Source organism: Lissotriton vulgaris, chromosome 12 (assembly GCF_964263255.1).
Source record: "Lissotriton vulgaris chromosome 12, aLisVul1.2, whole genome shotgun sequence".
NCBI lineage: Eukaryota > Metazoa > Chordata > Amphibia > Caudata > Salamandridae > Lissotriton > Lissotriton vulgaris.
In genome coordinates this window covers 120035145-120107233 of record NC_141700.1, presented here as the reverse complement: position 1 = coordinate 120107233, position 72089 = coordinate 120035145, and the positions used below count along the sequence as shown (strand labels likewise).

The 72089-nt window shown below is 45.2% G+C and overlaps 1 protein-coding gene across 3 annotated transcripts; it reads left to right on the top strand.

Annotated features, from left to right (window-relative positions):
* Positions 1 to 40338: 40338 nt before the first annotated feature.
* Positions 40339 to 54721, top strand: LOC147673589 (ubiquitin-ribosomal protein eL40 fusion protein). 3 transcript variants are annotated; one of them, XM_086947473.1, is made up of 5 exons: positions 40339 to 40468; positions 41470 to 41591; positions 42588 to 42674; positions 48617 to 48719; positions 54559 to 54721. In XM_086947473.1, exons 2-5 carry the CDS (start codon positions 41489 to 41491, stop codon positions 54650 to 54652), a joined length of 387 nt encoding a protein of 128 aa, XP_086803599.1. In that variant the 5' UTR covers positions 40339 to 40468; positions 41470 to 41488; the 3' UTR covers positions 54653 to 54721. The 3 variants fall into 3 exon arrangements, with proteins under 3 accessions (XP_086803599.1, XP_086803598.1, XP_086803600.1); XM_086947472.1 differs by having other exon boundaries at positions 40431 to 40487; XM_086947474.1 differs by lacking the exon at positions 40339 to 40468 and adding an exon at positions 40495 to 40742.
* Positions 54722 to 72089: the final 17368 nt, after the last annotated feature.

Sequence of the window (72089 nt, the reverse complement as noted above, 5' to 3'; positions counted from 1 at the left end):
CTTACGTGATTTTAAGGGACATTATGTGTTGAAAGATTTTGACGACAGACTCCAGAATGTACCACAGCACCTATGGGCACAAGGTCCGACTGACGTAGGTTACATGAACATTACACCATACCGTGTCACTCTCAAAGCAGGAGTAGTGCTACCACGAATCAGACAATACAAGTTACCACCTGAGGCCGAAGTAGCCTTATTGAAAATTATTGAGGAACTCATTGCACATGGGGTGGTAGTGGAGACTGACTCGAATGTATGTAACTCACCTGTCATTCCTATCCTTAAACGATCAGACCCTAATGTACCACCAGTTTACAGACTAGTTGTTGACCTTCGAGAATTGAACAAATGTATAGTCCCACAGTATCCAGTGGTCCCAGACATTTCTTCATTGCTGACTGCTATTGATTCTGAGGCAATGTTCTTTACAGTAATTGACCTGAAAAATGCCTTTTTCAGTGTTCCAATTCATCCAGACAGCCAGTATCTCTTCGGATTCAATTTAAGTGGACGCAGCTTTAAATTTACGAGAGCTCCCCAAGGTTTTACAGAGAGTCCTAGCATTTACAGTCAAGCATTAAAAAGACAACTGGACAGTATTAATATGCCTTCCAACACTGCACTGCTCCAGTACGTAGACGACATCTTGATTACAGCTCGATCAGAACCAGACTGCGAACATGCATCACTGACAGTTTTACACTTTCTGGCACACAAGGGGCACAAAGTGTCCCCTTCAAAGTTGCAATTCTGTGCACAGCAAGTGGTGTACCTTGGACACTTGCTGTCCAAGAGGGGTAGACAGCTGACACAAGAACGTATTCAGTTAATTGCTAACCTTTCACAGCCTAAGACACAAAAGGAAGTACGGGCCTTCATTGGCCTCACTTCATACTGTAGGCAGTGGATTCCCCAGTATGCCTATCTAGCCAAACCACTCATACAGTTGACAACACAGGAGGCAGCGTCTTCGACTGTCCTCCCTTGGACACAAGAACACACCTTGGCATTTGAAGAATTAAAAAGAGCCTTGTGTGAAGCGCCAGTTTTAGCGACTCCTTGTTACAGCAAACTCTTTACGCTTTTTGTAACTGAAAAAGATGGAACAGCATTATCTGTCCTCACACAAGATCAAGCAGGAAAACACAAGCCTTGTGCTTATTTTTCTAGTCGGAGGCACACTTTGTATATTGTTTTAATACAGCCTCGAGTAAAACTACCCGGCTGTAAGACAGAACCCCGCCCACGGAAAACAAGACCTATCCTTTTGGGTAAGAACGAATAATAAATTTTTAGACATAGGAGGTTTGATCCGGTTAAAAACATATATTTGATTTTACAATATATAAAAAATATATGTTTTGCAGTACTAAACGTTCTCAAACGGAGGGGAACCGCCAAGTCAAATACGCTGGTTGGCACAGATAAAAAGAGGTAAATCCATATCTCGTTTCGAATACACAGGAGCCTTTTCATGTAACTGACCCCTAACGTAATAATGTGAGTAGGGACAACACAATAATCTTCTCTCTGCAATTTATGCAGGTTTGTGCCGTTTATGTCCCGGAATTACCTCCCGAACAGAGAAGTTGCTAATTAAAAAGCATCTGAAAATAAATTTAAGGTAACATAAATAACAAGAGAATTTGCACCAAGTAACTAATTTAATTCCATCGACATTTGGGCATGCCTCACGAAATGTTATATTCCTCTTAATTCTAGATCGGAATGTAAAATGTTTGATGACTACACAAGCTATAAGGAACTACACCGTGGGTAGCCTTCTACGAGCAATAGAACCACTCTGGTCAGTGCTCAACACAAAAACTTTTTTTGGTATGAATGATACTTGTGTGTGGTTATGTATGGGACAAAACCTAGTGGACAACACAACCAGAAGGTTACATTTTGAATATTGTTGCAATAGTAAAGTAATATATAGGGCCATGTAGACATTTTTAAGGTGTTGTAACGATAAAAAAGTGTATTGTTAGTTTTTATATATATAGAAAATAGAGAGAAACAAATGTACAGAACAAGGTTGGGCCAGTATTTATGGGTCTATTAAAAACCGTTTCGTCAAAACCCAAGGGTAGAGTTTGAACAAATCTTTTGGACTTTGAAAGAAAATGGGAAATAAAAAATGTAATCCATGATACACCACATGTTAGTATAACAGCTGTATTGTATTGTATATTTTTGTGCATTAGGAGTAACTCGTTCACGTTGTGGAGAATAAAAGTATAAATTGGTCCTGAGGAAGGAAGCCGTTATCAAGTTGAAGCTTCCGAAACGCGTCGACGCTATAACTTAAATTCATATTCGGCGTTGCCAACAACAATTCTGGTTTAAAGGAAAAACATTCCTTCCATTGTTGACAAACTCGATGTCTGAAATGAAATGAATAAGACAGATAGTAGTGTCTTTCCAAAATCTCTCCACGTCCACGTTAGGTGGCTTTGATTGTATTATTACTAACTGTATAGCTTTGAGGTATTTTTGTCTTTTATATGTTTTTAATTGATAAATTTTGTCGATAAATTTTGTAACCAATATCTTTTTAATAAATTGCAACTTTTTTATAATTTTGTTTGTATATGTTCCTTCTTGGTAAGTGTTTTTTCCACAAAATGAATGTTGTGATTTATGGTTGTGAGTTTGAATCCTGATCTAGTAACAGGTTATAATACTTCCCAGTGGGAAAACCCCTTGTTTTACTTAACAGTATATTGGCGCTCCATTTCCCTCTGGGTAACTAAGAGCCCCTCTCTTCTTGTTTACACCGTTTCGGTACAGCCTAGTGCTGGAGAGATATTCTTGATCGCTTTTTAGCGACTAAACCTACATTTACCTTGTAAAAGCTGAGGATGGATCCATTTAAAACCTTTGCATTTACAGAAGACCAATTTTCCAAAATAGTTGGGTCTTCAACTAACAACACTAATAAAATCGTAGTTGTTACGGGCAATAATGATAAATGGGGTAATATATTAAACCTCAAGAAAAAGGCAATACGAACTGAACTCCATGCTGAGTTTCTAATACAATATGCCAGAACAGGAGTAATACCTATGGGACTGCAAGTACGCAATGAACCAGGTCTCTTTACTGACAACATCAAGTTTTTGGAGACCTGGACCCACATTGCGAACAGATGCAGTAGAGACTGGATCCTTTTAATTATTGAGACCGCGCAAGATAGGGTAATACTGGAACGTAAGGAGATAGAAAAACTAGAACAGGCTCTGCAAGAAATGTCGGCAGTAGATGATGCAAAAAAGAGGTTAGAGGAAATAAATTTAGAGATGGATGGATACAAAGATTATTTATTAAACAAAAAAAACATCAAGCTTAAGAAAGACGTTAATAAATACAGTATAGAATTGGTATACCCATACATCAATAAAGATTACTTCCAACAACCTAGAGAGGAAAGAAATGTCGATAATCGACCAATATACAACAGAGGAGTTAAAAAAGGAGTCACATTCTCTGAAACCTCTGGCTCAGGCAGCGAAGATGAGGGATCAATGCAGGAAACTGGAGGCTATAACAATGAACAAAATGGAGGCAACCGTTTTTTAGAGAACCGCCAGAGGAGAGGAGGGGGGAAAACATACTCATACAGGGGCCAATTTCAAAGGAAACCGTACCAAACCACGAGAGGTGGCTACAGGACGAACTATCAGCACAACCAGGCCCCTCAGGAATATCCCAACACAAGAAGTCAACGATACCGCCAATAGGAATAAATAACTCCAACAAATTTCCAATAATTAACCTTTCAGACTACCCCCTTAATAAAGTTGAGATAGAAGTTTTAGAAAAGGGTTTTACCTTTGCACCCACGGCGAATGTAAACAAATTCAACTTAGAGAAAGATCTTAGAGCATTTTTCCGTAAAATTTGCATCATATAGGAACTATAAATAAGAATAATAAGAAGACTTCACATTCAAGTGTGACCGAAATATAGTAAGCAAAGACCTCGTGGTAAAATAATATATATACACACAATTAATAAAGTTTTGTAACTACAAACAAAAATGAAGTTTTTTTTAAAAAACTGAGCAATTGGCGCTTTAGGTATAAAGCCCTCACGAGTCACAAGGGGCATTGTCTTAACCATATGACCCGATGACGCAAATAACGCCAGCCCCATCGGTGCAGCAACAGAATAAGAGCTAGGCTGCTTAAAGTTTTGTTAATTCCGAAAAAAACTTAGGAATTGGCGCTTTCCACACATAGCTCTCACGAGTCACATGGGGCTGTATCTCCATCACGTGACCTGATGATGCATTTTAAAAGCGACCATCAAACAGAGAGCTGTCGATACTCTCAAAAGACAAGCGGTGATCTATTAGACGCCCTCGAAGAGCAGGTCCGGGGAAACTCGACGTGTGCGTTCAACAGGTAAGAAAGGAACCCTGAGCCGTATAGTGATAGTAACAGTTTAGACTGTTCGTTAAACTCGCTCCCCCGGCATTAGGATAAAAAACAGTAAACTAATGCTAGTATGCACTTCTTGTATTTGTTTGCAGCCACGTGCTAAAATACCCGACTGCCAAACAGATTCCCCCGTTACAGAGACGAAAACGGTTTGTTAGGTAAGGAATCTATGTATTTAAAAGTGTGTGCGTTTTAAATTAGCGTTTATGGCACACTCGATGAAGCCAGAAAATCAAGGATCGTCAAAAAGCACCATACCTAATCAGAGGCACACTTTGTATATTGTTTTAATACAGCCTCGAGTAAAACTACCCGGCTGTAAGACAGAACCCCGCCCACGGAAACAAGACCTATCCTTTTGGGTAAGAACGAATAATAAATTTTTAGACATAGGAGGTTTGATCCGGTTAAAAACATATATTTGATTTTACAATATATAAAAAATATATGTTTTGCAGTACTAAACGTTCTCAAACGGAGGGGAACCGCCAAGTCAAATACGCTGGTTGGCACAGATAAAAAGAGGTAAATCCATATCTCGTTTCGAATACACAGGAGCCTTTTCATGTAACTGACCCCTAACGTAATAATGTGAGTAGGGACAACACAATAATCTTCTCTCTGCAATTTATGCAGGTTTGTGCCGTTTATGTCCCGGAATTACCTCCCGAACAGAGAAGTTGCTAATTAAAAAGCATCTGAAAATAAATTTAAGGTAACATAAATAACAAGAGAATTTGCACCAAGTAACTAATTTAATTCCATCGACATTTGGGCATGCCTCACGAAATGTTATATTCCTCTTAATTCTAGATCGGAATGTAAAATGTTTGATGACTACACAAGCTATAAGGAATTACACCGTGGGTAGCCTTCTACGAGCAATAGAACCACTCTGGTCAGTGCTCAACACAAAAACTTTTTTGGGTATGAATGATACTTGTGTGTGGTTATGTATGGGACAAAACCTAGTGGACAACACAACCAGAAGGTTACATTTTGAATATTGTTGCAATAGTAAAGTAATATATAGGGCCATGTAGACATTTTTAAGGTGTTGTAACGATAAAAAAGTGTATTGTTAGTTTTTATATATATAGAAAATAGAGAGAAACAAATGTACAGAACAAGGTTGGGCCAGTATTTATGGGTCTATTAAAAACCGTTTCGTCAAAACCCAAGGGTAGAGTTTGAACAAATCTTTTGGACTTTGAAAGAAAATGGGAAATAAAAAATGTAATCCATGATACACCACATGTTAGTATAACAGCTGTATTGTATTGTATATTTTTGTGCATTAGGAGTAACTCGTTCACGTTGTGGAGAATAAAAGTATAAATTGGTCCTGAGGAAGGAAGCCGTTATCAAGTTGAAGCTTCCGAAACGCGTCGACGCTATAACTTAAATTCATATTCGGCGTTGCCAACAACAATTCTGGTTTAAAGGAAAAACATTCCTTCCATTGTTGACAAACTAGATGTCTGAAATGAAATGAATAAGACAGATAGTAGTGTCTTTCCAAAATCTCTCCACGTCCACGTTAGGTGGCTTTGATTGTATTATTACTAACTGTATAGCTTTGAGGTATTTTTGTCTTTTATATGTTTTTAATTGATAAATTTTGTCGATAAATTTTGTAACCAATATCTTTTTAATAAATTGCAACTTTTTTATAATTTTGTTTGTATATGTTCCTTCTTGGTAAGTGTTTTTCCACAAAATGAATGTTGTGATTTATGGTTGTGAGTTTGAATCCTGATCTAGTAACAGGTTATAATACTTCCCAGTGGGAAAACCCCTTGTTTTACTTAACAGCTTATTTTTCTAGTACACTGGATCCAGTGGCACAGGCTCTGCCTGCGTGCCTGAAATCAGTTGCAGCAACAGCCCTAGCTATAAGACAAAGTGACTCCATAATGTTGGGACACCCCCTGACAGTCCAGGTACCGCATGCAGTGGAAGTTCTCTTGAACAGGACACAGACACAACACTTGACTGTAGAGAGACTGACAGGATATGAACTGACGTTATTTCAGCCACACATAGAGATCAGACGATGCAATATTCTGAACCCTGCTACACTTTTGCCCTCAAATACAGTAGACACCGCACCACATGACTGTGTAGAAATAATGAATACAGTGACGAAACCAAGACAAGACCTGACAGATATTGCACTGCCAGACCCTGACCTGACACTTTATGTAGATGGTTCATGCATGAGAACGAGCACAGGAGAGTTAGTGGCAGCATATGCCGTGGCCACTGCTACTGAAGTCATAGAGACACAAAGAATAGACACACTGTCAGCACAAGCAGCCGAGCTCATCACTCTGACACAACCCTGCATAAGAGCTAAGCACTTGAAAGTGAACATTTATACAGATTCACAGTATGCTTTTGGCGTTGTTCATGACTTCGGAGTATTATGAAGGGAAAGAGGTTTCTTGACCTCTCATGGTGCCAAAATTCAGCACGGCCCGCTTATTCAGGCCCTGTTAGAAGCAATACATTTACCGACAGCCATAGCTATCCTGAAATGCAAAGCACACACCAAAGTTACAGACACCATTTCCCAGGGTAATGACCTGGCAGACCGAACTGCTAAACTTACAGCCCAGACACCAACAGACACGACAAAGACAAAGGTACCATTACTGACAAAAAGCATGACAGTCAGGGATCCTTCTCAAGATGTACTCAACATACAGACACATGCCACTCCAGATGAAATAAAGAAATGGACTGAACAAGGAGGGGTCCAGACTGACCAAGGTTGGATGACAAAAGGCAAAGCTACATGGTTTCTCCCAGACTCCATGGTACAAGTGATCATAAACACAGCACATAGTCCAGCACACTTGGGAGAGAAGGCAATGCTAGACAGTTTACAGAATATCTGGTTTAACAAGCACCTGCGTGCAGCAGCGAAGCAGAAAGTACGTACATGTATGATCTGTTGCCAGTTCAATCCAGGTAAAGGCATCCCGGTGGAACAAGGCGGATTTCATCCTCCTGACCACCCTTTTGAAGTTCTCCAGATGGATTATATCCAAATGGACAGACGTAGAGGTTACAAGTATGTCTTGGTAGTTGTGTGTGCACTATCTAGATGGACAGAAGCGTACCCAGTCCCAGATTACACTGCTGTGACAACCGCCAGGCAATTGGTGCGTGAATTCTTCCCCAGATACGGATTACCCCGTGTCGTGTACTCAGATAATGGTCAGCCTTTTTCTTCTGAATTAATGAAACAAGTGTACCTTCTGTTAGGATACCAATGGAAGTTTCATTGTGTACGACACCCTGAGGCAGCAGGACTGGTAGAAAGACATAACCAGACAATTAAGACGAAAATAGCAAAGGTCTGTGCAGAAAAAGGCGTGGATTGGATGGTAGCCTTGCCGGTTGCCCTCTTTTACATGCGTATGGTAGCCCATTCCAGAACAGGCCTATCTCCTTATGAAGTGGTTTTCGGTAGACCGCCGAATATGTGGGGTACGCCTATGCCTAAGAAAATAACTGATGTTGACAGTAACATGCTGACAGATTACCTGGCTTCCTTGATGTCTGCACTACTCTCTTGTCGTTCACAGGTTGCCGTCGCCTTCCCGGAAAACACCCAGGTCAAGGAGCACGCCATCGTCCCTGGCGACTTTGTTTTTATTCGGAATTTTGATCGATCAAGCCCCCTTGAGCCGCGCTGGAAGACACCGAAATTAGTCTTGCTCACCACGAGGACAGCCATCAAGGTCGAAGGAAGAAAAGGATGGCTTCACGCCCACCATTGTAAAAAATACTTTGGAGACTCTGGAACTTTGATAAAGACAAAAGACATTACAGACTTTGAGCCCCCTTTGCTAGAAAAGACTCCGTAGCAAGAGTATAGGTCCAAGTTACGATCTAGTAAGTCAGACAGCGTTTAATTGTTTAAGTCCACTAGGTGGTGAATCGGTTAGACAGGTTTTCTGACATGTATAGGATCGCGGACCAGAATAGTAAGAAGAGAGAAATGAAAGAGAAATACTGCAAGATATTACGCAGTAGATGTATAGTAACTCTGGTTTTTATGTCTCTTCTGTGCATCACTATAATATGTATCAGCTTGACACTACATGTTTTCTCTCCTCCTATTGCTTCACATATACATTCTTTCATTGATGACACCGCAGAGCATACATTTAGCGATCTGCCACCCCATGAACTGTCATATCGACTAGCCCTGCGCAACAATACTTTTATTCGAATGTTGCACCGTTCTCACCAGACCAGCAATGCGACAGATTGCTGGGTATGTGGCCAACTTCCACCTTTTCAAAAGACGAAGGGAGTACTGCCCTTCTTCCCTTTTCCGTTCTCCCACAATGGTTCGTGCGGAGCATGGTTTGCCTTAATGACATCACTAGACAGAAAGTCCACAGTTTCCCAGGGTGATTGGATATGGGGAGATTTGAATAAAGTAATGAATGAGGCATGTTATCCAGACGAAGACGGACTCCCCCAAAGGAAGGGAACAGATCTAGAAAATGAAGAGTACGAGCAAGGAAATGCTTCCGTTAGCTTCATGATTCTGAATGTTCAGCCCAAGAAAAATGCAGGTCCACCGTTTATTACAGTCCTACCAGTAAAAGGTGATTTGTACGTTAGAAAGAAAGGATCAGTACATATGGGACACAGTGAATGTAATACTGTAGTCGAGTTTGATGATAAAGGAAAGTCTTCTTTCAAAACATCTCGCCATACCTATTTCATTTGTGGTCAGACAGCCTATGCACATCTGCCCTTAGACTGGGGTGGAACATTTTATATATCGTTCCTGCTGCCCCCGTCTTTCTAGCCCCATCCCATTATCATCGAGATTCACGACTGGAGCCTGTTAGACACAGGAGAGAGACCGATTCCTCCGTGATTGATCAGACTGAGACAGCTTGGGCGCAATATACCGATTTCAATAGAGGATTCTTTTTCTTTATAGGTCCCGTCCAAAACAGTAAACTCATACGCAGGTTAACAAGAACTCTAGAAGCAGTTGTGAATGAGACTGCATCTGCCCTGGCAAACTTGACCCAGGAGCAGTCCGCCATGCGACTTGTTGTTCTTCAGAACCGTCTTGTCCTTGACGTCATCCTGGCGGATAGGGGCGGGGATTGTAGAGTGATCGGCTCCAGTTGTTGCGTGTTTATTCCAAATAACGCGCCATCTGTGTACGCAGCAATAACAAGGCTCCACAAGATTGCTCACGATATACATCAAGACCCAGGCACATGGACTTGGTCCGGTTGGCTCTGGAGTGTAATATCGGCTTGGGGATGGAAAGTGTTGTCGTTCCTAGGAATGATACTGCTTATGATATTCAGCTGCTGTCTCTGTCTGCAGTGTGGCCCGGCGATTTGCGGCCTGTGTGCCACTGCCTGTGTTCGCCATCCACGTATACAAAAGAGAAAAGATGAACAAATGATGCTGTATGATCAAATATACGGCCTCATGAATATAAATGTGTCCTGAAGGGTACAGTAGGGGACAAGGAGGGAATGAGGAAAATGAAATTTTACATGGCCAATGTGTCCCCTGTATGTACCCCACGTTTAGTGTATGTGCATGTCTCCCATGCATTTTCACTCTATGGCCTGCAATAATAATGCCTCTGCATTTCCGTCCCACTTTAGAATGTCAGTTGCCAAGTCTTCCATGAAAGAAACGTTAATTCTGCACCGAGGCCTATGTTGCCCATGTGTTTGCATTGTACACTTTTAATATCGAGATGAACCCGTTTTGTGGCGCAGCCTGAGCCAGTCTCTGAATTAGGGTTTTCATGCCTCCAGACACTCTGAAAGCTGCAGCTACGTATACCTGACCTCTCACATACTTCTGGCTAAGCCGAGAGGGGCCCAGCCCGGGGTGCCAAGACAGTATTTTGCACACAGTTATCTGCTTGCTCTACAGAATCACATTCCTGCCTAGTGAAGAAGGTAAACAGAACCCGTCTGCAGAGATAGGGCCTAGCCTTTCTGCCTCCGTTTAAGTGATTTGCATAGCTCGCATCCATAGAAAGCCCAAAGCCCCCACGCAATGCACGAAGAAATATATGCCCACACTGGCTCTTAGTGATGAGCGACCTTTACTTCAGATAATACATCCCCGGAATAAGATATCAGATAATACCAGACGTGCAAGTCGTCCTGACACTGAAGGCCTCCCTACTAGACCGAAAGTCAGCTCCCCCCAGCTTCCCCCAGTTACACGTCAATTGCACGTCATGACCAAGTTGCGCACACAAGTAGGGCAAAGGTTCCAGCTGGCCATGCAACCCCCCTTCAGGTATCCACCCACCTATGACTCACCTATGACTCCTCAAGTGAACGCCTACATGTACGCCCTCTTGCACGCCCACATGCTCTTATCTCTCTCTTTCTCTTGCTCTGCCTGGAGCGCTCCTCCTTCTCTATGCAATGTAATGTATAAATATTGTACTCTGTGAATAAAGTTTAGAAGACCCTTCCTGAACCTTAGTGGCGATGGAACCCGATTCTCCCTTAACTCGAGTTACTGAAATAAAGCCCTTTTGAATCGGACACCACGGACTCTGCCTCTCATTATATGCATGATCCTTTGTTTAACTATAGAAATTATGACAGGGTAATATATTATTTACCACACACACATGCTTCATATTTTTAATAAAAACTCATAATTAAATATCAACCCCTCAAGCTGTGCTAGAATTCGGAATCACTTCCTCGGAAACCTGCGGAACACGTTTTCCGAGCACAACAGGCAGCGTGTGTATCCAAGAGAGGCAGGGCTGCCAACATGTGAGCAAATTAAACGGTAATAAAGATATACTTGGGAGAGTCTTATTAAAGCATAGGAAATGTTGATTGCCAAATGCGGGTAGGTTAACTTGCACAGGAAGAGCACGTGAAGTAAAAGTGTGTATGTGCTTGCTGATTTTATATTTCGAAGGCACAGAGATCTGCCACCGACACTCAGTTGAGTTTGTGCCTCGAGGTGAACAAAGCTGTGTAGCCGCTGCACACGCACCTCTGTTGCATGTGCACGCACACTTCCATTGCTTGTTTACGTTTACTGTGGAAGGTCTCTGACCTCACAATCCGTGCAATGGAGCGCTATACAGAGACGTTCCACAGTAAAATGCAGCTATATGCGTAGTAAATAAAATTAGAATAAAACAGTGCTGAAGCTCCCCCTTTGTGTAAAGAAGTACTCCCACTCTATCCCCTGAAGAGTGCGCTCATCATCATGAGAAAAACAGGTACTGGTACTCCTAAAAACATAAGTGTCCGGCCCAGTTACCCTTTAGAAGTGCTGGCCTGGGAGTAATGAGACGAGGGGAAAATTTATGTAAACAGTGGTAAACACCACGAGCGATCCCCGTCAGAGTCACTAGAGGTATGCATTAGGTGGTATGGGTGCAACGCGAGGCAGTGGATCGGGGTACTCCCCACCCTCTACCACCTGTCCACTCCCTGTTATACCGGCCCCCACTCGCCTCACAAACATACAGACTGACACAGAAACCTACTCACCCACAGCAAAGTAGAAGAGCAGGAAGAAAAGCACCGGGCGGGTAGCCCACAGCTTCCCCCCGAAACCATCAGCGTGCTTCTATTTAAACAAGAGATCGAGATTGTCCCAACAGTGAAAGTGCGCTGAAAGCAAGCAAAACAAGTCGGCCTTGAGCGCGCCTTGGAAGAGACACGGGCGGGAAGGAGCGTGACGCCGTAAGCGTGCACGCTGGCGTTCCCTGCAGCTCGCGCGTTCACAGACCGGTGTCTGCTTGTGCACCGGTCGCGCTTCGCGCTGCAACGCAGGCGAGGCCTAATAATTATCACAGCATGCCGAGAGGCGCCCCACGCTGCTGGAGCATTCAACTGTGCATTAATTATAGTTGAGTGCTCCAGCAGCCTGGGGCGCCTGTTGACATGCTGTGATAAGAGGGGTCTCATGCTGTGATAAGTGGGGTCTCATGCTGTGATAAGTGGGGTCTCATGCTGTGATAATTGTTACTTGCGGCGCCTGACGTGCTGCGCATTAATTAACGCGCACAAGCTGTTCCACTGTGAAGCGCGTTCACAGACCTGAATCGACTCGTGCCCAAACCTGAATCGGCTCGTGCCCTGGTCTGAATCGGCTCGTGCCCAGGACTGTCTCCCTTGGGAGGAAACACGGCGACTATAAGTCTCGTTGGCGGCAGCGCTTTGCGCTGCAACACCAGCGAGACCTAAAAAAGGATTTACCCATGCTATATTAAAACACCAGTTTTTCAAAAAACAAAGGAATGTATGCTCATACCCAACTTCAACCTCACTTCCTTTGTCACTAACACGTAAAAAAAGACCCAAAGGCGCCAACTCCTACAGGATTGTGGACTCTGCTATCGAGGAGAGAGTTGTAGAGTCACCCTCTTCATCCCCGAAGTCCCAATGAGATGTTATCAGTTGGAAAGGGGAAACAGCGTTTACAACGCTGCTGTTACCACGCAGGTAGGGAACAACGCAGTTGTTACAACGACCGTGTGGCTTTACCTCGCAAGTCATTTCTACGACTTGCGCTAGATGGCATGCAACACCAGGGAATGTGTAGGAATTTAAGTCCAACACATGCCCTGCCGTTGCGCTAACTGAAGTAGGAATAGTAATTTATACTATTCCTAAGTCCAGAGTGCCATCTAGCGCAAGTAGTAGAAACGGCTTGCGATGTAAAGCCACGCGTGGTAACAACGCGGTCGTGGTAACAACCGCATTGTAACCTACCACATGGTATTTGCTCACGTAGTAATGTCATACATTTGTGGGAAAGGGACAACAGTGAATGGGTCAATTTTATCAACCTTTTATATTTTTTCAGGCAGGGAACTTCACTGGCTTCCGATACAGGGAACTTCACTGGCTTCCGATACGTAGCCGTATAAAATTTAAATCATTGTGTATTCTTTACAAGGCACTCAATAACCAAGGCCCCTACTTCCTCAAACATAATCTTCATCACTATACCCCAACCCGTTCCCTTCGCTCCTCTCACCACAATCACCTAGTAGTGCCTCGTACCAGAACAGTCACTTGGGGTGACAGGCGCTTTCTGGTTGCCGCCCCCAAACTCTGGAACACCCTTCCTCTACACATTAGGACCAGCCCTTCCCTGTTCATATTTCGCAAACAACTCAAGACTTGGTTATTTGACCAATAGCTCCACTTTTTGTTAGGTCTTCTAAAATACTGATCCATCCCTTACGCCAGCGCCGAGACGCCTACGGGTATTCGCCGCGCTTAATAAATGTTAAAATAATAATAATAATAATAATGCTAGTGAGAAGCAGATATGTTGTTTAGTGGCTGCATTTCAGAAAAGAAAGATTATATTTTAATTCTAACTCTCCTGTATGGCTGCATTGGGTGATACCTGAGACTCTGATCCTACTAAGAGCGCATAAAAGTAGCTGTGTTTCTTGAGTGTATTATACAAGAATATTATTTAGGAATGAATAATCTGTACCGCTCAACAGACATGAAGAGAAAAATTGCATATGCATGAAGAAATACATTCAGGACACATTAGTGACTGGCTTACCATTTCTTTTTGAATATTGTATAATAAGAAATACACATTATGTGTAGATGGTGATCCCTAATATTTCATATTCAAGCTCTATTTAGGGCAACAGGAACCCATCCGGGGATTGCCACGGGAGGCATGACAGACCCAGGAGAGGAAAAACACAATGATCCCCAAACAGAAGGATATAAAACCTTTGCTTCAGCATCAATGAGCTTTTCTTTTTCAGAAACAATTTTCTGCTCCACTGCTAGTTTATGGCCTCTGTCCTGCTTGCTCTGGGTGGTTTCACTACAGGCTTGTAAATAAGCACCGGTTTCTCATGCACATCAGCCCTAATTAAAAGCCTAGCCCTGCATTATTTTGAGTAGGAGGGGTGTGAGTGTCAGAAGAGGGAGACAGGGACAAAGACGTGCAACGGTGCGGGCCACGGGAGGTATAGTGGAGCCATGAGGGTAACAGGCAGAAGAAGAGGATGAACGCCTCAGCGAACTAGACCATTGGAGGATGAGAGCTGCCATGGGGAGAAGGAAGAGGTTCACAAGCATCAAGAGGAGGTGGATGAGGACAAACACAAGGATGAAGAGATGGACAGAGAGGGAGAGGAGGAGGAACAGGAAGTCCAGGAGGGCTAGGAACATCAGGGCCAGGATAAGTACTTCTAGGTGGATCAGGACGCACCAGGACCTCCAAGAGGAAGAGGGATATGACCACCAGTAGGCCCACTACCATCATAATGATCATCAACTGGACAACCAGAACAAGGGGAAGAACATCACTGTAGAACCAGGAGAATGGAGATGACCGGGAGGTGAAAACTCAGAAGAAGATCCAGAACCTTGAAAACCAAGACCAGGATAATGTAGAGAAGGTCTTGAAGGAGGAGAAGGATGACTCAGAAGACAATGAGAAGGTAGGCTGCAAGGAGCATGAGGAAAAATATGACCATGAGGACTCGTAAACTAGAACCAGGAACACCAGCAATGCAAATACAACCAGAATAACAAAGACAGGGGACCAGGACCAAAGAAGACTGGGGAGAACCTGGAGAATCATTATCACAACCACCAGAAGGAACATGGCATGTAGGGAAGGCCATGATGAACATGAGACTGGAGAGCAGGTCACCCATAAATAAAAGAAGGAGGAGGCAGAGGATTAGGACGGGGAGAAAGAGGGCCACCATGGGAACCATGGCCATGACTATCAGAAGGAAGAAGGATCACCAGGCAACTCAAGATCATGACCAAGAGGAGGATGAGGGCTAAAAGCACAAGGACTAGCAAGACCAGAAGTGGTTCTAGACCACGCGTATTAAGATATGCATTTGGTTACTAGCGTAATTCCACTTTAGCAAGTTTCTCAGTTATGTTTTTGATGCCATGTCACATTCTTTCAGCCTAGTTAAAGGACTGGACATTTCACCATTAGATGGAAGGGGCATTGTAAGAACAACTGCCGTGTTGAGAAAATACTCATCAGTCCTTTGCCACCCTCTTGCTAACTTGCAAACTATTCTACGAGTGCATCCCCAGTTAGCTCTGCATCACGGTGTACTGCCCCAGACCTGTCCTCCCAGTACATCTGCAGCTGTTTGACCTCATGGGGCAGTCCTTTGATCTTCTTCGTCACCGCCCATTAGTAGAAGTACTTTTAGGTCTTGTCCATGAGGATCATCAAACGTAGCGACTGGAGCCTGGATCATGTTGGGTAGAACATAGTATTTTTCTGCCATAACGGCAGAGTCTATCCTCAACTTCCACTGCTCTTACCAGGCTTGTTGCAGCCATACGGAAGATGCTTTCACAGCAGTGGCCTCAACTTGAGTCTCCCACACACAGTGCAGGGAAGCAGAGAACATGTGAAGCCTATGCAGGTGTCTTTTTACTATATTGCCATGCTAGAATGTGAGTTCTGCCCAATCTGCCTGAGCCAGACAGCCGTTCTGTTTTGTCTTTCCCATAAATCAACCAGCAAATGTGGCGTGAGTTTCAGTGGGGCCGCTGCCATGCTATTAACCTTTCACGAGAACCTAACTTCTCCACACCAGAGGCAAAGTTGGCGGGATCTGAGGAGCACGATGTGCCTGTACTTTTTTTAATTTAAGGAAAACAATTCCCCAACTTTTCATGAAATGACAACCATCACAGGATGGTTAATTCCGGCAGCTAAAATGCTTCAGCCGAAGTGTAAGGCAGAAAGTCTCCTGTGCTGTGAAACCCAAGGAGGAGCGGACAGCTAATCAAAAAATAAGCCTTCTTGCCAGGATGTCTGCTTACCTGAAAGAAATGTAAATGTGCCAACTGGTTAATCTGCAATGTAAAGGCAACTTGGAAGCTAGTACTGGCTTTAATTGATGGAATCTCTTGAAGCGTTCTGATGGCACAGATTTAATCTTTTAGAGTGGTATTGCGAATGAGTTACCAGCTGAGCTTTGATGTGTGTGCTTTTCAAGGACAATTATAAAAACATTTGCACTACGTACAGTTTGGGTATTACTCAAATCTGGATTTTAGAAGCACTTTTTTATCTGAAACCTTTTAGCTCATTTTGTAGCAGCCTATCTTATACTGTCTGTAATGCAAGTTTAAAATAATGATTTACATATTCAGTGCTTTCAGTCACAGAATGAGACCTCGTAGCACTAAATATATACAAGTCTCTATTCTCCACTGCACCAGGAAGGATTCAATGCTGTGGCTCTCTGGATACACACAAAGATCTTGGCAGTGTAACTAATAGAGGTTTCATAATGTATGATAGTGCATTTCCCACTGATTAACATGTTTTATATTTATTTTTCATTTAAGCTGTGCATTATTTTATACGTAGTTACCTGAAGATAAAAGTTACAGTATATTTTGGTATTAGCCATGCCTTTTACCCCTCCCCCACGCTCACTCACCCTGCCCCCACTGCTTGCAAGATCACAGTTCCAATACATTGCCAGCATGAAGCACAGTGTTTGTGCAGGTGGAAGACTAAATTTGTTACTGGGCATAAATGTAGGCGACCTGATGGGAACAGCCTGAAACTGGGGCAGGAGAGAGAGAGAGAGCGAGAGAGAGAGCAAGAGAGAGAGAGAGAGAGAGAGAGAGAGAGAGAGAGAGAGCGAGAGAGAGAGAGAGAGAGAGAGAGAGAGAGAGAGAGAGAGAGAGTGTGTGTGTAAATATCGTTTACAACGCGGTATTTACACCACACTACCTTTACCACGCTGCCATTACAACGACTTGCATTGGATGGCGCTGTTCGTTGAGGAATATTGTAATTTTATATTCCAACACCTTCCCTACTGTTACGTGGGCTGCTGTTGGAATAGAAAATTATAATACTCCTCAATCCGCGCCCTCCAACGCAAGTCGTTGTAACGACTTGCGTTGTAATAACCGCGTTGTAAAGTACCGCGATCTAAAAGATCGCGTTGTACTCACATACATCCGTGTGTGTGTGTGTGTGTGACGATCTTATCAGAGGTATATAGAGAGCATACATTACACTATTTGGGCTCCTTGGAGGCAGATTTAGGAAACACTGTCCCGTGGATTGTATTACGGAATGACCTTGCATTGCAGTGGAACAAGCTGCGAGAGAGGTAAAATTAGATGATGTTTCCTCAGAAAATCAGGTGTTGGCATACATGCAAAACTCAATTCATCTCCATGGAAACATCTCAAACTCAGTCATTGCTAGTAAGACACACACACTGGAGGTCAGGTTGAGTCCTCACTCACAAGCTTAATGTCACACCTGGTGGAACAGGGTAGTATTGAACTGTAAATTTGATTTTCGCTGTTTGCAGGGCAGCTTCTGGGAGATGCAACCGTTTTTGGAAGCCGCACCAGGGCAAGCGGAGATGTCAGGTTTCCAATGTTCATGGTGAGATGCACTTCCAGATTTATAGACCATCATAAAATTAACACTACAAGACCTTTAATGCAAAACACCTGGACTGGATGTGTGGTTCTGAAATTCTGGACCCTGCTATAATATGGTACCGAGGCCCAACACTCGTATCGCAAAACATCATCGTACCATGACGAATTTGGTATCGGCAGACCGGTAATGATTAGGACATTATCCCCATGCATTTGCGTCGTGATAGAGTGATGCCATCACCCTTAAATCGTGGTTTCCATCCTGAACCCTCGGACTCCATTTTGTGAACGGCATCCATCTTATGGCTTGCCCTCATATAGTCAATTGATTAAGGCCGAGCTTGATCTGGAAGGACACGTCCACCTTAGCTGACTTCCCCATGACCTGGCCGAGCTGACTCCACTGCCTCCAGCTAAACCTGTTCGGACAGTCCCTCGCCCAGTGGCCGAGTAAGATAGCATCAAAGCACAACATGCCATAAACCCTTCACTACATACAAACCCTGTTATCCACACACATACACCTGTCCATGTCTCTTGTTTATGGCCAGTTTTACGATGAGGAGGTGCCCGAGTTTATTGGGGTTTCATCGATATCTGATGGTATTTCTGGGCTGAGCTGGGTAATCTATCGCTAACTGTACACACAAAATTATAGGCTGGCCGTCATGACTCTGCTTTTTCTTTTGTTGAACAAATATGTATATGGTTGCATCATAAAACAAAGAATTCTTGCCTGAAGTGTAATATTTTATATAAAAGGAGAAGGCTAGTTCTGTAAAAACGAACAGTCTCCTGGGAACTTACATCCCATGCTGTTGTACTTCTAGGACACTTGTTACTTGGTTGCAGCCAATAAAACTTGATCTCTGACTTCACCTAGAAGACTCTGTGTTTCTGTGGTCCGGAACAGGGAGAACTCAGAGGTCTTCGGGTGTTATCCCCTGGCACCACCGGGTTCCTAAAAACCAGGCACCTCAGTTGGCGCCCAACTCGGGGCGGTATCAAGCGGTATCGGTCCAAGCCAGATGTTCGTGAGGAGCTTCGTGTGAAAATTCCAGAGGACGGCCAGCCACTTCAGCGACCCCTGTATGTCGACGTGGTTCTGAAGGTCTTTGCTGCGAGGTTCCCCGCGTACCGACGGCTATGAAGGACTGCTGCCCTGACTATCGCCCTGTTTTGGACCCAGTGATCCTTGGTAGAGCAAAACGATAGACGAGTCTTCTAGTGACGTCATCGATCTTCAATACTTCAGTTAAGTATAAGTGGAGCGTCTCCCAGTTCTTAGTTTGATTCTTAGTTTTGGTATCCTCGAGAAACACCTTGTTTGGAACTTGCAAGCGCCAAAACCAAGGGATTCGTGTATTCACGAAAATATCGTATTCGATAATCCTTTGAAGTTTGAAGCTAGACTAGTGAGCGAAGATGCCTGGTCTTAGCAGACTTGGAAACTTGTTTTGTCTTGGTTGTAGTAGGGACTCCCGATTAGAGGACTCGTGTCCAGTTCCTCCGATCGGAACTCCAACATATGAACTATATGTGAAGCACGGAGTAGGCCCTATCACATACAATGAAGTGTGGATAAAGTACACCAGAAAGGATGGTGTTTTAAAATGGCCCCAATATGGTAGCTTTGACACGGAAATCTTAGATAATCTCGAGGTCAAATTGTTCAAGAACAAAGCCCGGCCGGCGATGTTTGACTCTTTTCGCCTATGGCACAAAGAAGCCAAACAGAAGGAAATGAAACTAGCAAAGAAAAATAAAAGAGGTATGTCAATGGTACAAGCTGCCATTGCATACAGGGATAATGAGGAAGAGCAAGAGAGTGAACTTATGCTCAGAAGCAAGAAGTTAGCAGTAGATAAATGCTACCCAATGTTACCACGTGAAAGACAAGGATCAAAAGGGACATCAGAGAAGGATCCATTAATGTCCCATTTACTGAGTTCACCACCCCCATATGCGCTAGATGCTACTGCACCCCCGAAGCGCTTTGTTATACCGCGCCCCGGCGCATGAAATGCAGCTCTTGCACAAACACCAGCTCCTCTTCAGCTGGTTCCTACTTCTCCGGCGCAGCCCTGTCAAGGGCCGCCGCCTTTGCTACATACTCCATCTACTTTTCCTACGACTTTGCCTACTGCTCCAACTATTCATCATGATACTACTTCTGCTACTGCCTCGACTTCCTCTGCCATTGCCTCGACTTCCTCTTTACATCAGCCTGTCTTTTCTGGCACGTCTGCCTCTCCGCAAGCTTCTCCTTCTGTTCGACAGAGAGCGGCAAGTACTGTCACTGGTCTGTTCTCACCTTTCTTTGGGTCTCCTAAGACGACCCCTAAAACAGGACGTAGACAGTTGCGTAGTCAACTGCCTGATTATCAGGAAAGAGAAGTGCTGAATGAGTTAGCACGTAAATGGGTAACTGATACTGTAAAGTATGATGTTCAGTCTGTTATGGAAGTTTTCCGTCAATGGGACGCACCCACTCAGAGATACGTATTCGAAGAGATGTGTGTATATCTTTGCGAAGATTTGGAGACAAATGATCCAAAGCGCAAAATGAAGGAATTATTCCGTATGCGTTTCAAGTTTTACGAAGGCATGATTGTGGGTGCCGATGTTGAACGAGCAATAGATTTGTTGTTATCTTATAGGAGTAAGGGAAACGTCTCTAGATCACTTTATAAGGATGACATGTCAGATAGGAAAAAGGCGCGACAGTACCCCATGAGAGAAGTTCCTCCAGTTTGGAGGGTAGGCGATGCGAATGCGAATCCAGCAATTCTGCCACATTTCCAGCGTGTATGGGTACATGTCCCCTGGAAAAGATCCGAAGTTTTAGCACTCAAGCAGACATTGCCTGATCCTCGTAAAAATCCCGCAGGGTATTATAAGGAGTTATCACAGACTGCCAGCTCATGTATAATGAATTTAGCAGATGTAGACATGTTGTTTGGGAATGTTGTTCCACAGCCCTTATGGAGTAAGATTCGTCATACAGACCATGATCAAGAATTAGGTGACACATGGGCTAATATCACTGCTGCTGATGCTAGACAAGTTGGTGGCACTAAGCCTGAGCCTCTAGTAGCTGAACTTCCTGGTAGAATTATTACCTATATGAAGACTTTAATGCCTGAATTACGTGTGAATTGGGACAAGTTGTCCGCATGCAAGCAGAAGAAAGATGAGAATGTGTCAGACTTTTTCACGAGATTTGAAGAGACTTTCATCGACCATAGTGGTCAGGATATGGCTACCGAGGGTGGCCAAAGATTGTTTTTTAGACAAATTCCTGCATAATCTACTTCCTGAACTGTGTAATAAATTGAAAGATTCAGAGAGTGCTTGGGCTGTTTCCACGTCAGCGCAGATTTTGGCCACAGCCCAGTACTACGAAAATAGGCGCAAAGACGAGCTAGATAAGGCAGACAGAAAGTCTAAAGATTTGAAAACTAAAGTTCTTCTCCAGCAAGCCTATCCGCCTCGCACTACTAGTCATCCTGATTATCAGCAACCTCGGCAATATTCGAGAAACTCACAAAGAAATGAGTCTTCTCAACAGCGTTTACGGTATGGTCCGAATCAGTGCGCGTATTGCAAGGGAGCGGGTCATTTCAAGAATAATTGTCCAGCTTTACTGCGACGTTTAAATGGTGTTTCTGGTGCAAGAGGTAGAGGTGTTCAACAGGCTCCTAGGGGTAGGGGCCATGGAAATTTCCCCCAGAATACTACTTCTTTTCCGCCTCAAAATTCCATGAACAGCTTTGACCAACAAAATAATGCGTCTTCTAGGACAGCTCTGTACTATGCCGATGATTACTATGCAGAAAACGAGAATGAGGGTAATAATTGTTAGGACAGCCATGGACAAAGAGAGGGAGTTGTTTCAGTTCCATTAGATCAGAATGGACCTTATGTTGAGGTGATTACATCAGGAGTGTCAGAACCTTTTCTGCTGGATACTGGTGCTACAAAAAGTTCTATTATGCACTCAAAACTTCCTGGCGCACCTTTGTCTGGCGAAATGAACGTCTCAGTAGGTTTTTCTGGCGCCCCGGTTAGAAACCCGATTTCTAGTCCTATGCCCCTTTCTGTTGGCCCATATGAATTAGAAGCACCCCTCATTCTTACAACAGGTTGTGGCGAAAATTTGTTAGGTTTGGATTTGTTAAAGAGATTATATGCAACTTTGTACTGTTCTCCTTCGGGAGTACAACTTACCCTAGGTAAGAAAGTGATTTCTCCAATGTATTTGGCAAAGGAGAATATTCCAACTGAATTGTCATCTCTTCCAGATATGCTTTGGGCTACTGGTTCTAACGATCTAGGTCTTTTGGAGATAGCGCCATACGTGATAACGTTGAGAGCTAATGTTAGGTTGCCACGTATTCCCCAATACAAGATCTCTAGCGAATGTGAAAAGGCGTGGTTAGCGATCATTTATGATCTGATTGAGAAAGATGTCATTGAAGAGACAACAGGCAACATTTGTAACAGTCCTATTCTGCCAGTTTTAAAACGTACTGATCCGTCACAGCCACCTGACAACAAGCAACATTTGTAACAGTCCTATTCTGCCAGTTTTAAAACGTACTGATCCGTCACAGCCACCTGCACAGATTTGTGATCGATCTCAGAGAAGTGAACAAGATTGCTGTGCCACAGTTTCCAGTTGCTCCCGACATTACTGCCCTATTGACTATGGTTCCAGCTTCAGCCGCTTGGTTTTCGGTGATTGATTTGAAGAACGCTTTCTTCAGCATCCCGATTGCTGAGGAGAGCAGAGATATTTTTGGCTTCAATTTAGGAGGACGAAGCTTCCGCTTCAAACGCGCTCCTCAGGGCTACTGTGAAAGTCCATCTATATTCAGTCAAGCTCTGAAATCACAACTTGGCACGATTGTTCTACCTGGTGGTGCGACTCTCATTCAGTACGTAGACGATCTGCTGATCTCTGCAGATACTGAAGAGATTTGCAAGGAAGCCACATTGTCGTTGTTGCGTCATTTATGTGACATGAAGCACAAAGTCTCTCTTTCAAAATTGCAGTTTTGTCGACAAGAAGTGACCTACTTAGGTCACATCTTATCGAAGGAGGGAAGGAGACTGACCCCAGAGAGAATACAGGCAATTGCAAGATTGAGTGTCCCAAGGACACAGAGAGAAGTGCGTGCCTTCTTGGGCATTACATCGCATTGCAGACAATGGATACCGAATTTCTCATTGTTGGCGAAACCTTTGCTGGCATTAATCTGTAAAGATACACCCAATCCCATGCCTTGGTCTGAAGATTGTCAGAAGAGTTTTCACGAGTTGCGTGATGCAGTGTGTTCGGCTCCTGTGTTGGGCAACCCCGACTTCAGTAAGCCTTTCACATTATACATCCATGAGAAGGAAGGTTGCGCATTATCCGTCCTGACAAAATCCTTTGGGGACAAACAGCGTCCATGCTCGTACTTTTCCGCGACTCTAGATCCTGTAGCTAAGGCATTACCAAGTTGCTTGAGGGCGACTGCTGCAGCAGCTCTCTGTATTCGACAGTCTGCTGGGTTAGTAATGAATAACACTCTGATCGTTATGGTCCCACATGCAGTAGACATTTTGCTAAATAGAACGAAGACACAGCACTTAACTAGTGCTCGACTGTCAAGTTATGAACTGACACTATTAGCGAGTCACATTCACATAAAGAGGTGCGATACACTCAACCTAGCCACGTTATTGCCCATTCCAGCAGAGACAGATGAGGTCGAAAAACATGATTGCTGTTTTAGGACAGAAGAAGAGACAAAAGGGAGAGTAGACTTATTGGACACTCCCCTTCCTGAATGTAATGATGATTTATGGGTTGATGGTTCTTGCTTCAAGTTGCCGAATGGTAATACGACTGCAGCATATGCGGTGACAACATTGTACACGATTGTAGAGACTGCGCGTATCCCCCATAATTCTGCGCAGACAGCCGAGTTAATTGCACTTACCAGAGCATGTGTATTGGCAAAAGGAAAGCGAGTGAATGTGTATACTGATAGCCAATTCGTCTTTGGCGTGGCTCATAGTTTCGGACGATTGTGGCGTGAACGTCGGTTCCTGACGTCGCATGGTGCAAAGATACAGCATGGTCAGCTAGTTAGCGAGCTTCTCGAGTCACTGACCTTGCCACTACAAGTTGCGATTGTGAAATGCAGTGCACATAGAAAGATTCAAGATGATGTTGGTCGTGGGAATGCATTTGCGGATGAAGTTGCAAAAGAAACTGCAAGGAACACAATGAGTCGAATGTACGTTGTGGGTCCTGTGAGATGGATTGCTGATGTAGGTATGTGTGAGGATACTATCGAAAGTGTGAAGTCCATACAGTCCGAGGCGACTGAGAAAGAGGTGAATGAATGGAGAGAAAGCAAGGGTAGATTGGATGCGAATGGTTGTTGGGTCGAATTGTCAAAGCATCAAAGATGGCTGTTACCCGACGCATATGTACTTGCAGTGGTGACAATGGCTCATGGGATGGCTCACATCAGTGTGAAAGGAATCTGTAAGTTGTTGGCCCCAGTATGGCAGAATAGTGGTATCCCAAAATGTGCAGAGAACTTGGTCAAGAACTGTATGGTGTGTTTGAAGTACAATCCTGGTAGGGGAACTCCAACTCCAGCTGGTCACTTTGCGCCTCCAACGCATCCGTTCGAGGTTTTGCAGCTCGATTTCATCCACATGGAGAGGTGCAACAATCTGAAATATGTGCTTGTTGTTGTTTGCGCCTTCTCCAGGTGGGTGGAAGCGTATCCCCTTAAGGACAACACTGCCTTGTCAACTGCCAAAGCCCTGGTCAAAGAATTCTTCCCTAGGTATGGTATGCCTAGAATGGTCTGGAGTGAAAATGGAAGTGAATTCGTGGGACGAGTGATGAAGAGAATGTATGAGAGTCTAGGCATACACCAGAAGTTCCAGGCCGCAAATCACCCCCAATCAGCCGGATTAGTAGAGTGCTACAATGGCACGTTGAAACTAAAATTGGCCAAGATCCAAGCCAGCACATGTCTTAAATGGCCTGACGCCCTGCTTTTAGCACTCCTGTCTACCCGAATGACTGTCCATTCTAGGTTAGGACTTAGCCCTCACGAGATTGTATTTGGCTGCCCAGCCAACGTCTGGGGCGTGCCAAGGCTCAAGAAAGATAGAGAACCCTGTACTGCTTGACTATTTGCACGAATTGACAACTAAATTGCGTGTTTTACACCAACAGGTCCACAGCTCCTCTCCGCCAGCGTCTGATGATCCAGGCCACGCCCTTCAACCTGGTTCCTGGGTCCTAGTGCGGAACTTCAGGCGAACCAAGAACGAGGAGCCTCGTTGGACCGGACCCTTTCAAGTCCTACTAACTACCCGCTCTGCAGTACGTGTCCACGGAAAAAACATTGGGTGCACGGCGCCCACTGCAAACGGGTCCCGCTGCCCCTTCCCTATGACCGGTGGGTCCAGGACGGCGTCGCCGACTCGGAGACCGAGTCTGTGCCACGTTTCGTGCCCTTCAGTGATGCACGTTTAAAAGGAACTGGTACAGAAAAGGAGAGCAACCGAGTTCTGCAAGGATTTGTGCCACCGTCAATGCAGTTGGACACTACAGAACCTGAAACTTTGTTTGAAGACAACACCGTACCTGGGAAACAACGGTATAATCTGAGGCCAAGAAAAACGGACTAATAAAAGTAAACTAATAAGATTTCTCTCCCCCCCCCCCCCCAGAACTATTTTTGGTTTTGCAGCTCTCTCGCCCAGGGAACTTGCTCATTTTTGATTTTCGAACCGCCATCCGGTTCTGCTGCTAGGGTCGCGGTTGACAGTCTGGGGAGTGCAGCTGGAGACGTTTAGGTCAACGGTTCTGGTTGGTCTAAGGGAATTACCCTGGGCTGAACAGAAAGCACTCCTTAGCAGAATCAATCTCCCACCGTGGGCAGCAACTAGAGGATGGAGTTTCCAAGGGTAGAGAGACGTGTTAGATCTACGAACTTTGAAAAGAGAATTTGCGCTGTGATGGCAAGAAAACGATTTTTAGTAATATGCATTTTAATGTTGTGTAGCATAATAATCTTTTTAGTTGGCTATGCTCTGTTCATCTTTCAAGTTACCTTTGTACACAACACTCAGCCCACACCTCCTCCTACTGTCTCCCCACATTCTTTCCACCCTCTGCCTGAACACGAGTCTGCCAGAAGATTAGAATTTGCAAATAATTCATTCGTCCAGCTCCTACACCAGCACCAATCTGTATTGAACACCACAAACTGTTGGGTATGTGGACTTATGCCACACACGACAGATAGGGGTATCCCGTATTTTGTCCTGCCATTTGGTTACCATGGTTCTCTGTGGGCATTTAGAGCAATGTTCCTGTTCGCCCTCGAACCACATGTTCCAGGGAAAAACTCAAGCAACAAGGCGCTAGTGGCAGGAATTAGGAATATGAGTAGGGATGTCGACACATACAAAATGATCCCCAGAGATTAATTGATGCCTTACAGCAGATGGAATATAACGCAATATGGAATCTCCTTGGCTGAGAGTCTGAAAGCAAAGAAATCCTCCCCAGTCTGGATAGTACCCCACCAAGGTCACCTATGTCTGCAGGGAAATGGCAAAAACCCTAGAGCTCAGTTGGGAAAGAGTGTCTGCACTGAGACTTACGTTTTCTCGTCTCAGACCTCCCCTTCATTGCTAGCAGCTAAGGGTACTTACTTCGTCTGCCACGATAGAGCGTATGCATGGTTGCCCCCTGACTTCTCGGGCACATGTTTTATCTCGTTTCTGCTGCCACCCACCTACACGGCCGAGGCGGATTACCATCGGACAAGGACAGTTAGGGGTGTCGTGAGTAAAGACGACACTGCGGGTCAAGAGTTTGGGGACTTCGCAAAGGGTTTTCTGCCGTTTTGGGGGCCTATGGTGAGCAGCAGGAACATTCGCCAGTTGACGAGGGTAATTGAATCCGCCGTGACCGAAACGGCCGGTGCCCTTAGTAACTTGACCGCTGAGCTCCAGTCGGACCGGCTTATGACTCTTCAGAACAGGGTTGCCCTAGATGTCATACTTGCAGACCGTGGTGGTGTATGTAGAGTGATCCAATCCAGTTGTTGCATTTTCATCCCTGATAATGCTCTGACAGTGTACCAGGCCATCTCCAAACTGCACAAAATCTCTGATTCCCTTCACGTGGAAAAAGGGGATTGGTCCCTGTTAGGGTGGTTCTGGGAACTGATCTCTGCATGGGGATGGAAAACTCTGATATTCATTGGGATGATCTTAGCCATTTTGTTTATGTTCTGCCTGTTCGTGCAGTGCGCTCCTGCAATATGTGGCCTCTGTGCTACATCATGTGTAAGGAAGCCTGCGTCAAGGGACGAATTGAGCAACAGAATGATGCTACAGCAGCATCTCTGTGACTTCATGAATACAGATTTGGACTCAGATTAGCATGAGTTACTGCCTAATATGAGGGCAAAAGGAGGGTCTGTGGTTCTGAAATTCTGGACCCTGCTATAATATGGTACCGAGGCCCAACACTCGTGTCGCAAAACATCATCGTACCATGACGAATTTGGTATCGGCAGATCGGTAATGATTAGGACATTATCCCCATGCATTTGCGTCGTGATAGAGTGATGCCATCACCCTTAAATCGTGGTTTCCGTCCTGAACCCTCGGACTCCATTTTGTGAACGGCATCCATCTTATGGCTTGCCCTCATATAGTCAATTGATTAAGGCCGAGCTTGATCTGGAAGGACACGTCCACCTTAGCTGACTTCCCCATGACCTGGCCGAGCTGACTCCACTGCCTCCAGCTAAACCTGTTCGGACAGTCCCTCGCCCAGTGGCCGAGTAAGATAGCATCAAAGCACAACATGCCATAAACCCTTCACTACATACAAACCCTGTTATCCACATACATACACCTGTCCATGTCTCTTGTTTATGGCCAGTTTTACGATGAGGAGGTGCCCGAGTTTATTGGGGTTTCATCGATATCTGATGGTAGTTCTGGGCCGAGCTGGGTAATCTATCGCTAACTGTACACATGAAATTATAGGCTGACCGTCATGACTCTGCTTTTCCTTTTGTTGAACAAATATGTATATGGTTGCATCATAAAACAAAGAATTCTTGCCTGAAGTGTAATATTTTGTATAAAAGGAGAAGGCTAGTTCTGTAAAAACGAACAGTCTCCTGAGAACTTACATCCCATGCTGTTGTACTTCTAGGACACTTGTTACTTGGTTGCAGCCAATAAAACTTGATCTCTGACTTCACCTGGAAGACTCTGTGTTTCTGTAGTCCGGAACAGGGAGAACTCAGAGGTCTTCGGGTGTTATCCCCTGGCACCACCGGGTTCCTAAAAACCCGGCACCTCAGATGAACTGGCATGCATTAGTTATGGGAAACTTGAAAGGAAACGATCCCATAGATCTCTTACACTGATCTGAAGCCACTTTGGAGTCATTGTAGTGCCACTCCACAACTTTTGCCAATGATTTTGCTGTCAAGGTCAGGTGTTGCTGTTATTTTCATTTTACATTTATTTGTAGTTTTTTTTCCTGTTGCTGATGTCACTTTCTGTGCTTTCATAGATGCAGCATTGTTAAGTTACCAAGGTTGATGTGTTATGTGCTGCTCCTTTCCTGGTGTTTTCTTTGAATTCTGCAACTTTTAGTTGCCTTGTTATTCCTCTGTAACACAGGACTACAAGTCCCAGAGTTCAAAGAAAGAAACTGAACTGGAGCAGCACATCATGCATCAACCTGGGTAACTTAACAATGTTGCATCTATGAGAAGCACAGGACGTGACATCAGCAAAATGAAAAGAAAAAACGAAAAATAAATGTTAAATGAAAACCTGGGAAACTCAGCAGTTACGTAGATGTATAAGCTTGTGGGACCACTTCTGTGGTGTGCTCACATATGTAAATAAGTCCTTGTGTCCTCAAAGATCTTGTCTTTCAAGGTCTACGTTTGAGTACCCCTCAAATGGATCGCATCCTTCCTCACTGGTAGCACCCAGAGAATCCGCCTACCACCTTTCACTTTGGAACACAAGAACATCATCTGGGGCATCCCTTAGTCCTACTCTATTCAACGCTTATAAGACGCCCCTGAAAAACATCGTCAGAACCCATGGACTGAACATCAAGTCCTACACAGATGACATCCAGCTCATCCGCTCTCTATCAGAAGACCCATCGACCACAAAAGCCAACTTCCACCTGTGCATGACCAGCATCGCCGTCTGGATGCAAAAACAACGACCTCAAACTGAACACAGACAAAACAGAAGTACTAATCTTTGGGAACAACACCTCCCCGTGGAGCGACTGCTGGTGGTCCGCTGAACTAGGTCCATCATCCACTCCTAGACCACGCCTGGAACCTCAGCATCATCCATGACAGCAAACTCACTATGGAAAACCAGATCAGCGCAGTCTCCTCTGCCTGCTTCCTCACGCTTCGTATGCTCCAAAAGATCTTCAAATGGCATACCATTATGCAAGCTCTCGTCACTAGCCGCTTGGATTACGGCAACAAGCTCCATGTAGGAATCTCCACTCACCTCCTGAAGAGACGGCAGACCATACAGAACTCAGTGCCCAGGCTCATCCTCGACCTCCCCAGACAGACCCACATCACCCTCCACCTTAAGAAGCGCCTCTGGCTCCCCATACAGACGAGATGTAAATTTAAGATGCTGACCCACGCCTACAAAGTCCTGCACAATCAAGATCCGGCATATATCAACCACCACCTGAGCTTCCATCAACCAACCAGACACCTATGCTCCAACTGACTCTCCCTCGTTCACACTGAAGCAACAGAGGAAGAGGATACTCATTCTCCTACCTCTCGGTGAAGTCCCCCTCCACCTCCGGACCTTACCCTTTCTTCAGGAATTCATAAGGTGACACAAGGGATGTATGACGTTACAACGCATACTTTTACTCCGCATACCATTACAACGCGGTATTCACAACGCATACCACTACAACGCATAGCGCTTTGGGGTGCTGGATAGTGGTAAGTATAATTTACTATTCTAACTCCAGTCCCCGTGGACCCTAGGGAAGGTGTTGGATAGTAAATTAAACTTACCTCTTATCCTAGAGCGCCCCCCAGCGCTATGCGTTGTAATGGTATGCGTTGTAATGCCTGCGTTGTAGTGGTAGTGCGTTGTAAAAAATGCGTTGTAACAGGTGAATACCGACACAAGACCTCACTGTTCAGCTGATTCTATGTCAAGAACGAAGGCTCGGATTATGCTTCTCATTTCTTAAATGATATTTTCTCAGCAGCCAATAAAAGAAAAGTAACTAAAACACTACAATACCCATAAATACCTTACAGGTCACATGACCAACCATAGAGTGTCCCCTATATAAGCTCCAGTCAAGATGACAGTGTCCTCTTTCTTTGCTGCTCCGCAGCCAGTTAAGTCTGTACACACTTGCTTTTGTGTGATTGTCACTGACTTCAATTGTGGGTTGTTAGCTCATTGTAGTATTGCGATTGAGAGATTATTGCTCATTGTATCATTGCAGCTGTGTTAGTTTATTTACTATTGTGATTGCTCTCCCTTTCATTGTGGTAGCTTCAGGCTAACTCTCATTCACCCGATCGGCTTCACTTTCATTGATTTCGCTGTCACCCGATCGCGAACCATGCTGAGTGAGTGTTGGAACGCTCTGCCTCCCGGACCGGGCGCCCGGCGCACCCGTTGAATTCATGTGGAGTGAGAGGAAAAGGGAGCAAAGACGTGTGTGCAGTCCTCTTCAGTGCAAGCGAGCGGCCTGCATCGAGCCTGCGCAGCAGCCATTTTACCCGTTCCAAACTAATCCTTCGGTCTTCCACGAATGCGAGAGCAGCGTTTAATGCTCTTAATTCTATTTGTCGCGCTCCTGGCTCCCGGTGACACTCCGCATTAACTAACTGTTGTGAATGGGGCTGTACAATAAAGCATAGCCTCTGCCTAGAGTGGATCTGGCAAGCCCTCCCTCCACTTTCAAACTTGACTATTTCTTGTAAATACTTTGCTTGGCTTGCCTGAGGTTGCTCCACTCCCCCTAATCTTTGGTAAGCCAGCACTCATTGTAAGCCTCGTCACTGTGTTTTAACCCCTGGTGTAGGAGACAGGCAGTCCTCCGGTGGGTACATTAACACTCTAATATGTGCCATTATGTCAGAGTTCTACTATGAGGAGAAATACTTTGAAGAGGAGCCCTCTGGCTCCATGGAGCAGGACCTCGCTGAGGCAGTAGACACAGGAGTGCAGCACTACGTAAATATGGCCCTGGTGAGGGCCATAGACCCATTGAAGCACCGTGTATGCAATTATGTTCAGCAGCAGGGCTGGCTCCCCAGCTCGGGCAGTCGCCCCAGAGCCAGTGGGCAAGGGACCAGGAAACCCCACGCGGTGGACTTCGCAACGCTGGCCAAGGCGATGGCTAATGATCATGATCACTGTCACTGAAATAGCTCAGGAGGATGACGATGATACCTCCTCGGACCATGCGTCTGCCCAAGAGGATGCGCCTAGACCCTCCAAGAAACCAAGTGGGAGCGTCATGTAGTGACACCTTCCCAACCTAAGCTCCATACTTTTGAGCCGGCGGAGATAGTGCACCCCATTTCTATGGCCTGGCTTCCTCCTCAAGAAGTGGAGAATTACGTCCAATCTCACCATCGGCATGTTTTTGACCAGGATGTGAGGGCACGGCTATGATCAGAATGCCCTAGGCCCAAGTTGCCTCTTCAAGAGGAGGTTCTTCTGCATTAAGAATGGTTCTTCAGGATCAAGTTGCTTGCTGTTTATGGTCTTAACTGTTTGATGATTTATCAAAGAAAGAGGACAGTGTCAACTTGACTGGAGCTTATATAGGGGACACTCTATGGTTGGTCATCTGACCTGTAAGGTACTTATGGGTATTTTAGTGTTTTAGTTACTTTTCTTTTATTGGCTGCTGAAAAAATATCAGTAAACAAATGAGAAGCATAATATTGCTAACTCTATAACAGTCTTTTTTTTTCTCATTTGCCTTACCCTCAATATTGGAGATGCCAACCACCTAACGAGTCCTTCACTTTGGAGCGGACCAACACTGCATTTCCTTCCCTCTCTCTTGTGCCAGGACTCGAGTTGTTTTAAAAGGTAGCAGAGAAGTCCCAAAAGCTTGAGGGGTTTAAGCTGACTCCATCTAGGTATTTTTCAACCTGTAGGACCAATATCGTAACGATGCTAGGCCCGGTCCAAGGAGTGTTAACGGCATAATCATAGGACCGGGGGGGGGGGGGGGAACCCCGGAGTGATATCTCCACTTGGTCAACAGATCCCAAAAAGCCAGGTTACGTTTACTACATGATATGTTGAGGTCTGCCTTAGATGTCTCATATAAGAATGTGAGCCACCCAGAGTGCAATGGGGCTGTTTTTTCTACCCAATGCAAACAGATTTGCCTTGTGGCCAACAAAATAGCGTAAAAAAGAAATGACCTTGCTTTACCAGTAATGCTATCTTCCAAACCAAAGATGATAAGTGGTAATGTTATTGACAATGATGTGTTTAGAATGGAGTTTAGGGTAGCCTTCACTTCTTCCCAGAACCGGCCTATGTCAGGGCAATCCATGAACATGTGAATGGCAGATGCTCCTATAAGGTTAAAGTTGTTACATTTTTTATCAGGGAGAAATTTGGAAAGTTTCAATGGTGTGATGTATGCACGGTGAACTGAGAAGAAATGGTTTCTTCTTAGCCATGATGGTTTCACAATTTTATGAAGAAGAGCGAAAGAATTTAGCCACATCTCCTCACAATGAAGGCCGGTTGCCTCCCCCCACTGCTCGTCTGGGAGGGCAAATTCCCCATCAATTTCTTCCAAGATCTGCCAGTACCATAAGACTACCTCATTTCCTCCCCCTGATCTTTCCACTAACTGCTGCTCCAGAATGCTTGTTTTCCCAAGATGTTCGTCTTTGCTGCACTGGGATCTCGTCCAACTATCCAGTTGGATGTACTTAAATCTGGAAAGCCCAGGACCAATGTGATCATATAACTCATCCCAGGCTATTAATGATCCCTCCTTCAGTAGCTGACCCCATCTTGAGATCCCAGCTTGTTCTATTATGGAGGACAGGCTATCTCTCAAACATGATGGGAGACCGGGCGAGTCCCATATTGGGGCGAAGTTAGAGTAGTAGGACAACCCCGATCTTTTTCTGATAATAAGCCAAGCCTTAGTCCATGACTGTAGAATTTTGAGTTTGATTTTTTTGAAAAATTTCTGGCTTCCAAACTTAAACATAAATCCGTCCACAGGAAGGTTTGCCCCAATTAGCATAGCTCTGTACATCGATCCATTAGGAAGATTAGTTGGTGTTTTTAAAAGCATCCTAGAATGTGTCATCTGGAAGGCCCATGCATAGTATAATAAATCAGGCAGAGCGAGACCTCCCTTCTCTCTCCTCCTCCTCAGCTTTTTCCACGCGAGTCTTGTGGATTTATAGTTCCAAATAAAGGAGTTCATTTCTCGCTGGCATTTTTCAATCGTTTTAAGGTCAAATGCCAGGGGAATAGCGTTAAAGATAAACATAAACTTTGGAAGGATACACATTTTAACCAAATTAACCTTACCCGTTATAGAAAGTGGCAAGTGTATCCAAGATCTCAAAAGCCTTTTGCTCTCACTAAATACTCTGTCCAAGTTGGTTTGACCTATATTACCCACTTCTTGGTTAACTCGTATCCCAAGATACCGCATAGAGGTTGAAACGCTTACCCCCAAGTGTAGATCTGGTATATTCAATGTCATTATTTCGGTTTTACTCGAGTTGATGTCGTAGCCCGAGATAAACCCGAACTCCTCTGCTCGATGGATGACAACCGGAAATGCCATTGTTGGGTCAGATGTAAAGATCAAAATGTCGTCGGCATAAAGTGCTACCCGCCTCTCCCATTCCCCAAAACTAAAAGATGGAATATTGGCCTCTTCCCGCAGAACCTGGGCGAACGGTTCAATGTATAGATTAAAGAGGAGGGGGGAAAGTGGGCAGCCCTGCCTTGTACCTCTGGTGATGTTAAAGGCATCCGTCAAGACACCGTTGATTAGCAGCCTAGCCGAAGGGGCACCGTAAAGTTGAAATATAGTTCTACAGAATCCCTTTCCAAAGTTACATTTTTTAAGTACGTCATTAAGGTAGAGCCTGTTGACCCTATCAAACGCCTTAGTTGCATCTAAGGTGAGGGTAGCCAAGGGTAGGGAAAAGGCTGAGGCGATATCTATAGCCCCTATCAGATCGTGTGTTAATTCTGATAGTTGTCGACCTTTGATGAATCCTTTCTGGTCTTGATGGACTATAGTGCCTATTATACCACTCCGTCTTGCTGAAATTATCGTTGTAAAGATTTTATCATCGTTATTGAGCAACGATATCGGTCGGTATGACCAGCATTCCAGGGGAGATTTTCCTGGTTTCGGGATAACCACGATTGTGGTCTCCCCCCATGTTTCTGGAGGAAGGTCTCCTTCTATTAGAAAACCGTTAAATAGAGCCCTCAGCACGGGGGCGATGACATCTTCCAATGATCTATAAATCTCCCCTGGAAGACCGTCTGGGCCTGTCGCTTTCCCTTTTTTTGATTGACTAATTGCTTTCCTCACCTCTGTCTCTGTTATCTCGCTCTCCAGGGACTTACTCTGTACTGTTGAGAGGGTTGGAAGCGTGATTGCTTCCAGCAATCTATCCCTTGCGGACTGGTCATTGGGAAGATCTTTTCTATAAATTGCCTCAAAGAAGTCAAAAAAGGCTTTACCTACATCCGAATTAGAAGATCTTACCGTTGCCTCCCCATCTACCTTGATTTCTCTAATATATTTGAGGGCTTGGTCAGATTTTATTTTCCATGCCAAAACTTTCCCTGCGGCTTCTCCAAATTCAAATTGGGAGATCTTGCTCGCTTCCCACCTTTTTATTCAGTCTCTCTTGTAAAATATTTTCCAGTTGTGACTTTAGTTCAGCCAGTTTTGTCTGCTCCTCTGGAGTTACCGAGGGTGTGTCGATTTTTAGCTCTAATGGCCTCATTTCCTGCTCCAGGCTGGCTATCCTTTCTCTGTATATTTTACGCCTGTAGGAGGCTCTGTTAGTGATATGACCTCTTAAGAAGGCCTTAAATGCCTCCCAGACTACAGCCAAGGCTGAAGAGCCCAAGTTTACATCAAAAAATACTGAGGACTCAGCTGCCAGGAACTTAACCTCTTCTTCCTCAAGCAAGAGTGACCGGTCAAACGACCAAGATGTTAATTTAGTCATGATATCAGATCTCATTGTGAATGCTAAGGCAGAGGGATCTGACAAGTGTGAGGGGAGGTAATCTATTGTTGTCAAAGTGTCCTTCAGGGAATAGCTGAAAAGGGCATAGTCGATTCTAGATTTATGTTTGAAACGGCTGTTCCGGAAGGACACCCCAATTTTATTGCCAACTCTTTCTCTCCACAGATCTGCCAGGCCTAGTTGTGTCATAATTGTACTAAGAGTTTGCCTAGACTTAGTGGAGCTACAGGCTTTAGAGTTTGTTGATTTATGTAGCCTGGTGTTGAGCACGATGTTGAAATCTCCCATCCAGATCACTGGATCCTGAACTGATGTCAGGAGGTTCCTAACGGCGTCTAAGTGTGATGGGTCGTCTGAATTGGGGCCATAGTAACCCACCAAGGTGCGAATTTGACCATCCAGTGAGACTCTCAATATCAGCCATCTCCCTGTGTGGTCCTCTTTGTAATCTAGAATTTGCGCCTTTGCGGATTTTTTAAAGATAAAAATTACCCCCTGATGTTCGCGTTATGGTCAGTAGAACAGAATTTATCAATCCACCTCTGTTTTTTGAGTATAGTAGTGGCCTCTGTTTTAAGTAGGTGTGACTCCTGGAGGACTATGATCTGTGCTTGAGAGTCTCTCAGATATTGTAGGATACGGTCTCGTCTACCTCTCACACGCAGACCATTGACATTCCAGGATAGGTAGTGGACAGATGTCATATTGTTATGTCTATCCCTGGCTCCTTCATAATTTTACTCTTCCACTGGCGAGATCCTAATATTAATTTATTATAAATCTGAAATTGAAAAGAAGGACAAGCTAAAATACTGATAAGGGCTGACTCATGAGGACTTTTTGCTATTTTTACCCCTCTTCCTAACCCCCCCTTCCCCCCCTTGGGAACCTCCCCCCTACTTACTCCGGCCTGATGTCTGGCCAGATTTACGCCCGCCTACAGCCTTACTCTTCGACCTCCCACTGCCGCTGTAATTACAAGTACAGAGCTGTTATTACCGACCCACATGGACGTAAAATGGACGTTAAATAAAAAAAAAAAAAAGACCCCCAACTAATGTCCCAAAGGATTTTTTTTCCCTTTTTCTTTCCTTTAAATTGATATAGGTTATGTAGCCACCTTTGGATAGTATTTCCTTCCTTTCTTTTCCTTTTCTTTTATTTCCTTTCTACCCCTTTTTTTTATAATATTTTTTTCTTTTATGTCCCGTAATTTTGTAATTTGGGTTTTTTTTTCCTCCCCTTTTCTTCTTCTCCTATTTTTCCTTTCTCTTCCCTTTTCCTTCACATGTTCTCTCTCTCTCTCCCATTAATTGGAGCAGGAAGCTGGGAAGGCTTACATATAAGCACCTCTATACCACTCTAGCCAAGCCTGAATTACATTACATTCTGGGCCTGAGCGTGGTCTCGTATGGATTCTAATAACTCATCTGCATCTTGTATGGAGCGAATACTGTGCATCTTATTGTTATACATAATCCGTAGGAATGCCGGAAATCTCATCTGTACTGTGGCGCCTAATGACCTAAATTTGTCCATACGCTGTCCCAACTCCCATTGTCTATCCAGGGTGGTTTTGGAAAGGTCTGACCGAATCTCAAAGGAAAAGTCTGGCCCCTGCATTGTTCTTGCCTTCAGGGCAAGATTCAGAATCTTTTCTTTGAGTGCGTATGTCCAGAAGTTAATTAACACCTTTCTAGGTTTGTTTCTTGCCGGATTTAAACGGAAGGGATCACGATGTGTTTGTTGAATATCTTTATCTAGGTCTTCAACTGTCTCATCAAGATTAAGGGAGTCTTTTAATAGCTTAGTTATAAAGCTTTTGAGATTAGCTCCCTCCTATCCTTCAGGGATCTTCAAGAGTCGAATATTGTTTCGTCTAGAATAATTTTCCAACACTTCGATCCGCTCCCGCATACTCTCCCCATCTCTTTGGAGGGTATGTATTTTAGATCTGGCAGTCTCTAGATTTTTAGTCAAGACCCCCACTGAGCTTTCCAGTATTTCGGTTCTTTCGTAGAGACCACCCACCTTTTGATCTAGTACCTCACAGGATGCTCTTATGTCGTTCTGGTTAGCTTTGGAGACTGCAAAGTTGCGCCTTATTTCTTCCCTCCTTGCTGTTATAGAACTGACAAGGGCCTCGAGTGTACTGCCTACTCCTGGTACTTTTTGACCCCGATCTGCCACATCCTGTTTCGCCTCCTTTCCTGATGTTGTTGCAGTCTGTCCACCTCTTCCTGTAGGGTGGGTACCTCACTAGCAGTAGGAGCCTCTGAAACTGTTGAGGAACCCAGCGGGGTGGCAGTTAGAAGTGAGTTAGCTTTGGGTATGGGGGCTTCTAAGGGAGCCACAGGTACTGTCACATCCAAGGACTGGGTAGAGGAGGAGCCCAAACCAGAAACAGCTTTTAACATAACCTGCAGACTCTCTTGTTTATCCTGGTGCAAACCTTCACCCCTAGATGTTGCCATACCTTGTGCAATTTCTAACACTTGGGGCAGAGTTTTGAAAAAAGATCGCAATGATGGAGTTATACCACCGGAAATCTTCGGATTTTTATTTCTAGTCTTTTTTTGCTTGATGTTTTTGCTCCCCTCCTTCGTGGTTACTCTCTTCGTTTCAGTTAGATTTAATTTAGAATCCAGACCTATGGTTGGAGCCACCCCCAAGGTGCACCCTGAGACCTGTAGTTTTTTTTCCTCGAACCTGGGCCCCTTGCCACGATCCCTAGTCTTGCTTCTTGTAACTCTAACTTGGAAGTCTGTGTTTTTACTTTTGTTGCCCGAATCCAACCCGTCCCTGCTCAAATCAAACTCCTTACTTTGGGATGGGCGGGAGCCTCCCGAATCCTCTGACTGATTCGCCTCCCCGACTGTGCTCCGTTCAGACGTCTTACCAGAGAAAAGAGAAAACGATCCAGGCTGTGGCAGTGCGGTGTCCTTCGGCGCTCTCCTCCCTCCTCCTCCGCCTCCAGAAATCGTGCCGAGGAGCCCCCGAGCAGCGGACGCCCGGCCGCGCCTAAGCTCCACGGCTGCCCTCCTCCAACACGGAAGAAAGGCGGGGGCCGGAGAGGGACAAGCTACGGGCAAATACATTCACGGAGTCCTGGTGAGTAGTACACCAAAAAACCTCTTCAAAGTCGACAAACTCCGCAATAGCGTTAGTTCGGTATTAAACCAGTAGGTTAGGCCTGACAACGTAGCTCCATTATAGATGTTTACAACGGTGTAGCAGTGAAAGATCTCAGAGGGCAGCTCGGAGCGCGCGGACCGCTCTAGCCGACGGCCGCCATGTTTCCCGATCTGATGCTTCGATAATGTTCACTCTATAACAGTCTTGGTCAGGGCACAAGTCCTATAAAAAGAAGTGGGGGGACTGACCAAGTAAGGCAATATGCAAATGACCTCATGACCTCACGACGTTGCGTTAATAAAAGAAATAAAATAGTGCTATTTAGATTATTTGTGTAAATACTGTGACAGACTAACCCATCTGACAGTCTTACAGTGTCTGCATTTATATACAGGGACAGAACAAAGGCAAAAGCATGCCTCTCTTAAGTACCTGTGAAGAGAAGGCCAGCTGTGTGCCTTTGTTTCCCTCTGAGACATTTACATTTAAATGTACAGTTCCAGGCGGCCCACAGTCAGCAAATACATACAAAAGGAGGCCGGATGGCCCCTTAACTTCAGCCCAGCTGAAGGTGAAATAGGCTCCCTCCCTGCCTGCATGTTGCTACTGGGAATGGAAACCAGGCAACGTGCAGGTGCTGCTGAACGTTTCCCGGTGTCTGAAAATTACACCGGGACAAGTTCAACATATTTCTGTGGGGCTCAACTTCTTGGCAGGGGGACGGCGTCCACCCTGTAAAAAGAGTGGGGGGACACTGTGTATCTGCGTGTACCCCTGACTTGAGCCCTGGTCTTGGTAATTGCATTATACAAGCAGGCCTACAAGTCCCAGGATGTGGCCTAACAGTCAGAGCTGCAGACTGCAGAACTGGGGAACCAGGGGGCATATTATCAAGAAACGGCGTTAAAATTATCACCGTTTTAGCGGCAGAAAACTGCTGCTAAAGCAGCGATAATGGACTTGATAATATGCCCTTGAGAATTCCCATAGAAACTCATGTTCTGGTGTCAATATGGGCATCTATTGGAATTCTCTACGGCATACTATCAAGCCCATTATCACCGATTTAGCGGCAGTTTTATGCCGCTAAAACGGCGATCATTTTAACGCTCTGCTTGATAATATGCCCCTCGGTTCGAGTCTTGGTATCTGCTCAACATCCTGTGACTCTGGACCAATCACTTGATCTCCCCGTGCCTACCAAAAATATGAATGTGCCTACCGAAAAATGAATGTATCCTTGTGTAATGTAACTGGTGGTCATGTAAAGCGCTCCAACACCTTCGGGTCCAGTTCGCGCTATATAAAACTGAAAAACAAAAATTAAAACTAGGGAACACCTGGACTGGATGAACTCGCGCCCATATAGGAAACTTGAGCGCATCAAAGTGCTTTGTTCGGATAATTATTATTTTTGAGAGTTGTGTGTTCAACACATCAACTTCATACAATGTATTGTAATCAAGGCGATCGGGGTGCTAAGCCACGACTACCTTACTAACACCGCCTCACCGATATTTGTGGCTGTCAAATTCAAGGCAGTCGAGGTAGAAGCTAACCCGCCAAACTAATCGGGGGTTGTTGGTGAGGGCGGCCATGTTGAAAGACTACATGAATGGAAACGTAAACAGGAATGTTGCTTATAGTTAGAAGCCCTTTGGACTTCTACTTTTTAAATTTTATATTTCTTCATCTATGTAAAATATGCATCTTTAGCTCCACTTGTGTGATTGTAAGAAGCCAGACTTTTAAATTGGGCACTCGTTTTTTAAAAACATAAATGTATTAATTTAGTAATTTTGAAACAGGAATTGCACATTTAAATAAATTAAAATATTCCTGTGGTTATGAATCTAAATAAATATTCCAGACAGAGATGAAATAGCAGGGCGTTCCTTCTACGGAAGCTTGCCTCTTTCAATGTCTACTTTGTATGTCCGCGGCACCGGTACTGAAGTCTCTTTTCTGTATCTACTGCTCGGTGACGCGTGCGGCAGCGGATAGTGGAGGTTCTATTTCCGCTTCCGTCCCTCCTTTCCTTCAGTGCGTGGCCGCCGTGCGGGTGCGTTTTTACTGCTCTGGTATTGTGGGGGTGGCAATGTAGCGCCCAAAAGTGTACTGAGTGATTAGAGGTGGCACTTTAGGGTGACAGGCGAGGGCTTTAGATTGTACTGGCGGGCGGTGCGTTATGAGTTGGTTCGCGGTGGGTTAGGCTCTTCTGCACGTCGGGACTCCATATATCCCGAGGCTGGCTATGTACAGGCCCAACTCTGCCATTCCCATAGACTGATAACCCTTGCGCATACCCCTCAAACCTGTGGGCTTCCAAGAAACAGGTGGGCGAATGTGTGCGGCTTTTTGACATCACCTGAGGGTAATTTTAATTTGCTAATGTTGTAGGGTAGACCTCCCTCCACCCCTACTTTAAGGAGGTTTTAAAGTTAAACGGGAGGATGAAGTCTGAGAAGGTGACTTGTACCAGTGTGATGGTTGGACCCAGGTCTAGTTGGTACTCCGCCCATATTCTAGCCTACTTTTTACAGTTTAGGCTATGGTCCTGTATAGGTACAATAGTTTTTTTTTGCCTTTTCCCTTTTCCAGAGCCTCATAAAAGCTGTTATTTGTAATTTTACAAGTTGCATGGTTATTAAAGTGTAGCAGCCGTCAAGCATCAGACAGTCCTTAAAAATGTCCTAAGGAGTGTTTTAAACGGCTGTCACTTTGTATATTCGTCGTCATTCCGTAAACAGCATTTTGTTACCATTGCCTTTTACAAGTCAATGGAGTAGACGGTGTCTTCCCTGGATTTCTTGTCTTCAGTTTTAATGATGGTTTAAAAATGGATCGAAGTGTTCAGTTTCTACATGTAAAATTGACAGCGTGCATTTCAGTTTGAAATAATGGAATATCCAAAGCAACAGTTAAAATAATTAAATTTCTAACATGCAATAGCCACTACCGTCCTTGGTTCAGTACTGCAGTTGCTTCTGTATTCAGTGTCGTGCTTCAGCGAGTCGTCATTTCATTGGAGCCACCTTTTAACATTGTTTTTGTTTTGTCCAGGTAATCCGTTGGTGCCAAGATGCAGATCTTCGTGAAAACCCTCACTGGGAAAACAATCACCCTCGAGGTTGAGCCCAGCGATACTATCGAGAATGTTAAGGCCAAAATTCAGGATAAAGAAGGTAATATATGTGACCTTAAATTGTTGCTCATGATGGAGGAAATAAAAAGCCATGTTTTGTTATTCGTAAATGTTATCTGGCTGCAGTATTTGGGTGGTTATGGTTTCATGTGTGTGTTGGGTATGGATCATATTTAAATTGAAACAAAGTTACTTAAAGGATTGCTGGGAAAGTTCACAGATTCGCAATAGAAGTTGATCTGACTCTGCTGCGCTGTTTATTGATCAATACTGCCAACAAAACTAAACATGACTTTGCATGCTTATGGGTAGATGTGCAGTTTGATGGTTCTTTGCCCGTCTACTAGTTAAACATTCATTCAGAAGTACTTTGGATTTTGCTTGCTGTTTACTCCAATTCACTGAAGTTATAAACTTGCAAAATTGTGATCTACTGGCATCCCTGTCTTTATTTATTTGAAAGGTTTTATATAGCGCTGGCTAGACCCGAAGGTATCAGAGCTTTACATGGGTATAAGATACATAGTTACATGTTAGGTCGAGACCAACAATAAGGTCGAGACCAATAATAAGGAAATACGCGTAAGGGAAAAAGCAGGGAAGGGAGAGGGGGTAGGAGCAAGGAAAGTAGACCGCGAAAGAAAGAGGAGCTGGAGGGTGAGAAACACAGCATGAAAGTAGAGGGGAAGGGTGACGGGGGTCACAAACCGATAGACGAGTAATAGTTACCCCCAAAGTCCAGTAAGCTGTGATACCAGGGGAAGTGGGGTACAAGCCGGTAAACAGGTAGATCTCATCAACCATGTTTGCGAGAATTCGTAGCACATGAAGGAAAATTGTGATAATGTGGAATTTACTAAACAGTTGCAAGTGCGTGGAATATAATGTAATTGTGTAATTCAACTCTATCTCAACGTTGATGTACAGAATCTTGTATCGTTTTTGGACATACCTTGTAATGTAACATGCACCATTTCTCCACAGCCAGGTTCCCACCATATCAAAATATACTATTCACTTTTCTTTTTTTCACAAGGTATCCCACCTGATCAACAACGTTTGATATTTGCTGGCAAGCAACTAGAAGATGGACGCACTCTCTCAGACTACAATATTCAGAAAGGTATACCTTTTTAATGGCTATACTTTAAATGTTATCTTTCACAATTTGTATATTTTAATTTGGTACGAGCTTGAATCTCCCCCAGAGGGGTATTTAGGCGCAGGACCAGGGCGACTTAGCAGCAGGCAATGAAAGGCACCCTTTAATTAGTAGGTATTAATCACTGTCCTGAAATGGGTGTGATTTTTCACAGGATGCGTGGTTGCAATGGCAGTTTATTCCAAGGGAAAGGAAGGAAATATGAATGTATAATGTAGCTGGAGTTTTTTTTTTCTCCCGCTTGTAAAGGGGCACCCTTAGGCCCAGTTTGGGACTATTTAAAGACAAAGCCACAAAAGGAAATAAAGCGGAAGATGGATTTGCAGTGCTAGGTGTTGCCAGAAGATAAAAGCATTTGTCAGCATGGTATTTTTAATCAACAGGAGACTGACAACTGAGACTGGATTTAAAGGATGTTCGCAGGTTGGAATCTAATGGTGGGAGGTAAACCCGATATCTTGCTCAGACTACAAAATCTAGATTGGCCCCTTTGGATGGCAACACCCCAAAATCTTTGACAGTAATGCCAATGGTGATCTCGTTGCTCTTTCCGTAAGAAGGTTAACTCTTTAGAGCAAGCATTTGATAATGGGCACAAACACAAATGGAGGGTCGAACCTGAGACAGGATTATAAAGAGGTCTGCCCCTCATCACCCTCTTTGTTCCCTCCCACGAAAACAGATCAGCTCCTCTTCAAAGCCCAAAGAGTTGTAGCCCACACCAATGACCTTGCGGCCTTGGTGTGAGGGAACCCAATGATGCATGTCACCTCCGGGTCAATTAGGGTTCTTGTCCTAAGAGACAGACTGCGATTGCGACATTTTCTCGCCTTGAGACTTACTTGTTGTGAGTTTCCTAGTTGGATAGGGAGCAGTACGTTCTCAGACTTTGTCTACTCTGGATCCCTTGTGTGTGTTTGACTGTCTAGTCAAAGCCATTCCACATTTTGCCAGAAGAGAGGGAGACTTTCCTAGTTTAAACTTTATAGCAGCCACAGATTGCCAAATCTCCTGCCTTTTTTTTTTTTTTTGCCTTAAAAATAAGTTCTCGTTTGTTAAACACTAGACCCAGAGTCTCCAACCGGTCGATCGCGAGCTACCGGTAGCTCGCCGACCCTCTGGGAGTAGCTCGCACTACTTTCCAATAACGAGAGGTCATTTAAATAGTCTATTTTTGATCCTTTCATTGTCTTTCGCAGCTTTAAGACCTTGCCCGCCCACTCACAAACCAGCTGCTCTGATTAGCTGAATGAGCTTAGCTGGGGCGGGGCGGGCCAAAGAACGTGACGTTCTTCCTAAAATCCCGCGCAGTTCGTAATTGCCATCTGGCCTATTTTATCCTCCTGGGAAGCTGCGCAGGATTGGTAAGTGTTCCCCCTGATTATTAGAAGTATTGTTGGTAAAACTGTGTACGATTTTAATATCGGCTGCCACCATGCTTTACATCTGCCTTCAGTAACAAAGCGCGATGGCAGCCGATAATAAATTCAAGATCCTGCAGGCAGTGAGCAGCTACCGCGCTCACAGCTGATTTAAAAATCCTAAATCCTTGCCTGCACCAACTACTCTCACTATCACGCAAAGGCAAATTTAAAGCGTGTGGAAGTCAGTGAAAGCAGTTCAAGGCAGACAAAGACTTTTGAGTTTTAACATTGGCTTCCGCTGTTGTAGCAGCTCAGTGCCTGCAGGATCTTTGCATTCACTGAGCAGCTTTCACTGACCACAGCACGCTTTAAATTCGAAAGCTGCTCAGTGAATGCAAAGATCCTGCAGGCACTGAGCTGCTACAACAGTGGAAGCCAATGTTAAAAATCAAAAGTCCTTGCCTGCCTTGAACTGCTTTCACTGACTTCCACACGCTTTAAATTTGCCTTCGTGTGGAAGTCAGTGAAAGCAGCTTTACAGTTTGGTGCTAGTGATGTCTCCGGGCAGATGAATGTGAGCAGGCCGGCTGCCGTTCCTCTTAGGTTAAATGGCGTCTCGTCTCACAAGGGTCGTCTGAAGATGTTGTGCTCTTCAAGCGGGGAAGCCTTGGATGAGAGGGGACATATTTTGAACTTGGAAACTGGTCCTTAATCTACTAAAAGTGTTGGATTCCAGCGGCAGTTGGTGATAGCCGAAGCATTCTAGCTGGCTGCTCAGTACTCGAGTTGTGAGAGTCTCCTTTATTGACTGTCCTTACCGTTGACAGAATTCCTTCCCTGTGACAATCTGCGTGCCTTTCAACCTTCCTGGGTCACATCCCCTGGAGAACCTTATCAAAAGACCACCACTCAAGAGCTGTGCAGTCTGCATTTTTAATTAATATGATATATTTCCTGACCTATACATACCCGTAGCCATCAGTGACTCACGATTAGTGCATGCAAGGACCTTTTTTAACATCGGCTGCAAACATGCTTTATATTTGACTTCAGTAACAAAGCACGGTGGCAGCCGAGGTTAAATTAAAGTCCAATGTCCTTGCAGGCACTGGGCAGCAACTGCGGTGGCAGACAATGTTAAAATCAAAGATTCTTGTCTGCAAGAGCCACTTTCACATACTACTACAGCACGCTTTAAATTTGCCTTTGCGTGGTAGTCAATTAAAGCGGCTCAGTGCATGCAAGGCCCTTTGATTTTAACATCAGCTGACAATGTGCTTTATTATATCTTCTTTCAAATTTAAAGCACTGTGGCAGCGATGTTTAAATCAAAGCGCTTTACATGTACTGACCCAATCCTCCCAAAACAGGCCCTTCCCCTCTGTGTCCTGTTGCTCCCAGTCTCTGTCTCCCACACTCTACCTTTGTGCCAAGGCAGCTCTGCTTGTGTGACAAGGAGCTGTGTTTCGCTGCACAACAGATACGCAAAACAAATTGTTTTGTAAGTACTTCTACTGGTTTGCGTTTAATAGAGGCAGTTTACAATTTTAGTGGCTGAGTTGATGCAATTTCTTCTTGTGTGGGATTTTTCTGAGCAAGGCCCATAAGTCCTTAAGGCAGTGATTTTATCCATGCACTTTGATCCCATTGATGTTCTGTCTTTATTAGCATGGTTCTTGCTTTGTTTTACTTTTTTTGATAAGAAAGGGGATGCCTTCTATTGAAGCATTTTGATAGCGCTTACTAATGTGCTTCACTGAAGCACTTACCTACATGGTTAGCAGGCTATGGCAAGGGCAGGGTAGGGGGTTCAAAGTGTTTTCTTAGTTTTTTTTATCCTATTTTGGATGGGCTTCCTTGTCTTGCCTGATAAACACCAAGTTGCAGTTATCATGTTATGGGACGCATTGCATAGCAGTGTGGTGAATGAGGTGTGAGACAGATATACAGTTTACTATGTTATGATTTTCAGTCTGCTGACCTCTTTGAACAGCTCTATAGTTGTATTTTGTTCAAACCACAGTATGGGCCACAAAGAAATTAGACTTAAAGACAATGAAGTAGGGCGTGGGAGGTGTCTTCGAAAAATGCGCGAGTTGCTTGACCTTTAGTAGCTCACGACAATTTTCACTGATCAGAAGTAGCTCTCACTACAGAAAAGGTTGGAGACCCCTGCACTAGACTATATAAGTGCGCTTCCTGGGACCCAAACATGTAAGTGGTTGTTCACAACATACTCTGTAGTGCTATTACATCAAGATAGTTTCAATCCTTTTATGGCATACTTCTGACAAGGAAAAGATAGAATCATTTGTTACAGGTCCGCTTTTCAGCCTGAGATACTTGCACAGATTCACATTTGTTTATTCTGAAGTGGTGGAGCATCATTTTCATGTGAGGCACCTACCAGGTAATTTATCTGGTATTGCTCACTAAAGTGACTTGTTACAGTGCTAAATTACTTCAAAATGCCCTCTTGATTTCTGCTAATTTGTATGCAATGTTTTACAGTTTCATCGCCAAGAAATGCATTGCTTATTAGCACGAGACGTTTCCGTACACTTTAATTTATACCATGATGTGCCATATCCGACAGGGCAAGGAGATGTTTTCACAATTGACGGAATTGCCAATTGTTCACATAAAATACAACTTGCCAAAGTCGAATGTTTGTTCATTGTAACTTGCCTAGAGTTCTGACCTTGCGATCAGATGTCTTACAAGATGCCCATTTCATTCATAAATTTAAATGCATGGATACTGTTGATGATCAAATGCACACCGGTGAGGTTGAAGAGGAAGAGCAATGAATTCTGGCAACTTGATGGAAAAACACGCCTATGACACCTATTATAGCAAGGCTGGTGGAAGCTAACATTTTGAGCAGGGATTCACAGCCCAAATCCCTTTGAATCTCCCAAATGGGAATGATCATCAGCCAGTTGAACTCTAGTCGACTTATGGCTCAAACCCTAGCCAGACCAGCAACCCTGCTCATTCAAGGGTAAGACAAAGAAGCGCTTGGTAGGTTGTGGCCCTGGCCTAACTGCTGATTGTGTACCCCAATACTTTTCTTAACCTAGAGACCTCTGTCGCTCCTACACAAGGAGAAGGCTATCTTATCTTCTAGAATTTCCTCCTACAACAACTTCCACATTAATTTACTAGTCTCAAATTACTTTTTGGTGTAAAAAAAGAGACTTCCCTGCTTTCGTTTTGTTTATTAGCCCATTTCTTCTTTGAGCTGGAAACCTTGTTTAAAAACACCTATATTTTTAGGCATGTCATATTTTCTAACCACATATTGTCTGTTCCTGTACTCTCTCTACATAATACTAGCAGCCCGCCCCAGCGTTGCCTGGGGCAGAAAGGGGCTGGGGGCAGTACACTCAATCGCGCCCCCCTCCCGCCCGACATTTTAATTTACTGCTGCCTCCTTTCCTCCTCCTGCATCAGTCTCCCTTTCCTTACCTGTGCCGCCGCTCGTCACTGCACCGCCCTCCTCCATCATCACGCACGTTGCGTCGCGGCAAGCGTTAGGTCTCGGCCGGCGCTACTTTCAGGGGACTACTTTGTTTACAAACGTAATTTTTTTAATTTTATTTATATAGCCTCTGTCCATATACACACCCTGACATTTTCATAGATGTATTGAGTGTGTAGATTGGCGCTGTGGTTCCAGAGTTTACCTGGCCAAAAGGTGCAAGTTCTCTCTTTATAATAGTAGTATAGATTTACTCTAACTTATAGCAATACTACTTTAATCATAGAAGACAGTAGGTGTTATTTGCTGTCCTGGACCACTCCAAATTCATCCTCTGAATGTTTGCAGCAGTCCGCAGTATCTGTTTTAGTCTGCTGGATGCTGCATCTCAAGTCTGCTCTGGCACTGCAGTTCATTTCCCTGCCTTGTTCATCTGAGAAATTTGCCCTTCAGCAATATAGGCATATTGTAGGTATGAAAAATCAAACCATCCCTTATTACTCAAGGTTGATTGAATTGTCTTGGGCTAGATTTGCTGTTTCCAGGACACTAATCCATATTCTGATAACCCATCCCTTTGCACGGATGACTTGCAATTTCTTTATTGGGGCTAGAAGACTAAAGTACTCCACAAGGGGAAAATCAAATTCCTCTCCGTCTCACTCCCCCTTATTGGTTGCAGTCTCTTTGCTGCTCTGATTCATGTGCAATTGGTCCCATTCTGCTGATCCTCCCTGTTGCCAAGATGTGAACCGCAGTCTGTACGGTGGAATGCCAAGTGCAGTTATGAAGTGGTTGCTACTTTATTGGAATAGATTGGTGATTTGGATTTCGCTAACGCATCATGCCACAATTATGCAAGAGAGGACATCTTGATATTCTGTGCAGGATTGTGGATTTTAATCTTCCTAACAAGTCCTAATTGCAGCTCGCAATGTTTACAACAAATCTTTTAATTTTTTTTTTTTTACTGCAGTCATGATTGACCAATATTCATGTTCACTTATTTGTATTGTATGCTTCAAGTATTAATCATTTTGATCATGTTTTTTCAGAGTCAACTTTGCACCTGGTACTGCGTCTCCGAGGTGGTATTATTGAGCCTTCTCTCCGCCAACTTGCCCAGAAGTACAACTGTGACAAAATGATCTGCCGCAAGTACGTATCTTTCATAGACTTGAGTAAATATCATTATCCATCTGTGGTGAGTTATGAAGATTGGAAGCTGGGTTGTTCATAATTTTTGCCAATTTTTTTGACTTCTTTATTATTCTTGTGGACATAAACTGCAAGTTGTTAATGTTTAAGAAAGGGATTTGTGGCTTGCCACAACCCTAAGCGCTTCAGAGATCTGGATCCTCAATGGGAGATTTACAAGGGACCAATGCTTAATTAAACATTTTTTACAAAAAACCTGAAGGCCTAGTCGGGGGGGGGGGGGACTGCTGCTTGGACAACCCATTGATTGCTCGGACAGTACCAAAACAACTTCCCAACACTGACAATTCAGGCCCCCAAAGCTAAACTAATGGCTTGGGAGGCAGGTTTTAGTCATTTTAATGAGCATGGAGTTTTGCCTAACATTGCCACCATTTGGCAGACTGCTGACCATGAAGTACCCGTGCTGAGCATCAGAAACCACCGGCTCAAATTAAGCGCTGCAGGGAACACACCGCCAACCTGGACGCACTCCTCAAAATGTCATTCACCGCGATAGATTATACGGCAGCTTCATTAGCCCTATTCAAATACATCGCAGACTTTAAAACCGAAGAACACGAGGAAAGTGACCATAACTCACAGATAACCTCCGTCAACTCCCAACCTGTCCATTCTTCAGCCAACACTTTCACTACAGCCCTAAAATCTAAACTCCTAAGCGGGTGTGCTGGCAAGCACGACAGGGTGAAATCCTATTAGAGTGCATGAATCAGTTAGAAGGATATCCCTTCTCAATGTGATCCGCTATCAACAATTGGGTCCACTACTGCAGGTTTCTGATAATGCTTAGCAAGAAGAAAAACGCCCATTTATCACTAACTACCAACCAGAAAACGAGCATACATGTCTAGAAACATCATTTTAGCAAAAATGGCTTTGAACTGGGAATACAGCCTGCTGAAATGTAACACAACACCCCCCACGAATGAACAGAAAGTAAAAGTAAGGGAACTGTATTATGAGGGTAATATGGCTGGCCAAGAAACTGCATTTGGTCTTGTTTTGGGCACTTTCTTCATGCCTTCAACAAGGTCCCCGAAACTTACTGCGGGAAAGACTCCCATTGGATACCTCTGAAAGGCTTCAGAGCTATCCAACTCCTGCATAGTGAAATCTGGCTGTATTAAATTGGGTAATGGCTCTTAAACTCTCCCAGAAAACCTATACAACCACTGGATCGAGGCAGGTGTGTGCTTGCCCCTTTACTTAACATATACCTGTCCGGGTTCTCTACAGAACTGGATTACATACATGCCCACCCACTAAACCTCAAGGACCCTTTGCCTTCTGCATATAGTATACACAGATCTACTTCGGACTATGACTACCCATAGGTTTGTGTTGGCTTCTAGTTGTACTCTAGATTAATCAAGTGCCACAAATTAATGATTAATTATTTTAAAAAAAATGTGAAATTCACAAGAAATCGTAACACCTGTAGAATGGCTGATAGGTGGCAGATTATCAGTTGAATCAAAATATAAATACCATGGACTATTATTCGCCGCAAAAGGCACTTTTACTGCACAAATGGATTCAATGAAATCCAAAGCTGCTTCCCTAATTCGATTTTAACACATTGTCAATCGTTACATGAGCCAATCCTGGGATCCCCTGCACAAGGTTATGGGGACTAAATGATTGACCTCGTGTTGGTGTGAAATAATGATGGGGGACAAAGGACGAAAGTCTCCTGGGCAGACTATTCCTTTACCACAATTGCCTTTACCCCATTAGTGTCTATTTTACATGCATGTATAAACCTACATGTATGTGTAATGGGTTTGTATGTACCTATAAAATACTTGCATTTCGTGGTAGGCATGCATGATATAGATATATATATATATATATATATATATATATATATATATATATATATATATATATATATATATAGATAGATAGATAGATAGATAGATAGATATACATTTTTCACACACCTATTATCACTATTGATTTTATAAATTCCCTTTCCACTCAAACCTACAACCACTCTAAATTCCCTTGCCACCCCAACTCATACCCGCCTTAAAATTTTGACAGCAAACACAGTATCTTGCAGAAATAAGTAACCTCAAAGGCATGGCGGTGCCATTTGTGATATTATCTGACATCCTAGATGAGTGTGAAGAACATTGAGGGGCACAATATGGTCGTGCTGCAAACTATAACTTGCTAATTTAGCATTTTTTTCCTGTAGTTTCCTAATTAACATTTCATCTTTGTACATTTAATATCCTGCGCATGAATGCTGACTCAGTTTTCTTGACAGCTATCATGTTAAATACAGGGAGCTGTTTGAACACAAAAACATTGAGCAACTACTTTAGGCAAATGTTGGGAGCTCCAATCCACCTGAAATTCCATTTCGCTTTAATCTGGTGCCCAAGCTGCTTTGTACATCATCGCCTCCATATTCTCTGCATATTTGTTCTATTGTATGGCCACTTTTACATGGGGGGGGGGGGGTTTAGATCAAACTATGGTGTGGATGGTCCAGTGGCAGACATTCTAAAGAGGAAAAAATCCTGTTTTGGGCAGTAGGATGATTTGTCCTTAAAAGTGTTGTGGCGTTAAAATTATTTTGTCAGCGTGAAGGTGGGCCGCTAGAAGTGTACATTAATGCAAGACATTATTCATGTTTGGTGGGCCAGACCAAGACAAGTACTTGTTGTGCCAAATGTACTCTATTGTTTCCACTTGATTCCTTCGTGGTCTGGAATGTGAGCTCCCCTTTGGGCCAAGTCGATGTTTTTATTTTCAGAAGCACACCCATATTTGAAGTAGCCTCTTGAACTACACATCTGCAAACATGCTTTCCCAACCTTGAGGTAATATGCAGTTTTATTGGGCAATATCCCCAAAATCTCAAATTAGTTTATTTAAAAAAAAACTTAGTTACCGTTAGGCTGTGGTTTTATTTTGAGAAGCCATTAATTTACGTTTTAAAAAGTCTATTGTTAAACATTTTTGCAATCAAGGGAGAGAGAGGAACTAGTGTGGCTAGTTCGTTTCCCCATGGAATATATGAAAAAAACCCTAAAATTAGCCACTGGGACAGTATACGCATACTATGTGTCTGCGTAGAGAAACCAATTGGTTTTATATGAAGGCCCTTACCCATCAACCTAGTTGGTGGCATGCTTCATCATGAGGCACCGAGTGCCTCAGGTGTGCTAGGACGCCTGATTACAGCGGAGTGGGTTTTGTAGCGTGTGCGCACAGTGCTGGTGTGTTGTGAGGTTTTAAAATGCTGTCCTAAGCGTCCCAGAAGTTACTTTATTAGTGGGCCCCAGTCAGGGTTCAAAACAAAGGCTTAGGACGGGCAAGGATGGACTTATGGTCTCCCACGTCCAGTGTAGTCTACTAGTTTCAGTCAGGCCTTCTTACTAAACTGGCTTTCGTCTGGACCTTTTGTGTGTGGGGGTGGTACAGGGGCTCTATATGTTGTCAGTGCCCTATATGTGTCAGACACTTTATGTGCTATAACTGTGAGGTGTTTCCTCTCAGTTTATCTGTGGGAGGAAACAGACAAACACACACATAGTTTAGAGGCACGTTGGTTTTGGCACAGTCTTTGAGGTGGCGCCTGGTGCCTAATGTGTGAGCGGGTAAACTGACAGTGATCAGGTGATGGTGGCGGTTTATGTGATAAAGGTGCTAGTACCTATAGGCGGCAGCTAGTTGCTGTGATAATAGTAGCGAGAAATATGTACAATATATACAATGTGAGTGCTTACTCCTTACTACAAAGGACAAACTCCAAGGGTCTCTGCCAGGGGTCTGAGATTCCTATGCACTCTAGGGATTGGGAGAGAAAGGTAAAAAAAAAAACTGAGCAGGTGGGGCATGATCTGCGCTGCTGGCGGTTAAAGAATGCACGCTTAGTTATGGCCAGAGGCAGCAGAACTTGTGGCTGTACCGCGAGCGAGACCTGGTCTCCACACGTACTTGGCGTAGTCTTCAGACCCACTGGAACACCTATGATCCGGTCAGGAGCTCAGTTGGAAAAGAATGCCTGGGCCGGTGTGTGTGTGTGTGTGTGTGTGTGTGTGTATATACCTATCTGTTCGAGGCTGCATCTGGTACTAGTTTGTTTGTCAAACATAACACTTGAAAAACTAAACACATGTGCTGTTGTCGGCTTAGCTGCGCAGGCCACTACTCCACCTGTGTTCTCCTTGTGGGCTTACGTAATCAATAACTGCAAGATGGCTATCTAGTTATGTGTTTATTTACTTGGTGTTGGGTATTATACATTAAGTCAAATTAAACCAAGTTCTGAGCTCACCTTGAATATGTTCCCTGGCTTTGCACCATTTAGAACCAGCCCAGTGTTCATGGCCTTCACCTGTGTGTACCAAGGATGGATTGGTTGGCATGGCTGAAGACCTGGGCTTCCTTAGATATTAATCCACCGTGCATAGTTTGTGCTTTGTCCACTGTTGAATGAAAGACCATGCCCTTCTGTGCAAATTCTACCGCTCCAAATAGGCTTTTGAACCTGCCTCGTTTTCCCTTTGGTTGAACTTCAGTGCCTTAGCAGTTCATAGGTAACCTCTGTCATTGGTGTGGTGACTACTTTTTTTATAACCTAATGCAGGAGGCCATGCGCAGTCCTCTAAGTTGCGCACAGTAAGGTCCTCCTAACCACAACCGGGTAGCATGGTGGGTTTTCAGGTTTTATTTCTGAACCACAAATGGCACTTTAACTGGGTTTTGTTGATTGGTCTCAGCAAAAGAAACCATAGGTTACCCTGAAACGCACCATATGCACAACTGTCCAACTCATTAGAGGATTTATGATTCTGCTTATTTGATTTGAAGTACTTTATTGGGTGAGTTTTATCCTTGTTTCGGCATTTGTGTGTAAAATGTTTGGCGGTGGCAAGCGGTACTAAAACACCATCTTTCACGTTGGCCATAAATTGAGTCCTAAATTGGACGCTGAATTCAGATTAAAACTGAAAACAATTCTCCCCTACCACCTTAATTCTTTTCTTTACTGGGCCTCTGTTTCCTGGCTTCTCATTGGTTCTTGTGTGTGCCACTTAATATCCCTCCATTTCTATTGGCTGTAGCATATTTTCCTGCATTTACCAAGGCTTTTTCCTAGTCTGCTTCTCATCAGTTTCCCACTGCTGAAATACTGTTAACATCCACTTTAGTGAAACTATTTTCATAAAGTTTTGTCTTTTACTCTTGCAGCATATTTATGTAAGTTTATCACCTGGATATATTAAGTGATGTGCATAGAATCGCAGGATTTTGATCAGCGCTGCTGAGACTCAAACCAGGATCCCCAGCTCTTAAGTCAGCGGCATATCCTCTCTACTTGGCCTTTATCTGTCAGGGAGGTCTTTCATTCTCCCAGACGATTATAGAAGAAAACAGCGTATTATTCATTACAGATGAAACTGGTGCATTCCCCAATTTTTTTTTGGGGGGGGCGTTCTACTACTAATTTTAAATCAAACCACTGTTTATTTAGGGCCAATGCGATCAGTGTGGTTAGTGTTGCTGGGTTGCTTCTTTCTGAAGCTTAAACTATTCTGCGTATATATCTGAAGTTTTCAAACACTGGTATGTTTAAAGGTTTTATAGTTTACTTACAGTATTGCGTTCTGAATATTTGTGTCTAAGAAAACCATACGTTTGGAAACTAGTTATCATTTCATGTAGTTAGTATAAATCAGAAGCCGTGATGTCATTTTGGTAAGCTACCTTTACACAGGCTGTTCCATGCTTTGATTATCTTGTTTTTTTATTTTAGATGTTATGCTCGTCTCCACCCCCGAGCTGTAAACTGCCGCAAGAAGAAATGTGGGCACACCAACAACCTGCGCCCCAAGAAGAAGGTCAAATAAATGAATATCAAACCATTTGTATTCATTGCATTTGAGAAATATTTGGAAATAAAAAAATTAAAAACTTTGGCTTTGTTGTAATGAGGCAAAATGTTGTGAAGTGTGTGTGGAGGGGGGGGGTTCTGAATGGGGCGTTACTAAGGTGGTACTAGACATGGCTCCAACTTGAGTGCCTGGTCTAGGAGGGCTGCCTCACTTACCTGCTACTGGCAGGCTACCGTTAGAAAGTCTTAAGCCCTTGATGGGCCTATGTCTGTCTCTTAGCGCTCAGTCTTTTGGGGGCTGAGCCTTGCTCCTTCTTGAAACTTCTCCAAACCACTGCCCTCGTACTTCCCATGTTTCGCTAATGCCCTTCGCCAGCTCTTCTGGTATTCAATACTGGTTGCTCTTTCACTCCACACTACCATGGATTTTATGGTTGTTCTTGACTAATTTGGAGTATGGCTTGCACCCAGGAGATGACTCCTTTGTTATGTGAATCTGGTCTTACATTTTGATTCTTAACACACTATCAACTTCTCCCAAGCAAACCTATTGCACACTGGCTTTCACTCTGCGGGGCACAACTGCCTCTTTCTAGCTGCTGGAATCTCTGTTTTGTGTGGTCCTTTGAGACACTTTGTTAGAAAGTACCAAAGTTGGATTCTGCATTTGGCCACTTCTTGCCTGTTTGGCATTTTGACCTGTCCGAGCCACTCTACTTTAGGGGCAGTGAAAAGGCAAACTGTTGACAGGAGCAGGAAAACATTCCAACCATAGGCCTAGGTTAAGGAGAAAAATGTGCTGCTGTTACTGAAGCTGGTGAAAATGGTGTAATTGCAGCATGAGGAGGGTGGGGTGGGTGGGCACTGCATTTATGCAGCAGAAGGCCAAATTAAGTGTCCAGGTGACTAAGCTGCAAGAAAAGGCCTAATGTGGCACATTTTGATAGTATTACTTTAACATTTTGTAACATTGTCTTGGGTGTAGGTTTCACCTCATTAGTACTTGTTTAACCCTGAAACATAGCAATACGCAACCGAAAGGTGACCACTCAACCCTTGCATATGGCCGTCTGCTGCACAGGAACATGGTTTGCTGCAATTTTAGTTGATGTTATATGCAGTTTTATAACACGCTCAATTACTGCTGGAGTATCCTGGCGCGGAATCCAGGAAGGAAAGAGCAAAAGGCCATAACAGACGAAGGAGCATCTAAAAAGCGATTTTAAACAGAAGTTTTCAAAGCTTTTTTTTAAAAAAAACAAAGTTCAGGTTAGACGGCAGGGGCAAAGGGAGGCCATTCCAGGCAGTTGCCGCTCTAACCGCAATTGACTGCCCGCCTAGCCGAAATCGAGGGACCTGCAACAGATGTTGGGCGGCAGAGTGCAAAGGTCGATTGGGGAGGTAGCGGCAAAACCTTTTCATCAAATACGTAGGGCCATGGCCATTAATGGCTTAATGGGCCAAAGTAAGTATTTTGAAGATTATGCGCTGCGGCACTGGCAGCCAATGAAGCCTCTGCAAGTGGGCCCGAACGCTCATGCGACTAGAAATGTTGCATAAAAGTCTGGCTGTGGCATTTTGAACGACCTGAAGGCGCCTCACCAGATAGGCCGGGGACCCACTTAACAGAGTGTTAGCGTAGTCAAGGAGCGAGAGAAAAAATGTTCTGGCCACTGTCTCTCGCTGTGGATGGAAGATAAGGAAAGAACTTCCGCAGAGCTTTCAGGGTGCCAAAGCATCCACCCGTCAGTTTCTTGATGTGGGCCTCAAATGAGAGATATTCCCCGAACCAAACTCCCAGATTCTTAGCCGGGATGTTAACAGAGCAGGGCAATGGAAAGCTGGCCGGCCAGAGTGCTTCTCTAAGGAAACTGACTGTACAAGAGAATTTCAGTGTTATCCTCATTACAATTCAGTTGAGCGGCTGCCAGCCAGACAGAGGACAGACAGGACCGAATCGTACCTGTGTCCAGGTCAGCGCCTGGCCACAAACAGCTGCGTGTCGTCAGCGTAGGCTTTAATTTTGGCCCCTTGTTCCGCCATGATAATCAAGGGGGTCAGATACACATTAAATAGCAGTAGGCTCAACGTTGAGCCCTGAGGGACCCCCGTCGAAAGTGGTTTAACTGTTGATAAACGGGGGAAGCCAGACCAAACGCCGATGTCAGCAAGGCAAGAAAGAAGAACCTGATTGGGAACCGTGTCAAATGCGGCAGAGAGGTCCAATAAAATTAGAGCCTGCTCTGCCGCCGTTGTCCAAACAGTCCCTAATGGCTTCGGAGACCTCAACCAATGCTGACTCCGTGCTATGAGCGCCACGGAAGCCAGATTGGGCAGGGTGTAAAGCCCCAGATGATTCAACAAAAGCGTTAAATTGCGGAAAAGCCATTTTTTCACAGACCATAGCCATAGCAGGGAGTAATTAAATTGGCCGAATAATTAGCGGGCAGTGATGGATCTAACCCGGACTTTTTAAGCAGAGGCTGAAGCTTAGCCTGCTTCCACTCGACCAGAACAGTGGCTGACCTGAATGAAAGGCTGACAATGTCCGAGATCTCCTGACCCGCGACTCCGCCAAGCACCCGAGCAGGGCACGGGTCGGTGGGGGAACCAGACTTCAGGGATTTAACCACCGCTAAGGTGTCATCTGCCTAGGGCGGCGCAAACTCCTCGAACATAGGGGAGGGGGCCCCGGATACTGGTGGGGGTAAAAAATGGCACCAGATCTCAAAGTAGGACTGATGGACCGAAGGCTAGCTTGAATCCCCACAATTTTTTGCTAAAAAAAGAGGAAAGTTTCTCGCACCAGGCAGCCAAGGGTGGCACAGTTCATTGCTCGGCACTGGGTAAGAGAACTATTAACAATAGAAAAAATTTCCCGACTGTTATTAGCCTTATTGATCCTATCCGCAAAGTACTCACACTTCGCTATTTTGATGCAAGCATAATAGTTCCTCTGTGCCTCATGCAGGGCCTCCTTGATCATGGGACAATACGCGCGGCGCCACAGCCTCTCCAGCTTTTTACAGGCTAGTTTGAGTTCTTGCAGGGAAGGAGAGAACCAGGGTTTGGAGGGAAATGACCGGGGTCTGTGACTAGCATTCCCCTTTGAGGAAGAGACCACCCCCGCCGAAACCCAAAGGTTAAAAGTCTGCACCGCATTGGCCAGTTCATTCCCCAACACGGGCCGACTCCTGCACAGGGTGGCAGATATGGTGTGCAAGTTAATCTTCTGGGAGCACTGCGGCGATAAAGCCGTGGGAGTGATTTTGCCTGCGGACCAGACAAATCTGATCAGCCGATGGTCAGACCACGTGAGAGCTACTGGTGAATCAACCAAAAGGAAAATTTGAACAAATTACATCAAGAATATGGCCCCCAGAGTGTGTTGGCAAAGTAACCCATTGGGAAAGATGGGCCAGGCTTAGGGACTCCAACAATGATTTACAGTCTGAGCGCTCAGCCGCTTCAGCATGAATGTTAAAATCGCCTAAAAGGAGGAATCGCGGAAACCTCAGAGCTCGAGCTACCAAAACCTCCGACCGGGCTTTAAGAAAGGAAACGGGGGAGGAGCTTCGCGGGCAACCAAAATGGCCGCGTGAGCTCGGAGCTCCGAAGACCTCCCGATCCTCCGCAAAGATCCTGCCACCCATCCTGTCCCACGGTAGTGGGTATCTATTGCTGAGCCGGGGCTGATGCGGCGCCCGCTTTCAGAACGAAAATCCGACATTCCTGGACTTAGTTAGCTCGTCGATACTTTGGTGGCCCCGCCTGCGTCACTGGCGGACGTCGAGGGGTACGAGTGGTGACCCTCCACGGAACGTTCTGTCTAAGCTTCCTTGACCCGGCTGGTGCGACTGGATTCTACGCTCTAAGCTGTAACCTCCTTTGGTGGCCTTCGGGAACTTATCGTGCCGATTGCGGGCGCGCCTCACGCCTTCTTCACCCCTCTGGACTACTTTGCCCTGGTGTGCCAACATGGCGGGCAAGGGGGACTCGGACAAAGGCAAGCCTCCGAGAGTCAGTAGGAAGCCGAACCAGTCCCAATCCACCATTCCGGAACGATTCTCCCACTCCAAGGGATCACCGTGACTGGCGGGCCGATCTAAGGACCCGATAAGGGACGAGTCCCCCGAGGATTCTGAATTCACGCTTCGGGACGTGATGGGTGCGATTGCTGGGGTGAAGACCGAGATGCACACTCTTCACGAAGCGCTGTCCGGCAAGGTGGACACCCTAAAGATTGAGCTGAATCTTATCAGAACTGATCTTGGCAAGACTAATGATCGGGTGAAGTCGCTAGACCTTAAAACATCAAGCCTAGTCAATGATATGTCTGACATGCAGACCGAGCTCCGCTACTTGAAGATGGCTAACGGACTGCTGGCACGCCGGCTGGATGAGTTCGAGGGCCGTGCGCGACGCCAGAACGTTCGCATCACTGGAGTGCCCGAAAAAGCCGAGGAGGACTCAGCTGAACTCTTTGTTGAGGAACTTGTGGTTAAGAATCTAGCACCGGGGGGTTTGAGAGTTTTTTTCGGTGGAGAGGGCCCACAGAATACCGGCCGGTCCACCGAAGTTGGGCGCTTCCCCTCGCCCCATCATTGCGAGACTGTTCAATTATAGGGACCGTGACGCCATTCTACAGGCATCGAGGACCGCTGGCCCGCTGCGCTTCCAGAACTCGGACGTAAACTTCTTCCCCGACTTTACTCAAGCAGTACAGAAACGTCGCCAGAGCTTTGCTGGGGTAAAGAGGAGACTTGGAGAGTTGGGGTTGCGCTACTCTATGCTCTATCCTGCTAAGCTTCGTATTGAACACGGTCATCGAACTTTGTTTTTCGACTTCCCGGATGCAGCAGGGGACTGGCTTGATACCCTATCCCAACAACGGACCGACCCGGCCGACCAGACGGAGGAGGCTACCGGAGGATCAGGTTCCCAGGAATGAACGAATAGACTTCTGACTTTTTCTGGGGGGGGCGGCTGCGAGTGGCACCGACTTTAGAAACTGTTGCTTTTGCTTCGTATATCTGTTAGTCATATGGAGGGTGACTGGGGGGATAGGATGCCTCCTTTCTCCTCTGAGGGGCTTCTTGTAGATTAGTTTAAGGGGCGACAGGCACACTGCTAGTTGGGGTGGCTATTAGTCTAATGCAGGGGTGCAGGGTGGGGGGTAGTTGGGGTGTGTTTTTTTCTATTCTCTTTATTGTTTCTTCCTTTGTTCTGGCTGAGGTCTCATTGTTCTGCTGTATTTGCTTTGCGGGCACCATTGCAGGTGGGGTTGATGGGGTGGAGCGTCCTAGACGGTGGGGGGTAAATCTCTGAACTTGCTGAGTTGGAACGTGAACGGGTTGGGGGATCGAATAAAACAGGGTGTTGTATTGCAACTGCTTAAACGTTGTTCGCCAGATGTTGTTCTCCTGCAGGAAACCCATCTTGTAGGAAATACGTGTAAGGCATTGAACAGGAGAGGGTTCAAGATGGTGGCCCATTCGGGGTTCTCTACGGGCTCCAGGGGGGTGGGTATCATGGTGCGCATGTCTCTTCCACTGGAGGTGGAGTCTACCCTTGTTGACGAGAGGGGCCGATATGTGGCGGTGGTGGGTAAATGGGAGGGGCGCACCCTAGTTTTGGTTTCGGTCTATATCCCCCTGGGGCTGCAGGCGACTACTTTTCAAGACCTGGGTAGCGCCATTTTGAATCTCCCTGATGGCTTGTTGATCCTGGGGGGGGACTTTAATTCAGTGGTATCGGGGGACTTAGATCGCTTCCCATCCAGAGACCTACGTACTTCACAGTCCTTCACAGGACTTTCTTGGCTCCATGGGGCTGATTGACTGCTGGCGCCTATTGCACCCCGCCCTGCGACAGTATACTTTCCATTCGGGTGCCTATACTTTCCATTCGGGTGCCCACGGTAGCCTTTCTCGTATTGATTATGTCCTAACCCCCGCGGCCCAGGCACAGTCGGTTTCCACCGCCCGCCTGATGGCCAGGGGCATTTCGGATCACTCCCCGGTTTGGGTGTCCTTTGATTTTCACGTCATCGCGACAACGAGGGTTGCACCCATCAATCCCTGGTATTTTCGTAATCCGAAGACCCGGGACCTCCTGGCTAAATCTATAGAGAGTTACTTTGCCGAAAACTCCGGTTCGGTTGATTCGGCTGTCTCCCTTTGGGAGGCCTTTAAAACCGTACTCCGCGGCGAGGCCTTCTCTTTGATTGCGGAAGCGCGTAGGCGGCGGGATGAGGACATGGTGCGGTTGGAGTCTGAAATCTTTGATTTGAATTCCCAGCTGGCCTTGGGGCCGACTCCTGACCTGCTCCATGCCCTTTCCCTGAAACAAACGGAACTTAGGACCACTGCCACCGACGCGGCGAAGGCAGTGAGCAGGGAACAGCAAGGCAGGATATATGATTCTGGGGACAAGGCCGGCAAACTTCTGGCGTGGCTGGATAGGAGAGAACTTGCCTCTCGTGTGGTCCCGGAGATACTGGGCGAGGACGGCCTGGTCGTGACGGACCCGGCCGCCATTGTTGGGTCGTTTGCGGAATACTTTGAGGCGGTTTATACGTCTGTGGCTTCCCTACCGGAATCTGCTTCGACCTCCTTTTTGGAGGATATCGAGCTTCCCTGTCTATCAGATGTCGAGCGGGAAGACATGGACCGAGATATAGCGGTCGACGAGGTGGCGCTGGCGATCCGGTCGTTGCGCTCCGGCAAAGCGCCGGGGCCCAACGGCATTCCCGTGGAATTGTACAAGCTTAAGGCCAATACAGTGGCCGCGCCCCTACTAGATATGTTCCTTGAAGCCCGCGAGGCTGGTGAGCTCCCGCTCGACCAAAGACTTGCCACCATAGTGGTCATACACAAGGAGGGGAAGCCACGTGACCTGTGCCGCTCCTATAGGCCCATCTCCCTGTTGAACGCCGAGCCCAAAATTCTGCCTAAGCTACTAGCTAACCGTTTGGTAGGGGTAATTTCGGATCTGGTTCATCCGGACCAGTCTGGATTCATACCACACCGTAACACGGCCCTCAATCTTCGCAGGCTCCACGCAGTCATGGCGCGGGCGCACCTGCTTACTGAACCTGTGGTACTTGCTTCGCTTGACACCACCATGGCTTTCGACTCTCTGGAGTGGAATTACCTGTGGGCCGTGCTTGCCAAGCTTGGGCTCGGACCCGCCTACATCGGCTGGGTCCGGCTCCTCTACTCTGCCCCGTTAGCTAATGTGACTGTGAACGGCCGAGTGTCTGCCTCTTTTGCGTTACGCAGAGGCACCAGACAGGGATGCCCGCTATCACCTCTCCTATTTGCATTGGCGCTTGAACCATTGGCGGCGTGGATCCGGGTTCATCCTGATGTCGCAGGGATAACGTGGTCTCCGGGATTTGAGGACCGGGTGTCGCTATATGCCGACGATATCCTCTTGTATCTCACCTCCCCTTGCCGCTCCCTTATAGTGGTGTTTGACCTGCTGGCACCTTCGGTGGCTACTCGGGCCTGGTTATTAACTGGTCCAAGTCCTCTCTCTCCACGTTGTGTGGTGACACTCCGCGCCTTCCCCGCGGCTGTACAATACAGGTTGCCCAACAGGGCTTTAAATATCTGGGTATCTATGTATCAAAGGATCCCCGGGCACGGTACACACACAACTTGCTTCCTCCTTTGGTGAGGCTGCGTCGAGATGTGGAGGGTTGGAAGAAGTTACCAATTTCCTTACTGGGCAGGGCGGCATTGTTTAAAATGATGCCTTTGCCACGGTTCCTCTACGCGCTGCAGAATACTCAGGATCCGGTGCCCGCCGAATATTTTGGGGAGATTGAGAACTTGCAGCGCACTTTACTGTGGGACGGTAGGCCACGGATATCCCTGACGAAACTGACCATACCGTGGTACGATGGTGGCATTGCCTTACCCGATATGCGTCGCTACTACTGGGCGTCCCAGCTGGCAGCAGTCAATCACGGCCTCTACAGCCCAGCAGTCAGCCCTGGCTATGCCATGGACCGATGGCTTATGAATGATGGGAACTATTATAGAGCGTTGTATTCGAGGTCTCTGGATCGGAAGTTGACGGGACTCTCCAAGACGGCGGTACGTTTGTGGAGGGCGGTTACCAAAACTCTGGGCTGGCAGGGCAGGCTTACCATGGCCACTCCACTATATGACTCCGACCTGCTAGGGAAACTGTGGCATACTAAAGGGTTTGACAGGTGGGATGTCATTGGGATATCGAAGGTGGGAGATGTAATGGCCGGTGGGGTGGTCAAATCTTTTGAGGCATTACAGGCCGAGTTTCAATTGGGTGCGACGGAGTATTTCCGATATGTACAGCTCCGCCACGCTCTCTCGTCCTGTATAACGGTGGGGGAGGTAGTGCCTGAATCGTCTCCACTGGAGGATAGAGTGTTGGACGGACACATGCCGGACAGTGCCATCTCCCTGACTTATAAGAAGCTTATCAACGTGCGGACTGACTTGCTGGTGAAATTGAGAGAGCTTTGGGTGAACGATGGGATTGAGGTGGATGACGAGGAGTGGCAGTCAGCGGTCTCTTCCCCTAGGGAGGTGGCCATCTCGGCAAGGCTTCGACTCGTTCAACTGAAGATTCTCCACAGGGTCTATGTCACGGGCTCTAGGCTTATACACATGGGGCTTTCGCAGGATGGCATGTGCCGGAGAGGATGTGGAATGCTTGCGACTTTCATGCACATTATTTGGGAATGTCCTGGGGTGGTTCGATTCTGGAACCGGGTGCATGAGGTGATGAGAGATGTGACTGGTGTGACCTTACCTGAGGAGGCCCGGCGCTGTCTTCTCAACATTTGGGGCCCGAATGACTACAATGTTGCCCAGACCCGTTGGGTCACCCTGGGCAACATGATAGCTAAGAGACACATTGCTCAGAGGTGGGGTGCACCTGCTCCCCCCACGATCGGACTGTGGGAAACCAACATGGACTGGTGCATGCTTCGCGAGAAAACTGTGTATGTGGCCAGAGGCAAACCTAGAATGTGGAGGTCTGTGTGGGGAGCTTGGAATTCATATTGAGGTGACATCTGTGTACCCCCCGAGGCAGTGACGCCTGAAGCCCGTTTGTCTCCATAGTGCCCCCTTCCCGTGGTTCAATGCTTATTATCCTGCTCTATTACTCCCCATCTGCAATGCTGTCACTCATTGAATTGTTTGTAAAATAGGGTGTGTAACCCCCGATCTCTCCCAGTGATGCAAGCCCAGAATACGTTACCTGTCCTCAGCCTAGGTTCTTTTCCTTTTTCTCTTGTTTCCTCTTTCTCACCTCTTCTCCTTTTTTCTTCTTTTTTGATATCTGGTTTATTTATTGTTCTAAGATATCTTATTTGAAAATTAAACCTGAATGTTCCTGTGTAAGGTTTTGTGCACGATTTTGAGTATTGCTACAATGCTGCCTGGCCTCCGGGATGTACGGCTGAATAGCGGTGTACTTTTTTCTACAAATAAAGGTTTTCCAAAAAAAAAAAAAAAAGGGAACAGGGGGCCCAGGGGGTCTATAAATCTGTGTGCCACCTAAAGTAAAATGGGGAGAGAGGACAAGGGAGAAATTCAAGACTTCCCCCATCTCCTACCTCGTCAGGGGAATCCACATGAAGGATCCAGGATTCTTTAAGAACAATTGCCAACCCCCTCCCCCACCCCCCTCTTCCCTGTACTCTTTTCTACAGATCTTCAAGCCTCTGGGGATAGCGAGATCGATGTCCGGTGCACTAGTGCGATTAAGCCATGTTTCTGTCACGAACAGAATATCCAGAGAGCCATCAGTAAGCAGTTCACAAATGTCGGCTGCATGTTTGCTCATGGATCGAGTGTTGACCAGAGCTGCCGAAATAGAATGCGATAGATTCGGGTGGCGGGAGTGCGCTGTGAATGTTGAAGCCACACAAAGTACATGGGCTAAATAGGTCACGAGCCCCTGGCACCCGGACGGGACCAGAGCAGCTCGTAGAACTAAAAGATAATAGCTGCTCGCGCGTGTAAGAAATCCCTGCCGTTGCGGGGGAATGGACCAGTCTGGCAGCCTGGTGCGCGCCCGAGGCGCAGACGGGCTGACCTTTGGCTTACCTTCGGCGCGCCCTCCACGCGTTCGGAAGGGCATGTTAAATTTATGCTAGAACCTCCCTCTCACAGCTAGACAGCTACCACAGGTTAAGCCGGGGTCCGGGACTAGTAGTAAGATGGCCGCCCGCCCTCCACTCAAACGGCACACCACCGCGGTGGGACGGGGCAGGGAAGGCTCACACCCTCAAATTGGTGACCAGGTAGATCGATCAGCCCCCCCAAATGATTTTAGATAGCAGGAAAGGAAAAACACAGTAACGTTTGAGCTAGAATTTTATTTTGGGGAGGGTGGGGGGGGTAAAATCTGCAGATGGGAGATTACATGACCAATGCAGCAGATCAATAATTATGTGAAAAATACTGTAGCATTTCATAATTCCAGTGACTGCATTTCACAGGAATCTTAACAAGCATTGGCAAAGCCAGTTTTTAACCTACACGATAGCTATTGGATTTGCCAATGTTTTTGCCATTTTGTAAAGCAGTTGGAGTAGCACAGCATAGACCAGAGAAGTCAAGAGTGCCTGAAAAACAAGGAACTGGGAGTGTGGAGAATACTCACCGGACCTGGCGAGAGAGTTCCTCTTAACTTTAAAGCATTGCACGCAATGAGTTAGTGCTACCTAGGCTCCACTATACTCTGAGTGGGGAAGGAAAAAACGGTTTTATCTCGGCCCTCACACACTTGGGGGCCGATTACGATCTCGGTCCGAAAGGACTCCCACCGAGCCGGATCTGGGGTGATTTCCGACCGGACTCCTGCAGTCCGACTACGATGGGGCCGTATGCAGTCAGACTCGTTTCGGTCGAACTCCCATAGCAGTCAATGGGAGCCGGTAGTACAACTCGTACATGGACTCCCTTTGACTGATTGGGTACGTCATGGACAAGTGCGCCCCCTACAGTGTGTATGCGTCTGTGCCGTCCGCACCGCACATGCCTGTGTTGGGGAGATCCATGGGTCTACCCCTGTGTCCAAGTTGTAAGGCTGGGGGTCTGGCGCGGACCCCCCCCCCAAAGTCCACCTCCGGGAGATTTTGCGAGCCGGGCGCTCTGACTCGATCCGGCTGACCGAATCTAGCATCGTACTGGCTTGGTCGGAATTCGTCTCCGTTGCGTGCCACGGTTTGCTTGCGACCGAGTCGTACGGAGCAGTTCGGACCCGGAAACGATTTGAACTGAGTTTCGTGCTTGTTCGCATCGTACTTCGCCGGCCGGACCAGTGTATGAACCGGACGGAAATTCAGCCTCCGAATCGGATCCGCTGATGTCGAACCGGATTCAAGGCCCTTCCGGCCGCGATCGGAATCTGCCCCTAAGTGTCATGCTTGATCTGGTTCACCCTGAAGGTCAGGGTGGGCTCAACCATATTTCAGAGAGCTCTGAAGAGAGACTGGGGGCATAGCTATTAGTTAAATCTTTTCTTTTTAGAGCAGCAAGTACATACCTACCAGGGCATGCAATTTGTAATTGCATGCTACACATGATTATTTAATTGCGCAAATAGTGGTCCTGGGGATGTTCCACAGTTTAATTATCCAGGCGTAAGACCCGGACCTTTTTAGGTCAGAGTATGGCTGAAACATGTTGGTTGAGTATGGGTCATAGGACTATTAAATCCTACAGTCCTCTTCCATAGTCCATTTTTTGATTGTCCCTACCCGCTCCTCGAATAAAGGGATACCATGGCGTGGATTAGTGATTTTTATCTAAGTTATACGCCTTAGTGCTTCCTACCATTTATCTTTTGTGAGTTCTCAACCCCCCCCCCCCCCCCCCCCCCCCCACCCCCGAGTGGAGTCTGGGTATGGGAACGCTATGTCTCCTTGTGTCCAGTTACGAGGGATATTCTAAGTGCGGCCCGGGGGCAGCATGCAGCCTTCCTGACCTTTTTATATACGGTCCCCTGTGCAGTAGCAGCACTGGGCTGCTGTTTACTCAACTCAGCACAAACATGCAAATTAAAAAAATAAATATACAGCAAGCGCTTTTTTGTTTAAAGGTTGATTGCAGTTGGGGAAGGAACTAGGCCCTTAACTTTAAGAGCACCTTAATTTTTGGCCTTAGAACCATTTCGCTGTATTAAATCAAATTATAGCAGTGCACTCAGAAGTATTTTTTTAAGTGATAGTTTTCAAACATGAATTTAGAAACAATCGTGCTTCCCCCTCGCCCACCCTGACAACCATGCAGTTAGTGATTACATCCAAGCACAGAAGATGGTTTTAAACCCCATGCATCCTGAAGTAATCTATTTCGAGTACTGCGTATGTGATAATGAAGAAAAAGGAGGGAAATTGGAATAAAACTGTTGCCCAGGGTCACTCAATTTGGTCAAGCGGAGAAGCTAGGATTCATGCCTGGTTTTCTGGTTTCACGTTGCGCAATTGAGTCCATCCACTAAATATACATGCTTTACTTTCCTTACACCAACGTCACACCCCCTCTGGCATCCGTGCTACCCTCAGTCACACCAAAGACCAAACTTTGTGGCCCTGGGATAATGTTTGTGAGTACCCATGCTCTAAAGCTATTGTTGGTAGACCAGAGTGGCCTGGTGTGGAGTAGGGTAGAGTGCAGTGGCATAGGTTAGTGTGGTGTAGAGTAGTGCTAGGATGCATATAGTGGAATGGCAGAGTAGAGAGCTGTAGAGTGTAGTGCCGTAGAGGACCGGGTAGGACTGGTTGAAAGTGAAAGAAGCTACATGGATGGGGATATGGGAGGCAGAAAAAGATGAACGCTGAAGCGAACATGGTAAACTGATGGGCGGCCTATAAGCTCACTATGAACGAAAGACTTGCAGAAAGTATATGGCCTGTCTTTGTGAAACCTCCAAACGTGTAACACTCCTGCATTGCAGAAAAGACCTTCATATATGTGGGCAGCCTTCTTACTTAAACCAAATACCAACTTACATGTTTAAACTCTCAACACTCGTCGCCAGGGTCATAATTCCCTTCTACTACTTAATCTTCTGACACAGGACAAATCTGCTGCGAGTCTTGTCCCTCACCCAGTGCTGTACCAACCCAAAAACCTAAATTGTGTTCACGTTGCAGTGATTCTTGCACCACGCTTCTGAGCTACATTCTGTTACATGACAATCATGCGTCTTATTTGCATGCTAGATTGCCCACGTAGGCAAGTGTTTCTGTGCTCTGTATAGGGTTAATAACTTCTATATAAATGTTGCAATAAAATTCTCCTGAGAACTCTGATCCAACACAGGTGGCTTTTGTTCGATATTAAATTTATAAGACATAAGAGGTGTACAATTATGCACACTTCCCAAAGCTGCACTTTGGAGTGCAGAATCTTGCAGATGTGACTGGTATTAAGTATGTACTGTGCAAAGAAAACTGTTGGATTCGACAATAAAAATAAAAACTAGACAAAACACTTAAATGTTTGCAACTATAATGGACAGCTCATTACACCCTCATGGATAGGACATGGGAACCCAACCCTTCTCAGGAAAAACAGACCTCGCCAAATTCACCAGACCTGGCCGTAGTTCGCGGAGTTACAAAAAAAACTCCACAAAGTTCTGCGAGCAGCGGAGTGCAGCGCGAACTGCAGTTTGAGCTGGTATTCCTACCACTCTCATACAAATTCTACCTGAGCGGCAGCTCGGAAACTTACTGATCGCAAACTTACCGTTCGAAAGCGCAAACTCGGAAAAAACTCCGCTGCACATCGCAAAGCGGAGTTTTCTGCACTCTGAAAAGTGCAGAAAACTCGGCAAACGGCGTGAAGTTCACTGTCCAGGCCTAGAATTCACTCCTCCCATCATAAAATAGACCAGTCTAAGTGCAGCTACAAGCTACACCTAGAGTGATTTTTTAAAAAAAAAGAAATTATTTAAGGGAGCATGTGGACCCTAAAAGCAAACCATAGTACCAAGATCTTTCACTGGACACCCCATAACCAGTTTACATAAAATATTAACCACAATCACTCTTATGATCCTACTGAAATGGTCTTGGACTGATTTAATCCTTAATATGCAAGAAGAACAAATTGATGTATAAAATGCACAATTTAGTCATAGCAATACACACAAGTTACTGAGCTGCATGTATCTGCTGGAATTGATCCATCCTATTAAGTCAATTCAAATCTAGCAAAAGGCAATCAGCCGGTGCTCACTGCAGTTTTCTAACCTTTTCAAAGTCCAGATGACTTGTAACTATTGGCCTGTCAGAGGGAGGACGCAGAAAACCTTTCGCCAGGAGACATCCATACTGTGAATTACAATTATCCATGCTCAACTGGTGTGGTCCAGAAATACACTATACCTAAGGAGCTATCATTTAAATACAGAAGAACCCCCTCCCTCCCCCCTGAATGGCTCCTCACTCATTTGGAAGGAATCTTCCAGGATTAAACTGGCAATCCTTATTCTTTATCATCCACTGTATAAACCAACTATATAAGACCTTTGGTCTGTTTGTATATGGCCAGTGCTGCCCAAACTTCCAGGCCAGGTCCCCTGAGAAGGGAGCACTATCGGCCTCACCATTTCGGGTAAATTATTTGGATTTGCATGTGGCTGGTTTCTGGTTGAGGTAGCGTCGACTGGATTGTGGTCTACAGTTTTGACCAGAGGCTGAGATTAATTCATGGACTCTATCCATAATCTTTGGGATTTCCGCACTAGCAGGTATCCAAGACACTTCTCCTGTGATCAGTGTGCCATAGATTTCAAGTACCACCATACACATTGAGCCAAAATAGTTCAAATCTGGCCGGAGTTCCTGTGCAGAGCAAATCTGACCAGGCAATTTGTGCTGGATGGGTTCTATTGGAGCTGGACATAGTCAGATTGGCTGGTTCACCTTTGAGCTGGCCTGGTTTGGAGCAAGAAATGAAAAACTGGATGGAAGCCTGGATTATTTATCTGTGGCTCAAAGTAATTCATGCACTCAACCCGTTCTTATCTGTTTTCCTTAAACCTCGATCTGGGCATGAGGTCCCTGACCTGGACAGTGGTGTAAGGTGGTACTGATTGTTGTATGGAACTCTACAAGTCCCTTTACATAATGTTTTGTTGTTGGAAATTAGGCAGACATGATGAAGGCTCTCAGCAGATGATTAGAACTTTGGAATTTTGAAGGCTCCATTGAAGATACTGGTGTGGCTTATGGCCAGTAAAGGCTTTCAGGTATAATGCTCCAATTGTTGTCTTTGTGTTTCTCCCTTTTAAATCTAGAATTTTCTCCCCTCATTTGGACGAATATTCGAATATCTTTATAACCCTTCTGACTGTACCAGATTTGAAGGACCCTTTCCCCCTTTATCAGCCCTCACTTGCTACTCGGGCCTGTAACTGGGGTATAAAGGTGTTTAACAACTGGTATAGTCCTTGGCTGTGGGCCATAATTTTACCAGCATTTTTTGGTTTGCTAATAACTTTGGTGCAGTTTGATGAATCTTCACGAAATTTTCAAAACTACTATGCAAGTTAGTTGAGCTGCTGTCTTGAAAGTGTCTGCGTGATTTGTGAAGCGGGCCTGAGCAAAATGGGGCTGAGGGTCCCAAAAAGCTTTTCCCCCATGCAATGTCTATTGGGATTTTGCAGATTTAAGACCACACTACAGCCCGAATTGCTGAACGGAATTACACCAAATTGTGCAGAAAGGTAGATCTTGGTTTAGAAAGAGACCATTTTGTGTAAATCTGTGCCGTAGCTTGGGAGTTATTAAAGAAAGAAATGTATAGATATCTAGGGATGCGGACCCAAAACCCAATTGGAAAAAAGCACCCACTATTACTTTACGTTAAAAAAAGCAAAGAAATACATTGAAAAACCAACGGTTACAGGGAGATTATAGTTAGGCTGACATTTTACCCACATAAAACCATAATAATTCAGCAGTTCTACTTCTCTGAAGAAACTATATCTGGTGCTGTTGAGAAACTTTAGGCCACGAGTTATAGTTTCTTAGCATAAGTAGAACTATGATGGCTGAATTTGTATGTGTTTTGTGAGTCAAACATCAGCCTAGCTATAATGTCCCTGTAACCTTTGTGTTTTTACAGTGAACCATTAATCCTTTTTGGGTTCTGGAGTAGCGTGCTGCTTACCAAAAAGCGCTTTGATGCCTTGCCAGGGTTAATAAGCGCTATATAACTGCAATTACAATTTAAGCAGAGATCTCTGGGTAGTTCCCAAATTTTGGTGGAGACCAGCTTCTACATGGATCACCCTGCAACAACTAGCAAAGTTATTAAGCATACATACATAAGAAAGCTGGCAGGACTGCAACCATGCTATTCCCCACTAGGTGGCGACATTGACTATGGTTATGAAATAGAAAAGTGAGAAGAAGACTAGTTGCGTTTATTACGGAAAATGTTTCTTTATGTTTAAGTCGTTCCAGAGGCCAACTCCAGTTTGTTTGCACTGATGATTTTACCTTTCAGAAGTCTTCGGCACTTAACAAATAGTACCACCGCTAACTCAGCAAGGCTACGATATGTATCCACCATCTTCACAGGTATACCTAAAGCTATGGCTTTTTTACAAAGCTAGGTGTCATTCACCAGGCTCTATGCAGCATTATCTCTGAACTTGTGTTTACAGAACTTCAACAGTTCCTAAAAAATCTCAAAGTTGTTTGACCCTCCTAGACAGTCCATTTCTTTAGGCAGGTGCTGTGTATTAAACATATTAATCTTATCAAATATATTTCTCTCTCCCTGAAATGTACTGTACCCAAGCAGGAATCAGGGAGGCAACGTTACACGTGTCACAAAGAGGCAGTAACAATATAAAAATAAATGTATATATATATATATATATATATATATATATATATATATATATATATATAGAGAGAGAGAGAGAGAGAGAGAGAGAGAGAGAGAGAGAGAGAGAGAGAGAGAGAGAGAGAGAGAGAGAGAGAGAGAGCGAGAGAGAGAGAGAGAGAGAGAGATAAATCTACATTATATCTTTATCTGTGAGACAGTGTCAGACTATGGTGGACAAATGTTTGTGTTTCAGTTCATCTCTGAAAAGAAAGCCTGCTTCAGGAGTTTGGACGATTTCGGTTTCTCTCTGCTAGCTATAGACCTCTTTTCATAGGCTGCCTTCTGATCTCATTTAAATGTCATTGTTACGTAACACAGATTGAAGAAGCCCAAGTTTGCTTTTTCAGACTCTCAAGATAGCTAAAACCACCTACTTTTTGTGATTGAAACTATAGAGTATGGTACTACAGAGGCGACCCAGCAGTGCTTTGAATCCCAGACCCTTCCGAACCCCTCCCAAACAGGTGGCCTGTTTGCCACTCAGGGTGCCCAAATCACCCTTTGTATCCAGTAGTTGATTTGTGAAAACATAAG

Coding starts and splice junctions, on each gene's coding strand:
- LOC147673589 (XM_086947473.1), top strand. CDS start 41,489: ATGCAGATCTTCGTGAAAACCCTCACTGGGAAAACAATCACCCTCGAG. Junction 41,592..42,587: donor CAAAATTCAGGATAAAGAAG/GTAATATATGTG, acceptor TTTTTTCACAAG/GTATCCCACCTGATCAACAA. Junction 48,720..54,558: donor GACAAAATGATCTGCCGCAA/GTACGTATCTTT, acceptor TTTTTATTTTAG/ATGTTATGCTCGTCTCCACC.